General features: G+C 29.6%; 3 protein-coding genes across 3 annotated transcripts; 2 read left to right on the forward strand and 1 right to left on the reverse strand.

Moving 5' to 3' along the window:
• Positions 1-21,540: 21,540 nt before the first annotated feature.
• Positions 21,541-22,134, reverse strand: LOC136082075 (ubiquitin-conjugating enzyme E2 J2-like). The gene has a single exon (XM_065800653.1). The coding sequence runs from the start codon at positions 22,132-22,134 to the stop codon at positions 21,541-21,543; it is 594 nt and encodes a 197-aa protein (XP_065656725.1).
• A 3,870-nt stretch (positions 22,135-26,004) lies between these two features.
• On the forward strand, positions 26,005-32,166 carry LOC136082076 (mucin-19-like). Its single transcript, XM_065800654.1, has one exon. The coding sequence runs from the start codon at positions 26,005-26,007 to the stop codon at positions 32,164-32,166; it is 6,162 nt and encodes a 2,053-aa protein (XP_065656726.1).
• An 8,415-nt stretch (positions 32,167-40,581) lies between these two features.
• On the forward strand, positions 40,582-42,081 carry LOC136082077 (poly [ADP-ribose] polymerase tankyrase-2-like). The gene has a single exon (XM_065800655.1). It carries the CDS (start codon positions 40,582-40,584, stop codon positions 42,079-42,081), a length of 1,500 nt encoding a protein of 499 aa, XP_065656727.1.
• The last annotated feature ends 21,527 nt before the right edge of the window (positions 42,082-63,608 follow it).

Raw genomic sequence — 63,608 nt, forward strand, 5'->3', positions numbered from 1 at the left:
ATTAGTTAGTACGGTTACCAATATTATATTTTTATTTAATTCATGTTCGCAATGAAAAACATATAAGTTTAATAAAGTATCGTCTTTTATTGCATTTTTTAATTTATACGGTACTAAACTCATCTTTGATATTAAAATATTATTCTTATTCAAATTTTGCCGGAACTCATAAAAAAATTAATATCCACACTTATGCATGTTTTGATGCGTTTCATAATAAAATTCGAATATTCCTGTACTAACGAGGGTTTTATAAATATTTATTATTTCGATGATATCATCAATGTAAGAACGTAAAAATCTACAATTTACAGTAGTGATATAAACATCTTTTGGTGTCACCTCAACTACTGTTACGCTATTTATATCAATATTTTTTATCAAATCTATATATTGTGGTACTGTTGGTATCGTATACGTGTTTATATTAAAAATTGCATACCGGTCATTATTTTTATAATAAAAATATACCATTGACGGATATATATTAATATACCTTGCCTTTATGCTATTATAAATGACATCCGATATAATTTGTTGATAATTGATCAGATGATCAACATCAACTCTTGCAAGTATTATACTTGTTGTTGCATTGATCATAAAGAAATATATATTAATAACGTTATCATCATTATCATCAATATCATCGTCACTATCATCATATTTTTTCAATATATTTACAACCATTTTTTTTAAACTATATTATGTCATTAAAAATAATTCAAATCTATCACGCCCAATTAATACAATCATTCCTAAAAATATTTGAAAATAATCGTCGCAATGTTTTTAACTGGGTATCATGGTTAAATATTTCAATTTTTTTAAAGATGGGTTCTTGATTATCATATTTTGACATAATTACTCGATGTAATATTTTTGATACTGAATCAAACGATATACGATATTCTAGTTTTGACATCATTTTTTGTGCGGCATTATTTTTAATTATTTTATAATTATTGGCATTATTTTATAATTATTGGCATTATTTTATAATTATTTTATAATACGGCATTATTTTATTTTACGGCATAATTTTATAATACGGCATTATTTACGGCATAATTTTAATTTAATTTTAATTACGGCATAATTTTTTAATACGGCATTATTTTATAATTATTGTTCTTGTAGTGGATCATTACGTAAAAATATTCAAAATCATGAAAAAACTTTAATAATAGAGGATATATTATCCATTGATCATAATATGGTCGATTTTTTTCATTAAAGGTCGACACATATACGACATATTCTTGGAAATTGGTTTCGCAAATATATATGTCCCAATTTGTTGAAGTCATTATTATTTATTTAAAAAAATATAGTTCAATTTTATTATCATACAATAATAATCCCATTATTATTCCTCATATAAACTATCGGGTTATCCAAATTTATTGATCTCACATTATCAACAGTTATAGGAGTACCCGGACCTATATGATATAAATCATTTATCATCGGTTCAAGATTTACGTTGATCACATCGAAAGTAAATTTTTTATTGAGCTGATAAAATTTTTTATTTGATCGATTAAATTTGTTTATTAATATTTGTAATTAATTCATATTTATATTCATGTTGTTTTATTATTTCGCGCTTTATTTTGTTATACCGATGAAGTGCTTGTGAGATTATTGCGATCTCATAAAAATGATCCATACACCTCGCACTTATATATATAATAAACGGTTTTTCACCGCCAAACACAAGCATTGAACAAACATCATCTGGTCTTAAGAAGCAACGAACAAGTCGATTAAAATCTTCTTCCATTTTATGAATTAATATGATATTATATTCAAATTTAACAAAAAATAATAAAATTATTATATTTTTTGCTCATTATATTTAATACATTCTAATAATACTTTGTTATAATTTAATATTAATTTATCAACGAATTCTTTTATTGTACTTGTGGTTTCATAGCAATATTTTTTCATTTTTCTATTTATTATGTGATAATAAATATCTGTACGATTTTTAATCCGTTTTATTTCTTCGCAATGATAAATATTTATATTCTTTTTTATTTTATAATCGATAGATGTTTTTATCGATATATATTTTGATATAAATAATTCGTAAATTATTATATCTTCCGTTTTATAATCACCCACTCGAAATAATAAATATATTTTTGCTAGTGCGTTAATACATAAAATATAATATGTCTTATTGTCGACATTTGGTATAAATGTCTCGTAAATTTGTAATAATGATATTACATAATTACTGATAATATCAGTATCGATTTTTAGTGTATTAGTTAGTACGGTTACCAATATTATATTTTTATTTAATTCATGTTCGCAATGAAAAACATATAAGTTTAATAAAGTATCGTCTTTTATTGCATTTTTTAATTTATACGGTACTAAACTCATCTTTGATATTAAAATATTATTCTTATTCAAATTTTGCCGGAACTCATAAAAAAATTATTATCCACACTTATGCATGTTTTGATGCGTTTCATAATAAAATTCGAATATTCCTGTACTAACGAGGGTTTTATAAATATTTATTATTTCGATGATATCATCAATGTAAGAACGTAAAAATCTACAATTTACAGTAGTGATATAAACATCTTTTGGTGTCACCTCAACTACTGTTACGCTATTTATATCAATATTTTTTATCAAATCTATATATTGTGGTACTGTTGGTATCGTATACGTGTTTATATTAAAAATTGCATACCGGTCATTATTTTTATAATAAAAATATACCATTGACGGATATATATTAATATACCTTGCCTTTATGCTATTATAAATGACATCCGATATAATTTGTTGATAATTGATCAGATGATCAACATCAACTCTTGCAAGTATTATACTTGTTGTTGCATTGATCATAAAGAAATATATATTAATAACGTTATCATCATTATCATCAATATCATCGTCACTATCATCATATTTTTTCAATATATTTACAACCATTTTTTTTAAACTATATTATGTCATTAAAAATAATTCAAGTCTATCACGCACAATTAATACAATCATTCCTAAAAATATTTGAAAATAATCGTCGCAATGTTTTTAACTGGGTATCATGGTTAAATATTTCAATTTTTTTATAGATGGGTTCTTGATTATCATATTTTGACATAATTACTCGATGTAATATTTTTGATACTGAATCAAACGATATACGATATTCTAGTTTGGACATCATTTTTTGTGCGGCATTATTTTTAATTATTTTATAATTATTGGCATTATTTTATAATTATTGGCATTATTTTATAATTATTTTTTAATACGGCATTATTTTATTTTACGGCATAATTTTATAATACGGCATTATTTACGGCATAATTTTAATTTAATTTTAATTACGGCATAATTTTATAATACGGCATTATTTTATAATTATTGTTCTTGTAGTGGATCATTACGTAAAAATATTCAAAATCATGAAAAAACTTTAATAATAGAGGATATATTATCCATTGATCATAATATGGTCGATTTTTTTCATTAAAGGTCGACACATATACGACATATTCTTGGAAATTGGTTTCGCAAATATATATGTCCCAATTTGTTGAAGTCATTATTATTTATTTAAAAAAATATAGTTCAATTTTATTATCATACAATAATAATCCCATTATTATTCCTCATATAAACTATCGGGTTATCCAAATTTATTGATCTCACATTATCAACAGTTATAGGAGTACCCGGACATGTATGATATAAATCATTTATCATCGGTTCAAGATTTACGTTGATCACATCGAAAGTAAATTTTTTATTGAGCTGATAAAATTTTTTATTTGATCGATTAAATTTGTTTATTAATATTTGTAATTAATTCATATTTATATTCATGTTGTTTTATTATTTCGCGCTTTATTTTGTTATACCGATGAAGTGCTTGTGAGATTATTGCGATCTCATAAAAATGATCCATACACCTCGCACTTATATATATAATAAACGGTTTTTCACCGCCAAACACAAGCATTGAGTAAACATCATCTGGTCTTAAGAAGCAACGAACAAGTCGATTAAAATCTTCTTCCATTTTATGAATTAATATGATATTATATTCAAATTTAACAAAAAATAATAAAATTTTTTATATTTTTTGCTCATTATATTTAATACATTCTAATAATACTTTGTTATAATTTAATATTAATTTATCAACGAATTCTTTTATTGTACTTGTGGTTTCATAGCAATATTTTTTCATTTTTCTATTTATTATGTGATAATAAATATCTGTACGATTTTCAATCCGTTTTATTTCTTCGCAATGATAAATATTTATATTCTTTTTTATTTTATAATCGATAGATGTTTTTATCGATATATATTTTGATATAAATAATTCGTAAATTATTATATCTTCCGTTTTATAATCACCCACTCGAAATAATAAATATATTTTTGCTAGTGCGTTAATACATAAAATATAATATGTCTTATTGTCGACATTTGGTATAAATGTCTCGTAAATTTGTAATAATGATATTACATAATTACTGATAATATCAGTATCGATTTTTAGTGTATTAGTTAGTACGGTTACCAATATTATATTTTTATTTAATTCATGTTCGCAATGAAAAACATATAAGTTTAATAAAGTATCGTCTTTTATTGCATTTTTTAATTTATACGGTACTAAACTCATCTTTGATATTAAAATATTATTCTTATTCAAATTTTGCCGGAACTCATAAAAAAATTAATATCCACACTTATGCATGTTTTGATGCGTTTCATAATAAAATTCGAATATTCCTGTACTAACGAGGGTTTTATAAATATTTATTATTTCGATGATATCATCAATGTAAGAACGTAAAAATCTACAATATACAGTAGTGATATAAACATCTTTTGGTGTCACCTCAACTACTGTTACGCTATTTATATCAATATTTTTTATCAAATCTATATATTGTGGTACTGTTGGTATCGTATACGTGTTTATATTAAAAATTGCATACCGGTCATTATTTTTATAATAAAAATATACCATTGACGGATATATATTAATATACCTTGCCTTTAGCTATTATAAATGACATCCGATATAATTTGTTGATAATTGATCAGATGATCAACATCAACTCTTGCAAGTATTATACTTGTTGTTGCATTGATCATAAAGAAATATATATTAATAACGTTATCATCATTATCATCAATATCATCGTCACTATCATCATATTTTTTCAATATATTTACAACCATTTTTTTTAAACTATATTATGTCATTAAAAATAATTCAAGTCTATCACGCCCAATTAATAAAATCATTCCTAAAAATATTTAAAAATAATCGTCGCAATGTTTTTAACTGGGTATCATGGTTAAATATTTCAATTTTTTTATAGATGGGTTCTTGATTATCATATTTTGACATAATTACTCGATGTAATATTTTTGATACTGAATCAAACGATATACGATATTCTAGTTTTGACATCATTTTTTGTGCGGCATTATTTTTAATTATTTTATAATTATTGGCATTATTTTATAATTATTGGCATTATTTTATAATTATTTTTTAATACGGCATTATTTTATTTTACGGCATAATTTTATAATACGGCATTATTTACGGCATAATTTTAATTTAATTTTAATTACGGCATAATTTTATAATACGGCATTATTTTATAATTATTGTTCTTGTAGTGGATCATTACGTAAAAATATTCAAAATCATGAAAAAACTTTAATAATAGAGGATATATTATCCATTGATCATAATATGGTCGACTTTTTTCATTAAAGGTCGACACATATACGACATATTCTTGGAAATTGGTTTCGCAAATATATATGTCCCAATTTGTTGAAGTCATTATTATTTATTTAAAAAAATATAGTTCAATTTTATTATCATACAATAATAATCCCATTATTATTCCTCATATAAACTATCGGGTTATCCAAATTTATTGATCTCACATTATCAACAGTTATAGGAGTACCCGGACATGTATGATATAAATCATTTATCATCGGTTCAAGATTTACGTTGATCACATCGAAAGTAAATTTTTTATTGAGCTGATAAAATTTTTTATTTGATCGATTAAATTTGTTTATTAATATTTGTAATTAATTCATATTTATATTCATGTTGTTTTATTATTTCGCGCTTTATTTTGTTATACCGATGAAGTGCTTGTGAGATTATTGCGATCTCATAAAAATGATCCATACACCTCGCACTTATATATATAATAAACGGTTTTTCACCGCCAAACACAAGCATTGAACAAACATCATCTGGTCTTAAGAAGCAACGAACAAGTCGATTAAAATCTTCTTCCATTTTATGAATTAATATGATATTATATTCAAATTTAACAAAAAATAATAAAATTATTATATTTTTTGCTCATTATATTTAATACATTCTAATAATACTTTGTTATAATTTAATATTAATTTATCAACGAATTCTTTTATTGTACTTGTGGTTTCATAGCAATATTTTTTTATTTTTCTATTTATTATGTGATAATAAATATCTGTACGATTTTCAATCCGTTTTATTTCTTCGCAATGATAAATATTTATATTCTTTTTTATTTTATAATCGATAGATGTTTTTATCGATATATATTTTGATATAAATAATTCGTAAATTATTATATCTTCCGTTTTATAATCACCCACTCGAAATAATAAATATATTTTTGCTAGTGCGTTAATACATAAAATATAATATGTCTTATTGTCGACATTTGGTATAAATGTCTCGTAAATTTGTAATAATGATATTACATAATTACTGATAATATCAGTATCGATTTTTAGTGTATTAGTTAGTACGGTTACCAATATTATATTTTTATTTAATTCATGTTCGCAATGAAAAACATATAAGTTTAATAAAGTATCGTCTTTTATTGCATTTTTTAATTTATACGGTACTAAACTCATCTTTGATATTAAAATATTATTCTTATTCAAATTTTGCCGGAACTCATAAAAAAATTAATATCCACACTTATGCATGTTTTGATGCGTTTCATAATAAAATTCGAATATTCCTGTACTAACGAGGGTTTTATAAATATTTATTATTTCGATGATATCATCAATGTAAGAACGTAAAAATCTACAATTTACAGTAGTGATATAAACATCTTTTGGTGTCACCTCAACTACTGTTACGCTATTTATATCAATATTTTTTATCAAATCTATATATTGTGGTACTGTTGGTATCGTATACGTGTTTATATTAAAAATTGCATACCGGTCATTATTTTTATAATAAAAATATACCATTGACGGATATATATTAATATACCTTGCGTTTATGCTATTATAAATGACATCCGATATAATTTGTTGATAATTGATCAGATGGTCAACATCAACTTTTGCAAGTATTATACTTGTTGTTGCATTGATCATAAAGAAATATATATTAATAACGTTATCATCATTATCATCAATATCATCGTCACTATCATCATATTTTTTCAATATATTTACAACCATTTTTTTTAAACTATATTATGTCATTAAAAATAATTCAAATCTATCACGCCCAATTAATACAATCATTCCTAAAAATATTTTAAAATAATCGTCGCAATGTTTTTAACTAGGTATCATGGTTAAATATTTCAATTTTTTTATAGATGGGTTCTTGATTATCATATTTTGACATAATTACTCGATGTAATATTTTTGATACTGAATCAAACGATATACGATATTCTAGTTTTGACATCATTTTTTGTGCGGCATTATTTTTAATTATTTTATAATTATTGGCATTATTTTATAATTATTGGCATTATTTTATAATTATTGGCATTATTTTATAAATATTTTATAATACGGCATTATTTTATTTTACGGCATAATTTTATAATACGGCATAATTTACGGCATAATTTTAATTTAATTTTAATTACGGCATAATTTTATAATACGGCATTATTTTATAATTATTGTTCTTGTAGTGGATCATTACGTAAAAATATTCAAAATCATGATAAAACTTTAATAATAGAGGATATATTATCCATTGATCATGATATGGTCGATTTTTTTCATTAAAGGTCGACACATATACGACATATTCTTGGAAATTGGTTTCGCAAATATATATGTCCCAATTTGTTGAAGTCATTATTATTTATTTAAAAAAATATAGTTCAATTTTATTATCATACAATAATAATCCCATTATTATTCCTCATATAAACTATCGGGTTATCCAAATTTATTGATCTCACATTATCAACAGTTATAGGAGTACAAGGACCTATATGATATAAATCATTTATCATCGGTTCAAGATTTACGTTGATCACATCGAAAATAAATTTTTTATTGAGCTGATAAAATTTTTTATTTGATCGATTAAATTTGTTTATTAATATTTGTAATTAATTCATATTTATATTCATGTTGTTTTATTATTTCGCGCTTTATTTTGTTATACCGATGAAGTGCTTGTGAGATTATTGCGATCTCATAAAAATGATCCATACACCTCGCACTTATATATATAATAAACGGTTTTTCACCGCCAAACACAAGCATTGAACAAACATCATCTGGTCTTAAGAAGCAACGAACAAGTCGATTAAAATCTTCTTCCATTTTATGAATTAATATGATATTATATTCAAATTTAACAAAAAATAATAAAATTATTATATTTTTTGCTCATTATATTTAATACATTCTAATAATACTTTGTTATAATTTAATATTAATTTATCAACGAATTCTTTTATTGCACTTGTGGTTTCATAGCAATATTTTTTCACTTTTCTATTTATTATGTGATAATAAATATCTGTACGATTTTCAATCCGTTTTATTTCTTCGCAATGATAAATATTTATATTCTCTTTTATTTTATAATCGATAGATGTTTTTATCGATATATATTTTGATATAAATAATTCGTAAATTATTATATCTTCCGTTTTATAATCACCCACTCGAAATAATAAATATATTTTTGCTAGTGCGTTAATACATAAAATATAATATGTCTTATTGTCGACATTTGGTATAAATGTCTCGTAAATTTGTAATAATGATATTACATAATTACTGATAATATCAGTATCGATTTTTAGTGTATTAGTTAGTACGGTTACCAATATTATATTTTTATTTAATTCATGTTCGCAATGAAAAACATATAAGTTTAATAAAGTATCGTCTTTTATTGCATTTTTTAATTTATACGGTACTAAACTCATCTTTGATATTAAAATATTATTCTTATTCAAATTTTGCCGGAACTCATAAAAAAATTAATATCCACACTTATGCATGTTTTGATGCGTTTCATAATAAAATTCGAATATTCCTGTACTAACGAGGGTTTTATAAATATTTATTATTTCGATGATATCATCAATGTAAGAACGTAAAAATCTACAATTTACAGTAGTGATATAAACATCTTTTGGTGTCACCTCAACTACTGTTACGCTATTTATATCAATATTTTTTATCAAATCTATATATTGTGGTACTGTTGGTATTGTATACGTGTTTATATTAAAAATTGCATACCGGTCATTATTTTTATAATAAAAATATACCATTGACGGATATATATTAATATACCTTGCCTTTATGCTATTATAAATGACATCCGATATAATTTGTTGATAATTGATCAGATGATCAACATCAACTCTTGCAAGTATTATACTTGTTGTTGCATTGATCATAAAGAAATATATATTAATAACGTTATCATCATTATTATCAATATCATCGTCACTATCATCATATTTTTTCAATATACTTACAACCATTTTTTTTAAACTATATTATGTCATTAAAAATAATTCAAATCTATCACGCCCAATTAATACAATCATTCCTAAAAATATTTAAAAATAATCGTCGCAATGTTTTTAACTGGGTATCATGGTTAAATATTTCAATTTTTTTATAGATGGGTTCTTGATTATCATATTTTGACATAATTACTCGATGTAATATTTTTGATACTGAATCAAACGATATACGATATTCTAGTTTTGACATCATTTTTTGTGCGGCATTATTTTTAATTATTTTATAATTATTGGCATTATTTTATAATTATTGGCATTATTTTATAATTATTTTATAATACGGCATTATTTTATTTTACGGCATAATTTTATAATACGGCATTATTTACGGCATAATTTTAATTTAATTTTAATTACGGCATAATTTTATAATACGGCATTATTTTATAATTAGTGTTCTTGTAGTGGATCATTACGTAAAAATATTCAAAATCATGAAAAAACTTTAATAATAGAGGATATATTATCCATTGATCATAATATGGTCGATTTTTTTCATTAAAGGTCGACACATATACGACATATTCTTGGAAATTGGTTTCGCAAATATATATGTCCCAATTTGTTGAAGTCATTATTATTTATTTAAAAAAATATAGTTCAATTTTATTATCATACAATAATAATCCCATTATTATTCCTCATATAAACTATCGGGTTATCCAAATTTATTGATCTCACATTATCAACAGTTATAGGAGTACCCGGACCTATATGATATAAATCATTTATCATCGGTTCAAGATTTACGTTGATCACATCGAAAGTAAATTTTTTATTGAGCTGATAAAATTTTTTATTTGATCGATTAAATTTGTTTATTAAAATTTGTAATTAATTCATATTTATATTCATGTTGTTTTATTATTTCGCGCTTTATTTTGTTATACCGATGAAGTGCTTGTGAGATTATTGCGATCTCATAAAAATGATCCATACACCTCGCACTTATATATATAATAAACGGTTTTTCACCGCCAAACACAAGCATTGAACAAACATCATCTGGTCTTAAGAAGCAACGAACAAGTCGATTAAAATCTTCTTCCATTTTATGAATTAATATGATATTATATTATATTCAAATTTAACAAAAAATAATAAAATTATTATATTTTTTGCTCATTATATTTAATACATTCTAATAATACTTTGTTATAATTTAATATTAATTTATCAACGAATTCTTTTATTGTACTTGTGGTTTCATAGCAATATTTTTTCATTTTTCTATTTATTATGTGATAATAAATATCTGTACGATTTTCAATCCGTTTTATTTCTTCGCAATGATAAATATTTATATTCTTTTTTATTTTATAATCGATAGATGTTTTTATCGATATATATTTTGATATAAATAATTCGTAAATTATTATATCTTCCGTTTTATAATCACCCACTCGAAATAATAAATATATTTTTGCTAGTGCGTTAATACATAGAATATAATATGTCTTATTGTCGACATTTGGTATAAATGTCTCGTAAATTTGTAATAATGATATTACATAATTACTGATAATATCAGTATCGATTTTTAGTGTATTAGTTAGTACGGTTACCAATATTATATTTTTATTTAATTCATGTTCGCAATGAAAAACATATAAGTTTAATAAAGTATCGTCTTTTATTGCATTTTTTAATTTATACGGTACTAAACTCATCTTTGATATTAAAATATTATTCTTATTCAAATTTTGCCGGAACTCATAAAAAAATTAATATCCACACTTATGCATGTTTTGATGCGTTTCATAATAAAATTCGAATATTCCTGTACTAACGAGGGTTTTATAAATATTTATTATTTCGATGATATCATCAATGTAAGAACGTAAAAATCTACAATTTACAGTAGTGATATAAACATCTTTTGGTGTCACCTCAACTACTGTTACGCTATTTATATCAATATTTTTTATCAAATCTATATATTGTGGTACTGTTGGTATCGTATACGTGTTTATATTAAAAATTGCATACCGGTCATTATTTTTATAATAAAAATATACCATTGACGGATATATATTAATATACCTTGCCTTTATGCTATTATAAATGACATCCGATATAATTTGTTGATAATTGATCAGATGATCAACATCAACTCTTGCAAGTATTATACTTGTTGTTGCATTGATCATAAAGAAATATATATTAATAACGTTATCATCATTATCATCAATATCATCGTCACTATCATCATATTTTTTCAATATATTTACAACCATTTTTTTTAAACTATATTATGTCATTAAAAATAATTCAAATCTATCACGCCCAATTAATACAATCATTCCTAAAAATATTTAAAAATAATCGTCGCAATGTTTTTAACTGGGTATCATGGTTAAATATTTCAATTTTTTTATAGATGGGTTCTTGATTATCATATTTTGACATAATTACTCGATGTAATATTTTTGATACTGAATCAAACGATATACGATATTCTAGTTTTGACATCATTTTTTGTGCGGCATTATTTTTAATTATTTTATAATTATTGGCATTATTTTATAATTATTGGCATTATTTTGTAATTATTTTATAATACGGCATTATTTTATTTTACGGCATAATTTTATAATACGGCATTATTTACGGCATAATTTTAATTTAATTTTAATTACGGCATAATTTTATAATACGGCATTATTTTATAATTATTGTTCTTGTAGTGGATCATTACGTAAAAATATTCAAAATCATGAAAAAACTTTAATAATAGAGGATATATTATCCATTGATCATAATATGGTCGATTTTTTTCATTAAAGGTCGACACATATACGACATATTCTTGAAAATTGGTTTCGCAAATATATATGTCCCAATTTGTTGAAGTCATTATTATTTATTTAAAAAAATATAGTTCAATTTTATTATCATACAATAATAATCCCATTATTATTCCTCATATAAACTATCGGGTTATCCAAATTTATTGATCTCACATTATCAACAGTTATAGGAGTACCCGGACCTGTATGATATAAATCATTTATCATCGGTTCAAGATTTACGTTGATCACATCGAAAGTAAATTTTTTATTGAGCTGGTAAAATTTTTTATTTGATCGATTAAATTTGTTTATGAATATTTGTAATTAATTCATATTTATATTCATGTTGTTTTATTATTTCGCGCTTTATTTTGTTATACCGATGAAGTGCTTGTGAGATTATTGCGATCTCATAAAAATGATCCATACACCTCGCACTTATATATATAATAAACGGTTTTTCACCGCCAAACACAAGCATTGAACAAACATCATCTGGTCTTAAGAAGCAACGAACAAGTCGATTAAAATCTTCTTCCATTTTATGAATTAATATGATATTATATTCAAATTTAACAAAAAATAATAAAATTATTATATTTTTTGCTCATTATATTTAATACATTCTAATAATACTTTGTTATAATTTATTATTAGTTTATCAACGAATTCTTTTATTGTACTTGTGGTTTCATAGCAATATTTTTTCATTTTTCTATTTATTATGTGATAATAAATATCTGTACGATTTTCAATCCGTTTTATTTCTTCGCAATGATAAATATTTATATTCTTTTTTATTTTTTAATCGAAAGATGTTTTTGTCGATATATATTTTGATATAAATAATTCGTAAATTATTATATCTTCCGTTTTATAATCACCCACTCGAAATAATAAATATATTTTTGCTAGTGCGTTAATACATAAAATATAATATGTCTTATTGTCGACATTTGGTATAAATGTCTCGTAAATTTGTAATAATGATATTACATAATTACTGATAATATCAGTATCGATTTTTAGTGTATTAGTTAGTACGGTTACCAATATTATATTTTTATTTAATTCATGTTCGCAATGAAAAACATATAAGTTTAATAAAGTATCGTCTTTTATTGCATTTTTTAATTTATACGGTACTAAACTCATCTTTGATATTAAATTATTATTCTTATTCAAATTTTGCCGGAACTCATAAAAAAATTAATATCCACACTTATGCATGTTTTGATGCGTTTCATAATAAAATTCGAATATTCCTGTACTAACGAGGGTTTTATAAATATTTATTATTTCGATGATATCATCAATGTAAGAACGTAAAAATCTACAATTTACAGTAGTGATATAAACATCTTTTGGTGTCACCTCAACTACTGTTACGCTATTTATATCAATATTTTTTATCAAATCTATATATTGTGGTACTGTTGGTATCGTATACGTGTTTATATTAAAAATTGCATACCGGTCATTATTTTTATAATAAAAATATACCATTGACGGATATATATTAATATACCTTGCCTTTATGCTATTATAAATGACATCCGATATAATTTGTTGATAATTGATCAGATGATCAACATCAACTCTTGCAAGTATTATACTTGTTGTTGCATTGATCATAAAGAAATATATATTAATAACGTTATCATCATTATCATCAATATCATCGTCACTATCATCATATTTTTTCAATATATTTACAACCATTTTTTTTAAACTATATTATGTCATTAAAAATAATTCAAATCTATCACGCCCAATTAATACAATCATTCCTAAAAATATTTGAAAATAATCGTCGCAATGTTTTTAACTGGGTATCATGGTTAAATATTTCAATTTTTTTATAGATGGGTTCTTGATTATCATATTTTGACATAATTACTCGATGTAATATTTTTGATACTGAATCAAACGATATACGATATTCTAGTTTTGACATCATTTTTTGTGCGGCATTATTTTTAATTATTTTATAATTATTGGCATTATTTTATAATTATTGGCATTATTTTATAATTATTGGCATTATTTTATAAATATTTTATAATACGGCATTATTTTATTTTACGGCATAATTTTATAATACGGCATAATTTACGGCATAATTTTAATTTAATTTTAATTACGGCATTATTTTATAATACGGCATTATTTTATAATTATTGTTCTTGTAGTGGATCATTACGTAAAAATATTCAAAATCATGAAAAAACTTTAATAATAGAGGATATATTATCCATTGATCATAATATGGTCGATTTTTTTCATTAAAGGTCGACACATATACGACATATTCTTGGAAATTGGATTCGCAAATATATATGTCCCAATTTGTTGAAGTCATTATTATTTATTTAAAAAAATATAGTTCAATTTTATTATCATACAATAATAATCCCATTATTATTCCTCATATAAACTATCGGGTAATCCAAATTTATTGATCTCACATTATCAACAGTTATAGGAGTACCCGGACCTATATGATATAAATCATTTATCATCGGTTCAAGATTTACGTTGATCACATCGAAAGTAAATTTTTTATTGAGCTGATAAAATTTTTTATTTGATCGATTAAATTTGTTTATTAATATTTGTAATTAATTCATATTTATATTCATGTTGTTTTATTATTTCGCGCTTTATTTTGTTATACCGATGAAGTGCTTGTGAGATTATTGCGATCTCATAAAAATGATCCATACACCTCGCACTTATATATATAATAAACGGTTTTTCACCGCCAAACACAAGCATTGAACAAACATCATCTGGTCTTAAGAAGCAACGAACAAGTCGATTAAAATCTTCTTCCATTTTATGAATTAATATGATATTATATTCAAATTTAACAAAAAATAATAAAATTATTATATTTTTTGCTCATTATATTTAATACATTCTAATAATACTTTGTTATAATTTAATATTAATTTATCAACGAATTCTTTTATTGTACTTGTGGTTTCATAGCAATATTTTTTCATTTTTCTATTTATTATGTGATAATAAATATCTGTACGATTTTCAATCCGTTTTATTTCTTCGCAATGATAAATATTTATATTCTTTTTTATTTTATAATCGATAGATGTTTTTATCGATATATATTTTGATATAAATAATTCGTAAATTATTATATCTTCCGTTTTATAATCACCCACTCGAAATAATAAATATATTTTTGCTAGTGCGTTAATACATAAAATATAATATGTCTTATTGTCGACATTTGGTATAAATGTCTCGTAAATTTGTAATAATGATATTACATAATTACTGATAATATCAGTATCGATTTTTAGTGTATTAGTTAGTACGGTTACCAATATTATATTTTTATTTAATTCATGTTCGCAATGAAAAACATATAAGTTTAATAAAGTATCGTCTTTTATTGCATTTTTTAATTTATACGGTACTAAACTCATCTTTGATATTAAAATATTATTCTTATTCAAATTTTGCCGGAACTCATAAAAAAATTAATATCCACACTTATGCATGTTTTGATGCGTTTCATAATAAAATTCGAATATTCCTGTACTAACGAGGGTTTTATAAATATTTATTATTTCGATGATATCATCAATGTAAGAACGTAAAAATCTACAATTTACAGTAGTGATATAAACATCTTTTGGTGTCACCTCAACTACTGTTACGCTATTTATATCAATATTTTTTATCAAATCTATATATTGTGGTACTGTTGGTATCGTATACGTGTTTATATTAAAAATTGCATACCGGTCATTATTTTTATAATAAAAATATACCATTGACGGATATATATTAATATACCTTGCCTTTATGCTATTATAAATGACATCCGATATAATTTGTTGATAATTGATCAGATGATCAACATCAACTCTTGCAAGTATTATACTTGTTGTTGCATTGATCATAAAGAAATATATATTAATAACGTTATCATCATTATCATCAATATCATCGTCACTATCATCATATTTTTTCAATATATTTACAACCATTTTTTTTAAACTATATTATGTCATTAAAAATAATTCAAATCTATCACGCACAATTAATAAAATCATTCCTAAAAATATTTAAAAATAATCGTCGCAATGTTTTTAACTGGGTATCATGGTTAAATATTTCAATTTTTTTATAGATGGGTTCTTGATTATCATATTTTGACATAATTACTCGATGTAATATTTTTGATACTGAATCAAACGATATACGATATTCTAGTTTTGACATCATTTTTTGTGCGGCATTATTTTTAATTATTTTATAATTATTGGCATTATTTTATAATTATTGGCATTATTTTATAATTATTTTATAATACGGCATTATTTTATTTTACGGCATAATTTTATAATACGGCATTATTTACGGCATAATTTTAATTTAATTTTAATTACGGCATAATTTTATAATACGGCATTATTTTATAATTATTGTTCTTGTAGTGGATCATTACGTAAAAATTTTCAAAATCATGAAAAAACTTTAATAATAGAGGATATATTATCCATTGATCATGATATGGTCGATTTTTTTCATTAAAGGTCGACACATATACGACATATTCTTGGAAATTGGTTTCGCAAATATATATGTCCCAATTTGTTGAAGTCATTATTATTTATTTAAAAAAATATAGTTCAATTTTATTATCATACAATAATAATCCCATTATTATTCCTCATATAAACTATCGGGTTATCCAAATTTATTGATCTCACATTATCAACAGTTATAGGAGTACCCGGACCTATATGATATAAATCATTTATCATCGGTTCAAGATTTACGTTGATCACATCGAAAGTAAATTTTTTATTGAGCTGATAAAATTTTTTATTTGATCGATTAAATTTGTTTATCAATATTTGTAATTAATTCATATTTATATTCATGTTGTTTTATTATTTCGCGCTTTATTTTGTTATACCGATGAAGTGCTTGTGAGATTATTGCGATCTCATAAAAATGATCCATACACCTCGCACTTATATATATAACAAACGGTTTTTCACCGCCAAACACAAGCATTGAACAAACATCATCTGGTCTTAAGAAGCAACGAACAAGTCGATTAAAATCTTCTTCCATTTTATCAATTAATATGATATTATATTCAAATTTAACAAAAAATAATAAAATTATTATATTTTTTGCTCATTATATTTAATACATTCTAATAATACTTTGTTATAATTTAATATTAATTTATCAACGAATTCTGTTATTGTACTTGTGGTTTCATAGCAATATTTTTTCATTTTTCTATTTATTATGTGATAATAAATATCTGTACGATTTTCAATCCGTTTTATTTCTTCGCAATGATAAATATTTATATTCTTTTTTATTTTATAATCGATAGATGTTTTTATCGATATATATTTTGATATAAATAATTCGTAAATTATTATATCTTCCGTTTTATAATCACCCACTCGAAATAATAAATATATTTTTGCTAGTGCGTTAATACATAGAATATAATATGTCTTATTGTCGACATTTGGTATAAATGTCTCGTAAATTTGTAATAATGATATTACATAATTACTGATAATATCAGTATCGATTTTTAGTGTATTAGTTAGTACGGTTACCAATATTATATTTTTATTTAATTCATGTTCGCAATGAAAAACATATAAGTTTAATAAAGTATCGTCTTTTATTGCATTTTTTAATTTATACGGTACTAAACTCATCTTTGATATTAAAATATTATTCTTATTCAAATTTTGCCGGAACTCATAAAAAAATTAATATCCACACTTATGCATGTTTTGATGCGTTTCATAATAAAATTCGAATATTCCTGTACTAACGAGTGTTTTATAAATATTTATTATTTCGATGATATCATCAATGTAAGAACGTAAAAATCTACAATTTACAGTAGTGATATAAACATCTTTTGGTGTCACCTCAACTACTGTTACGCTATTTATATCAATATTTTTTATCAAATCTATATATTGTGGTACTGTTGGTATCGTATACGTGTTTATATTAAAAATTGCATACCGGTCATTATTTTTATAATAAAAATATACCATTGACGGATATATATTAATATACCTTGCCTTTATGCTATTATAAATGACATCCGATATAATTTGTTGATAATTGATCAGATGATCAACATCAACTCTTGCAAGTATTATACTTGTTGTTGCATTGATCATAAAGAAATATATATTAATAACGTTATCATCATTATCATCAATATCATCGTCACTATCATCATATTTTTTCAATATATTTACAACCATTTTTTTTAAACTATATTATGTCATTAAAAATAATTCAAATCTATCACGCCCAATTAATACAATCATTCCTAAAAATATTTAAAAATAATCGTCGCAATGTTTTTAACTGGGTATCATGGTTAAATATTTCAATTTTTTTATAGATGGGTTCTTGATTATCATATTTTGACATAATTACTCGATGTAATATTTTTGATACTGAATCAAACGATATACGATATTCTAGTTTTGACATCATTTTTTGTGCGGCATTATTTTTAATTATTTTATAATTATTGGCATTATTTTATAATTATTGGCATTATTTTGTAATTATTTTATAATACGGCATTATTTTATTTTACGGCATAATTTTATAATACGGCATTATTTACGGCATAATTTTAATTTAATTTTAATTACGGCATAATTTTATAATACGGCATTTTTTTATAATTATTGTTCTTGTAGTGGATCATTACGTAAAAATATTCAAAATCATGAAAAAACTTTAATAATAGAGGATATATTATCCATTGATCATAATATGGTCGATTTTTTTCATTAAAGGTCGACACATATACGACATATTCTTGAAAATTGGTTTCGCAAATATATATGTCCCAATTTGTTGAAGTCATTATTATTTATTTAAAAAAATATAGTTCAATTTTATTATCATACAATAATAATCCCATTATTATTCCTCATATAAACTATCGGGTTATCCAAATTTATTGATCTCACATTATCAACAGTTATAGGAGTACCCGGACCTGTATGATATAAATCATTTATCATCGGTTCAAGATTTACGTTGATCACATCGAAAGTAAATTTTTTATTGAGCTGATAAAATTTTTCATTTGATCGATTAAATTTGTTGATCATGTGGGGGAATCAATTGGTCACCTTTGTTGAACCCGTCAATATTTTTTGAAAACACAAGAACAATATATTTTTTTGCATTACTTGTCGGGATGAAGAAGATCTTATTATCCGTATTAATTGATTCCTGCGTAGGTATAATATTTTTTATCAATATCAGAATATTTGCAATAAAAATTTTTACAGCTTTCAATGATGTGCGCACAAATTTCTTAAAATTTCTTCCATTATTTATGACACATATATCATAAAAATTTTTTGTTGCGACAAGCTGAAACATTTCCATGATAGCATAAACAATTCTTGTTAATTTACCTATACTATAACCACTTTCAAATTTTTTCATTACATACTTTTATCAATATGATTCGCCGGAAAATACTTCGGATAAAATCGCAATCCCACCCTTGATGCGCGTTTTAGCGCGAGTTCTGGATCTTCGAGACGGCCAATATATGACATAATTGGTATTAATTGATGAGCAGCAGCTTTAGGATCATTATGCGCACTCGTAAGAATCGATTCGTAATGATTTACGACTGTGTTATATCCATACAACATTGCATTGAGAACTGTTTTTGCAAATACGATATTAATTGCACCCATCTGTATCAATACCTGCACCGTCCACATATCAATTAATCGATAACGCATCAAAACAAATGGTGTACCTATTTTCAGAGTTAACTTTGAATCAATAGTTTTCGTCGTATACGGGACAAGATCAAATGATGCGGAATTAAATACATCAAGAATTGGTTCACGATGTCCTTTAACAACAACATAAACTGTCATCCGATGTAGGCGTATATCTGTTGGTATTTTTAAATCATCTGTTTTCCATGTAATTTCGATACCTGCGGTCTTTGCGATCATCGTAATTTCTTGAGCATCGCTATCAAGTTTATTTGCTGTAATGACCTGCAATCGGTCTTCGCTTTTTTTCCCAACTAATAGGGCAATAGCAACAGGACCGATAACAACGCGCCCGGGTCCTGCGGCATATTTGTCGCGCAATATTTGATATAAATGATGTTGTGAATGAACACCACCAGTGCGCGTAACAGCAGTATCTATTTTATTTTTAATTTCTTCATTAAAAAGCGCCCTAATACTCGCTTCAGTAATGATGAGATTTCCCCAACACGATACTTTTGCTGGATTACAGAGCGTCGCATATATATCGATAAGTTGGATCTCAGGTCCCAAACATTGCAGTCGAATTGGTTTACCATAAATATCTCTTGCAAACTGTGCGGGTCTATCACTCGGAATAACAACATCCGACATTCGAACACCTCTGTTTGTCTGAAGTGATGTTATCGTGAATAAATTTCTCCCATCCACAGACACTAAAAGAATATAATTCGCAACTTTTGTTACAACTGATGTGTAATGGCCGAGACCATCAGGATCAATTTTATACATAACATCTGCGAGTGCTCGCGCATGCGTCAATGCTTGTCCACTAAAAAACTCGATATGAAACGAATCCAATCCTATTTCGGGTGGAGCGTTATTATCATCAGAATGGCCCAATAATAATCTAGTTGCTGCTGATCCGGCAACTATTAGTCCGTTTTCTGACGCAAAATGTTCAGCTGCAATAATAAATTTTTCATATCGCATACGATCACTAAATGCGACTACTTCGGCGCGAATTTCCGCATCTTCGATGATATCATCCATCGTGGTATATATAAATAAAAAATAAACCCTTTATTATGATAATGTTTCAACCTTCTCCGTGATATCGTGTATATTTTCGCGCGCACGCACTATATTACGCACGGGTTCCATATCGGGATTAATTTTTATAAATTCTTCGAATAATTCATATATTTTTGGGAAATTTTTCTGATTAAAATCTCGAGAACTTTTTGCGGCATTCTGTTTATATTCATTGTTCATTATTTTTATACCAATGCCGTTTATCGAGCTATCGTGACATATCATCATGTTGACAACTTGAAGTGCAAACCCGGGCATACCTAATGTTGATCGCCAACCATACGAACCCTCTTTTCCGGGTTTATCTTTTGCATGAAATTCACCAACGCTCATGCATATTGGTCCGGTCGTTTCGAAAACACCATTAGGTGTAATAAATTCGAGACGCGGCGGTGTATGTGGAAAATCATCATTCGCTAAAAGTTTAAAAATAAATTCTCCATGTCGAAAAGGCGTATCAAGACCTCCAATCATGAAATACCATTTTTTGCTATCTACCTCGTCGATTATACCCAAAAGGTATGGAAATGGTTTATTGATAATAATTTGATATTGTCGGCACATTATTTTTGATATTCTCGACATCGTACCAGGTCAATATAATTAATATATATTTATTAAATATGTCACGTTTAAAATTTGGATAAAAAAATAATTATTTTATGGTGTTATTACCAACTGCTATTTTTAATGATGTTATTACCAACTGCTTTTTTTAATGATGTTATTACCAACTGCTTTTTTTAATGATGTTAAATCAACATTTTCGTTTGGTTTTTTCTTGTTCGAAACATATATAAGATAAACTCCCGCAAATAATATTGTTGATATTAAACCAACTCTCACATAGTAGTGATTCATTTTCGTCAATTCAAATTTTCAGAACGAGGATGGAACAATAATTTATTAATAATATTTTCGTATTCGCGCCGCATAATCGTAAAATCGCGCTCAAATTCTTCTAATGTTTTGAGCACTTGAGATAATTCATCTCCGACATCTGATATTTTTTTACTGAGGAATTCTATACAATCCGTTTGGGGATAACCATGTGGTCGATCACCATTTGCGAGTCTTTTTGCATTTGTTGATTGTAATATTACACCATCACATACAATCCGCAACGACATATGATGATCTCGAAGTTTCGTTATTAATTCTGATAATTTGCGTCGTATTTCAATGTCATCTTGCATTATTGCTTCATCATTTACCGGTGATGGTGTATTCTCTTGCTCAAATAAATGCTCACGTGCTTGATCCATATGTGCTCGCAGCATCGGGTCCTCAAGATTTTCAAGATTTGTTTCATTGTTCAAGTCTATCTGCCAATCATCTTTATCAATTTGACCCAATTCGTATTCGTCAATGGGGAATTCCATATTTATTGGTGGGTATTGATATCATCTTTAATTGTTCAAAAAAAAGACGCAACTAAATTTATTTGTTTTCGTCGCAAGTTGTCAAATCTTCCCAACTTGGTGGATTATTCTGTGGTTCCGAATTAACACTTAAGTCGGAAATTTTACCAAGGATTTCGGTATATATTTTTTTTCGATTAGGCGAAGGTAGCGCTTTAATTTGAGAAGATTCACCATCATCATTTTCATCGTCATATCTTTGTTTATTACGTTTATTGTATTTATTTTTACGATGATCGTGATCAGGTTTAAAATGTATCTTCTCAATAATATTTGATAATGGCATAATGTGAAAGCGTTCGTTGTTGTCCACAAATATTTCATAAATATCTGATAGCTTAAGTGCTGTTGCTATTGCGGGACAGTCAACGAGCAATAATAAACATGCGCATCGACTTCTAAACGCAAATGTAAAGAATTTACCTCTATCAATATTTGCTGTAGCAATTGCATAATTTGCGAGGGCAATCTCACTAGCAGTTGATGGTATCGTCTTATTAAGTAATTTTTCAAGATCAGAAAGACGATTATTTGAGAAAATTTTATCATGTACAATGCTTATCATTTGATTATATAACCGATTATATTTCGGAATTTGTTTGAGGATTTCTTTTATAGATTCTTTTCTTGAATCGCTAATTGATGCCATTGTTATTATGATATATTTTATCATATCATGTATTCAATTTTTTTTCAAATTACATATATTCGAGTAATTTTTGAAGACTATGCTTAGTTTTTGTGGTTGTTGTCGATAAAGGTAATTTTATACCGAGAAGTTTAGCATGTTTTCTAAGAGTATTGATATCTGGTCCAACTCCACCCTTTTTTGCGGTTGATGGTTTTTTATTTTTTGCGGGCGTTGTTACTTTCTTTTTCTTTACTAGTAATGCTGTTTCTTTCTTCTTTTTTGCGAGTGCGGCATCTTTCTTCTTCTTTGCGAGTGCAGCATCTTTTTGATTCTTAAGTAATGCATTAGCGCGCGTTACTTCAGCCTTTTTCTTTTTCAAAGGATTAATTGTTTTCTTTACGGCCGTAGCAGCAAGTTCATTTGGTGCAGTTGTGGGTTTTTTAGGCGCAGTTACGCGCTTTTTTTTCTCACTATCTGGTCCTGCGACAGGCATGATATGATCTCACTGCAGCTAATGGTATACACGCAGCAGAAAAAAATACATATGTTGTAGTAATGTTGATATTACATTTGTTCTTCTTCGAGTGGAGGATTGGCTTTATTGCGAATATTCTGTTCATGCCAGTTTTTGAATTGATTTCTGAATTCCGCTTTAATATCATCATCAATTGACCTCCACACTTCACCACCCATATTGCTAAAATATTGATTTTCATCCTCTTCGCGAGAAACTTTGTTTGCTTGTGGATTATTTTTTAGTTCTTCTATTTTTTCAGGTGTTATATAGATTGATCGTACATTTTCCTTATCATAATATTGAAGATACCTAAAATACAACATTGCATTTGTAACTTTACTCGGATCGCTTCCGGTCCCTCCCATAATTATTGGATTAGATTTATTTACATTTTTTGTTGCTGTTGTTCGCACGGCTCTTTTACTTGCGATATTTCCCGAGTTTAAGGCTTGTTCCAATGTTTCCATACGAGCAGAAATTGCTATACATGTTGCAAGCAATTTTGAATAATTTTCGATTATTGGTTCGAGTAATTTTTCGATACTTTTTGTGATTAAGTCAATGCTGTTTGCTTTTGATCTTGTTTTTTCTGCCATTGTATTTGAGGGGAATATATGAATCAAGATCTTATGATATATCCGAGGAGGACCGAAAGTATTCAACTAATAAACGCGGGATTCAATTTTAGCAATAATATTAGAGTTGAAGTCATCTATGATATTTTGATACATGTGCATATGATGGCATCGACAATTACACTCGGCAGTCTATCAGACGCCCTTGAAGTTTTGCAAAATCTTACAAATCAACAATTTGATGGCGCGACATCGACAAAAATAATTCAACTTAGTAGATGGGCGCATCCACATTATCTTCGTTATATTACATTTCGCGCCGAACAAGCCGAAAAATATGGAGACAAAATAAGCCATAATAAATTCCGAATTTCTGCGGATAAAGTTGAAGAATTTTATAAATCGATCGCTCCGTTACGCGCGGAAATCATTGAAATTAATTCTGACCTACTCCTGGACCCGCGCATATTTGATAAAATAAAAATATCACCCAATGACCTTGAAATACTTGAACCCCTTATGTTATCAATAATTGTATGAAACATAAATAATAAGTCGCGCATTCACTCCTTTAGGATTTATTAAACTAAAAACCAATGGTTTTCCTTTTTTGATAGCTAAAACTTTCGCGCGATCTTCACCAAATGTTAAATAACCAACTAATGGAAGTTCCATGCGATCAGTAATGCGTTGTGTTATCTTAACAAGTGTTCCAACTTTAACAGCAGCAAACGTTGGTACCTCAACAGTAATATTATTTTTTATGTTATCCACGGCCAATGCGGGACCAAGTTCTTGAATTATTGCATCCTGTTGTAGTGTGACAATGGTTCCGAGTGAAACATTTGCTATTGTTGCGGGTGTTACATTCAAGACTGTTGTACCTATTGCGGCATCTGTGGTGAGCGCACCTATAGTTGTTCGGGGCGCACTATCAATCGTAATATTAAATCCCACAATTTCTGATGTAACAGCGATGCGAATATTATATATTGCAATATCATATGGCCATGTTTTTGATAATGGTGTTCCTGCTTCGATCGCGATCGATTCTATTTTAATATTTCCTTGTGTAACGATATTCGGCTCTTTATTGATAACAATTGTGTTATCTTCTTTTTCGTCCTCAATAAATGAACTATCGTTTTGCGTTGCGTGTGTAGCATTATCAGGACACGTAACTAAAAGTGTCGATGATTCCGTCCATGCATATGCCCATCTGTTGTCTGTGTTGCAGAATATTCGATGCTTGTATAGTTTGGACATTTTTGCTATAACACTGCAAAATATAATCATATATTTCATATAATTATGAGTACCCCATATGCGGAACACCCCATATACGTCGAAGTAATACAATATAGCGATAATTACGATTATGACGATTCTGCTATCGAACGTAGACCCATTGATGGTCGAGAAATTTGGTTAGATTTGCAAACGATTCCGCAAACTCCTCCATTATCTGCACCCTATCCGGGCGGACCCATCATCGGAAATACTCGCGGTATCACCGGCGTTCAACTAACTTCGGTATCACCATACAAGTATGCATCACTTTCGGGACATTTTGTAGATATGATTCCCGCTAATCATGCAAATGGTTCATACAAACCCACTTTAAAAGATGTGACAGGTCGAGTTATTCCGTATGATCCAACAGTATGGATCGCAGATGGATTACTCGGCGTGATCGTATTTAAATATAAAACTCCTCAAGAACTCGGATATATACCTCCGCTCACGATTGATTATTGGCGTTATACCGGCGCATTCGCAAGCGGTAATAGTTCATCTGTTGATGGAATAAATCTTGCACCGGGCGCTCACATTTTCAAGCAAAAAATTTCTTCGAATCAGTTCGAATTTCGAACACTACTCGTTGGAACAAACGTGTCACTGCAAGAATCAGCAACTGGGATCACAATTAATGTGGAATCTGGTATAACTGGACTCACGAGCACAAGTACAACTGGTGCAGAAATCAATACTAACACATTTGATGGATCACATGCTGTTCTCCGTCGCATCGTCGGATCAAATGGTCTTACTGTGACACAAAACACAAACGATATCACAATCGATAACACGTTGACCGGTGCGAACCTTGGCACAGGTTCATCCGTGCTCAGTGCAAAATCCGGCGCAAATTTACAGTTTCGTTCCTTGACTGCCGGTGCAAATTTAACACTCACTCAGAACGAAAATGATATCGTCACCGCGCCGAATGGTCTATTAACAACGCTCGCAAACATCGGTACGGGAGCACAAATATTTAATAATATTACCGGAACATCTGCGAACATTCGCTCTATACTTTCGGCGAGCGGTCTGAGCGTCACACAAAATGCATCAACCATCACAATCGACAACACGTTGACCGGCACGAACCTCGGTGCCGGATCACAGTTATTTGCATCAAAGTCCGGTTCGAATTTACAGTTTCGCTCATTGACCGCGGACACAGGTATCGAATTAACACAAAATACAAATGATATCATGATATCATCAACACTCGTTGATCTAGCAAACCTCGATAACGGAGTACAAATTTTTGAAGGAATTTTTAATAAAGTTGCGAGGCTACGATCTTTATTTGGAACAGCAAACGGGTTAACTGTCGATCAAACATCGACATCAATCACCATCGACAACACTTTGACGGGCACAAATCTTGGTTCGGGATCTCAAATTTTTAAAGCAAAAAGTGCCGCAAACTTACAATTCCGCAGCCTAACTGCGGGTGGAGGTATCATCCTCACACAGAATGCAAATGATATCATCATATCAACGACAGATAGTGGGAGCTCATCAACAATCGTCACAACTTTAGCGAATCTCGGAACCGGCGCACAAATATTTATTGATATTCTTGAAACAACTGCGAATATTCGATCATTGCTTGGTTCCGCGAACGGACTCACAGTCACACAAAATGCATCAACAATTACTATTGATAACACGTTGACCGGCGCAAATCTCGGAGCGGGATCACAGTTATTCGCATCAAAGTCCGGTTCGAATTTACAGTTTCGCTCATTGACTGCGGGTACTGGCATCGCACTCACACAAAATGCGAATGATATTATTATCGCCACATCGATTGCAAATCTCGGCACAGGCGCACAAATATTTGATATAGTTACCGCTAACTTACGCTCGATCATTGGTTCTGCAGGTATCACAGTTACACAAGACACAAATACGATCACATTCGATAACACGTTGACCGGCGTGAACCTCGGCACCGGTCCATCCATATTTAGTGCAAAATCTGGTTCAAACTTACAGTTTCGATCTTTAACAGCCGGTACCAATATTTCGCTCACACAAAACGCAAATGATATCTCAATCGCTGCAAGTGGTATCTTAACAGCGGTCGCGAATCTCGGCACCGGTGCACAAATATTCGACGCGGTTGTTGGAACAACAATTAATTTAAGATCAATTCTTGGTACCGCGAACGGACTCACAGTCACACAAAACGCATCGACCATCACCATCGATAACACATTAACTGGTGCGAACCTCGGTGCCGGATCACTCATATTCAGTGCAAAATCCGGCGCAAACTTACAGTTTCGCTCATTGACCGCTGGTACCGGCATAGCTCTCACACAGAATGCAAATGATATCGTAATCGCATCAACAGTAACATCATCCCTGAGTGCGATTGCGAATCTTGGCGCGGGTGCGCAAATATTTGACGCGGTCACCGGTACAACAGCAAACTTTCGTTCTATACTTGGTTCTGCGAATGGTCTTACTGTCACACAAAATGCGTCGACCATCACTATCGATAACACGTTGACCGGTGCGAATCTTGGGACAGGATCGCAAGTATTTAGTGCAAAAACAACATCAACACTTCAGTTTCGCACGTTGACCGCGGGTTCCAATATTTCGCTCACACAAAGCGCATCTGATATTACCATTGCAGCGAGTGGTCTATTAACTTCGCTCGCGAATCTCGGCGCAGGTGCACAAATATTTGATTCGATCACTGGTACATCCGCAATCTTGCGATCTATACTCGGTACTGTGAACGGTCTCACAGTTACACAGAACACATCATCAATCACCATTGATAACACGTTGACCGGTGTGAATCTCGGTGCCGGATCACAGTTATTTGCATCAAAGTCCGGTTCGAACCTACAATTTCGCTCATTAACCGCGGGTACTGGCATCGCGCTCACACAAAATACAAATGATATTGTGATCGCGATGACGTCATCACCCATAACTTCGCTCGCAAACATCGGCACAGGTTCATCAATATTTGATGTAATTTCCGGAACAATAGCGAACTTGCGAACATTACTTGGTTCATCAAATGGTCTATCGGTCACGCAAAATACATCAACAATTACTATTGATAATACATTAACCGGTACTAACCTCGGGACCAGTACCCCCATATTCAGTGCAAAATCTGGTGCGACATTACAATTTCGCAGTATTACTGCGGGGACCGGCATATCTGTTACACAAAACACAAATGATATTACCATCGCGACAAGTGGTATCTTAACCACACTTGTGAACCTCGGGACCGGCGCACAAATATTTGATGCAGTTACTGGTACATCCGCAAATGTGCGATCGTTAGTAGGTACGACCAATGGTCTCACAGTAACGCAAAGCGCATTATCAATCACCATCGACAACACATTGACCGGTACAAATCTTGGAGCGGGATCACAGTTATTCGCATCAAAGTCTGGTGCACTTTTACAATTTCGCACACTAACTGCGGGGACCGGCATCGCACTCACACAAAACACAAACGATATCACAATCGCAACAATTGGTGTCCTAACTTCGGTCGCGAACCTCGGCGCAGGTGCACAAATATTTGATGCAATTACTGGTACAACTGCGAATGTGCGATCGCTCGTAGGTACGACCAATGGGCTCACTGTTACACAAAATGCATCGACAATTACTATCGATAACACATTAACCGGTGCAAATCTCGGGACCGGATCACAACTTTTCATCTCAAAAAATACATCGTCACTTCAGTTTCGCTCGTTGACCGCTGGTACCGGCATCACACTCACACAAAATGCAAATGATATCGCAATCGCAGCAAGTGGTGTCTTAACTTCGCTCGCGAATATCGGCGCAGGTGCACAAATATTTGACGCGGTCACCGGCACATCCGCGAACGTACGATCACTCATTGGTTCCGCGAACGGTATCGCTCTCACACAAAATACAACAACTATCACAATCGATAATACATTAACCGGTACAAATTTGGGTTCGGGATCGGGTACAATATTTAGTGCGAAAAATGGTTCGACCCTCCAGTTTAATAGTATTGCCGGTACAGGTAACGGACTCACCGTCTCAGTTCCAACAGCGGGTTTAATCGTCATCGACAACACATTGACCGGCGCGAACCTCGGTGCGGGATCACAGTTGTTCAGCGCAAAAAATGGTGCGAATTTACAATTTCGCTCATTGACCGCGGGTACTGGTATCGCGCTCGCACAAAATATAAATGATATTGTCATTTCGATCGCGAGTGTACCTCTATCATCGATCACAAACCTTGGCACTGGTGCACAAGTATTCGAAACTATATCAAATTCGATTGCAAATTTGCGCTCATTCGTTGGAACCGTTAACGGACTAACCGTCACTCAAGGTGCGACTGCAATAACTATTGATAATACACTTACTGGTGCAAATCTTGGTGCGGGATCACAACTGTTCAGTGCAAAAAATGGAGCACAGTTACAATTTCGCTCATTAACCGCGGGTACCGGTATCACATTAACACAAAATGTAAATGATATTGTTATCGCATTAGCATCAGCATCCTCACTCACTACGCTCACGAATCTCGGCACTGGTGCACAAATATTTGATGCGGTCACTGGTACATCCGCGAATGTGCGATCTATACTTGGTACTGCGAATGGATTAACTGTCGCACAAGGATCCGCATCTATTACTATCGATAACACGTTAACGGGTGCAAATCTCGGTACAGGTATTTCCCTATTCAGTGCGAAAAGTGGTGCATCATTGCAATTCAATACTATATCTGGTACCGCAAATGGTCTTACTATTTCCGCACCATCTGTCGCTGGTGTGATCACGATCGATAACACTTTGACCGGCGCGAATCTCGGTGCGGGATCACAGCTGTTTAGTGCAAAAGTCGGCGCGGCATTACAATTTCGCACACTAACTGCGGGTGCAGGTGTGACGCTCACACAAAATGCAAATGATATCATCATCGCTGCAGCTTCATCGGTATCGCTGAGTACACTATCGAATCTCGGCGCGGGTGCACAAATATTTGATACGGTCACCGGTACAACTGCGAATTTGCACTCACTCGTCGGTTCCGCGAACGGTCTCACTGTGACACAAGGTACGACAGCTATCACCATCGACAACACATTGACTGGTGCAAATCTCGGCACAGGTTCATCCGTGTTCAGTGCAAAGTCTGTTGCAAATTTACAGTTTCGCTCATTATCTGCGGGTACCGGTATCATACTCACGCAAAATGCAAATGATATTGTGATCGCGACAAGTGCCCTAACTTCACTCGCAAATCTTGATACTGGTGCGCAAATATTTGCGACAACCGGAGGTACAACAGCAAACTTACACTCACTTCTCGGTACCATTAACGGTCTCACTGTTACGCAAAATGCGACAAACATAACAATCGATAACACCTTGACCGGTGCAAACCTCGGCACTGGCGGTAGTGCCATATTCAGCGCAAAGACTGGAGCACAGTTGCAATTTAATAGTCTCGCGGGTACTGCGAATGGACTCACTGTTTCCGCACCAACGGCCGGATTAATTACGATCGATAATACACTCACTGGTGCATCACTCGGTGGTACTGCTGCGGTCTTCGCAAATAAAACGGGCGCATTAATAAATTTGCGCGGTATCACCGCCGGAACAAACGTCACTGTTACACAAAACGTGAACGATATTTCTGTCGCGGTTGCGGGTGGCGCTGCAGTCGCAAATTTAACGAGTTGGCGTTTCACCGATGAAAAAGCGAATGCAACTAATGCGGGAGCATCGGTCGCAGGTACACAAACTCGCACCTTAACAACTGCTCTTTCATCTGGACCTAACGTTGCAAATGTTACACTTGCGACAAATTTATTAACTATACAGCCCGGAAGATATTATGTTACAGCATCAGCTCCTGTAATAAACGGTGGACTTAATCGTATTTCTCTCGTCAATAACACAACAAATGCAATAATACTTAATGGTACAAATAATTATTCTACCGGTGCAACGTTAGCGACGCGATCATTCATTAGTGGTGTTATTGCACCAACCACAACTATTGTTTGTCGACTTAGTCATTATATACAAACTGCACAAGCTACGAACGGATTAGGTGCTGCAGTGGGTGCAGGTGTCGGTACATTCGAGGTATATGCGGAAGTTTCGATCACACAGATCGGTGTGTAAAAAATAAATCAATGTGACTGGTTTTAAACAATCAATATTTTTTTGTTATCATTTATAATATGGCTGCGCCTCGCATCGAACAACCAATTTACGTTGAATATTTTTCACTCAGTGATCATTATAACTTTGAGCACAATATGAGCGCGATCGAACGACGTCCTATCGATGCTCGAGAATGCTGGCTCGACATGCAGTTAATACCGATAACACCACCGTCTGTTGCAACATCTGTCGTCACTCCAGCAACTGCTATTCTTGAGGCTGTGCCCAATAATGCATTTCATTTCGCTAATCCTTCTTTCCAAGATATGATACCTGCGACATATAGCAACTGTGCGTACCAACCAAAATTAACTGACGCTAATAATGTTTTGATCCCATACGATTCTAATGTTTGGGTCGCAGATGGGATTCGCGGATTAGTCGAATTTAAATATAAATCATTATCAGAACTCGGGTACAAAGCACCACTTACAATCAAATATTGGCGCTATACTGGTGCATTTCCTGGTCCTGGATCGGCCGGAGTAACAAATGCAATTAATGAGAGCGCTTGCACGAGCACTACGTGCGGCGCATTATTCAAAGAATTAATCGGCACAGTTCTCCATTTTCGCTCACTATCGTCCGGGCCCGGAATAAACATTACGCAAACGAACGATCAACTATCGATCGGTAATATTGTCCCAATAACTGATATTAATTTATACATCGATAACAGCGGCAATGATACCACAGGTGATGGTACTTTTGCAACACCATTCGCTACATTGCAGCGCGCATTCGCAGAAATCGAAAAAACAGGATGGGATAACACCGCAGTGGTCCGAATTAAATCGGCATTAACACTTTCGCCGATGATGAGTCTTAATGCGGGAACTCGCGGCAGACAATATACACCTGTGCATGTTTATGGTGCGCCGCGCACCGTAATTAAATCTGGAACAATTACAAGTTTCAGTCTTGATGTCGCAAGTAAATTACTCATCATATCTGGTGGTTCATTTGATAACACAGACATTGGTCGCATCATTCGATTCACTTCTGGCGCATTAGCGTCTTATGTTCAGTTTACACGATTAAATATTGAGTTCGCTCCATCAACAAAAATATTACCATCGCCTCCGCCATTTCAGTTTGAAGCATATATTTCAGACGTTATTGATTCTTCTACCGTTCGAATCACATATGCCGCAGAATCAACGGTACCCGCAGTTGGTGATTCATTCGAAATACTCGAAAACACAAGTCGCTGTATAATTAATACAGCAGTCGCTGTATTCATGAGCAATGCATCAATCATATTCCGCGACATCGATTTTATACCGACCGCATCTTCGGTAGAAACGGCAGTTGGAATTTATTTCACGGGCTTTGAAGCAAATCTTGTTGGTGTTCGATTCTTATGTGTTCCTAATGTGGATATTTTATTTTCAAACACTGATGGTATTCTTCATACCGGATATATTCATGCGAATAAAGCAATAAGTCCAATCATACCATCATCGCTCGGGATCGCAGTTTATAATACACAAACATCATCCGGAAATTTCATCAGGCTCAACTCTGATAATTCGAATGCGATCATATCGAATAGTATGTTCCGAATGGAATTACCTGTCGGGTCTAACGCAAGTATATTTATTCAAGGACCAATTATTATGCAATCATGCGAATGTTTCGGTGAAGTAACTCTATTCGCAAATTCAGAAAATTCAACGGTACAACTAAGTCGATTTGATGGAGGATTACGTGGTAATTTTTATGGTATTGCAGCAGCATCGAGTGGAATCGTTACTGTATACGATACTCATATATTAAATTCAAGAAGTGGTGGTATAACAACGACGCTCGGAGGTGGAAAAATTATTTTAGGTGAGAGGAGTAACGGATTTGTGCAGATAGATTCATGTAGATACGCTATATTATGTGAAGGAGGCGGAAATATAATAATACCACAAGACGCAGTAGTTCGTATCAATGGAGGTGCAAAAAGTATAGGAGCAATGTTAATATATCTTGCGGAAGTACATATGAATAGATTACCTGTTATAACAGGTACATTCAGTACTTACATCATATATGCTAAAAGGAGCAAAATATATACACAATCGATCACACTAAATTCGCATTTATGTCGCGCAATCGATCTACAGTACGAAAGTGAATTAATTGCTCAATCAATAAACTTAGATGGCGGTGCAATCAACATCAACGTTGAATATGGTTCAAAGTTAACAGTACTAAACGACCTATCAATAAAAAATACATCGACCACTGGATTAATATTCAACGATAACTCACATGTATGTGTTATCGGTACACTCACAACATCAGATAATAATGAATCTGGAATACATTGTACGCTCCGAAGTTCATTATTCGCGGGATCAATTAATGCTTCTGAAAATCACGAATATGGTATTAGGATGGATAAAAGTGACTTATTCGTTGATAACACGTTAACCGCAACCGCAAACGGTATAAGCAATATTAATTTGACCAACGGTGAAGCTCGTTTAAATTCTGTTATTGCTAATATGGCCGGGACTTCGCCAAATATTTATCTATCACAGCAAAAATGGAACTCAACCGGGATCGAAGCTCACAGCGCACAAACTGTCGGTATATATGTCCATGGTGCGTCCGAATTCTTTGCGACCACAAGTGTTGACGTCCATAATTGCATGGATCAAGGATTTGTCCTCACGAACGGATCAAAAGCATCATTAATTCGCACAGAAGGCGGGACTGTACTAGACGCGAGTGGTTGTAAATATTTTGGGCTCAACATTAACACCGCATCCGAACTCAAGTGTGTCGGTGATATCAATATTTCAAATATTGTCTCGGGCAATGGTCTCAACCTCGTCGAAAGTGAACTCCGCGTCGCTGGAAATATTAATATACCATCTGTATATCAAACCGGCATAATCGTTGATAAAAGTTCGCTATTTGCGCACTCATTAACATCTACTGCGCTAATTTTAAATTATCCATCCGCAATATTTTATGATAGTGAAGTAACATTAAATGATCTCACGCTATCATATTAGATCAGAGTTTAGAAAAGAATTGTTAAAAGAACAAAAAAGACAAAAAGAATTGGGTTACCCCACAAATAACTCATTATGTATGCATGCATTTTTAAATGGGGGATGCAAAGATGAAACTTGCAACCGACTTCATCTTGCAGATGCAATAACTGAAAGTTATAATTGTGGAAGGAAAGAGTTTTTTAGTGCATTATCGGTTCTCAAAACCAAAAATGCATCAAAAAAATTAAAGCCTTCTAAAGCAGTTAATGCTAATAAAAACAAAGATGAAGTTTGTAAAAACAAAGTTAAAGAATGCATATGTGCTTTTCACATTAAAAATAACATGAAAGGGTTAATAGATGAAATACAAGATTTGGAGAAAGCTGCTGAAAAAATGCCAAGTGGTTTAGTTAAACAATTTAACGAACTTCTTTGTAAAAAAGAAATTGAAGAAATTTATAGAACAGCAGGTTCTCTAAAGAAAATGATTTCATCTGTTAAAAGAAACATCATAGTGGGAACAACGATAAAAAATAGTTAAATCATAACAGATTCTTTCTTGATGTTGATGATGGACCGGACTGAAATAAGGACAAGGAAATGGATAACGGAACAATATGGACGATGTCACTAAATGATTTTAAACATGATTTGAGTCGCTTGGATATGTCAAACACATGATGAGTCATTTGAAAATGACGAGTCAAAACGCACCCCCAAACTGATGAGTCATAACCAGATGACGAGTCAAAACACAGGTACACTGGATGATGGACTGAAACGAAATAAGGATACGGAAACGGATAACCCAACCTCACAAACAGAGGAAACAACAATTGCAATTCTAACCATGCAAAAGTTGTAGTTTGTGAGGTACACATATACACACACAAACGGTCATAAAAAATAATCAAAACACACACCATTTTTTGTTACTTCTTATCCCCCACCATCTATATCAAAAAAATATATATTACAATATTTTCGATATATTATAATATTTATATTTTTTGATATATTTATATTTTGATATATTATGATATATTTTGATATATTTATATTTTTTGAAATTGTACAGTGTCAAATGAAAAGCAAGCCGGAGATTGCATAATCGTTTGAAAGAGCGATATTATATTTCGAAAACACTTAAACGTGTTAATTTAATTTTTAACGACACCATCGTATTTTGACATACGTGAATATCCGAAAATCATTGTTGTTATTAAACAACAGCGACGACTACTCAAAAACATTGTGCGTTCATTTATGAACTAATGAGAAATAATGTCAATATGGATGTCAACATCGAAAATTTGTGAGTGAACCAATGAATAAAATTATGGTAATGGCTAAAAATATGGAGAAAGAGATGATAGGTGAAATAAAAAGCAACTTAGAAACTATTTTATTATCGCTGATGGGAGTAACACTAAGTGAAAATTGTTTATCAATGGGCTAGTGGATTGATCAAATGAACTTCTAAAATATTTGGTAATATTAGTTATGAAATTGATGTCATCGACAATTGGATGAAAATATCTCACAAGTATTTGATAGAGAATTATTTATCAATGATTTGTGGATTAACGATTGTTAGTTATAAACTTGCAAATCTGATGAGTATTCTCTTGATGAAAAGCAAACTAAAATTTGTTTACTAATGGTTTGTGGGTTAACCAGTAATTTCTAATATTTTTGGTATTGTAAGTTACGAAATTGCAATTATGATGATCATTTTTTTTTTCGATAAAATACAAACTGAAATTTTTTGCACTCAACACACACACAAGCACAATCATAATAAAACAACGATTCAAATTTATCACATTATCGATTAAAAAAAATAAACAAATTTTTCACAGTTTTATTTTGCGTTGCACTTCATCAAAGTTATGATGACACAAAAGATCATGTCTATGATATGGGGATATCATGTCTATGATTTATCATAGACATAATTACCATCATACTAGATTTATCGCTCAAGTTTTGAAACATTTTAATCAATATTAATAATATAATATAAATTCAAATTTCATAATCATGCGTATAGCTCATCTCGCAGATATTCACATTCAAGATCGACGCCGGACCGAATATCAAGTTATATTCAATAAATTATATGAAAGTCTTCGATTGGAAAAAATAGATATTATCGTGGTTGCGGGCGATATCTTCGACAATAAATTGCGCGTTTCTGCGAATAATATCCTCGATGTCACAACATTTCTCATAAACTTATCCGATATTAGTCCCGTGGTCCTAATAGCCGGCAATCATGATACGAATCTCCTCACACCTGGTGCATTTGATATACTCACAGCAATAATAACCAATCATCATATACTACAATCACCAAGATTAACTTATTGGCGGCATTCAGGTATTTATAATGCACATGGATGTGTTTGGTCCGTTATAGCACCAGATGGAAATATTCCGGAGTATGATCAACAAACTCCGGACTCACAACCGCACATGTGTCTTTTTCATGAAGAAGTTAATGGAACACTCCTACCAAATGGAATAACTTTGCGCGATTTCAAACTAACAACATCAACATTTGATCGATATGATCTTGCGCTAGGAGGTCACATTCATTTGAGACAACGTTTCGCCCCGAGAGCCGCATACTGTGGAAGTCTTATTCAACAAAATATTGGTGAACCACATTATGGTCATGGATATATCTTGTGGGACATGCCTGAAGCATCGCCAGCGCCGCAGGCACCGCCTGTGATGCGCGGAATCGATATTTATAATGAATGCGGATTTGTTCGCATCGAGCTCGACTCCGAAGGCACAGATATAACGAAGCAACCAATACCAAAAACTCCCTTATATTGGGCTCTAATCCATGAGGAAGACACTCCCTTGGAGCATATATCATCAGTAACCGAATCATATACAAACTTATTTATGATGTCTCCGCGAATGATCCATTCACGAACAAATACGTGTGTCGCAACCCAACCATCCGAACAAACAGATCTCGTTAATGCGCAAATTGCATCACGAAATATTCAATCACATGAAGATATTATTCGCGAACTTCTCCTCGGAGATCCCAATGTCGAAGCGGTCATTGAACTACATCGCGAGCGCTGGGTTGAACCATCATACCATGTGAACGGTGGTCGTTTTCGCATTATTCGCTTAGAGTTTGATATTTTATATGCGTTCGGCCCATCAAATGTTATCGATTTTACATTACTCGAAGGTTGCGTTAGCGGTGTCATCGCACCAAATCATACAGGTAAGTCTTCGATCATTGAAGCACTCATCTTTGCGCTTTACGAAGAACATCCGCGGGCCCCCTTAAAAAAAGATATCATCCACCATGGCGCGACTTCATGTCGATTAGTGCTCGACTTTGAGCTCGACGGTAAGTTAGGAAAAATAAGAAAATCAATGTATTCGTCCGGTAAACAAAATAATTCTGCATCGCAATACAGATTCGAGTACGCCAATGAAAATCGAACGCGCGGCGGTATAGTCGAAACCCTGAACGAAATAGAGAGCGTATTAGGTGATGCAGTTAGTGCACTTGCGAGTAGCTTTCAGCTGCAAGGAGCTGAATCAACCGGTTTCATCGGTATATCACCCAATGAACGTAAAAGACTTATCGCTCGTGTTATGTGTCTCGGTTCATTCGAAAAACTCGAGCGCTCAACAGCAAAAGAATTAACAGAAGTCGGTGGAGAATTAAAATCTTTGATGACAAGCGAAAGCGTCAATACTCTGAAACAAAAAATATTAACCCTCGACGAAAACATTAAAAAAACAACATCAAAAATTAATAATCTCAAAATTCTTGCAACTAAAGCACAACATGAGGCATCTGAAGCTCAACGTTTGCTAGGTATTGAACAAGGACGTGCAGGAATAACTCTTGTCGAAAATATTCCACCTTGCGAAGATAATATCACTGTAGATGATTCAATAATTCGCAATGACGAGATAAACATGTTATATCGTCCGACTAAAGAAGAACTCATCGAAGCATCAAAGCATTTTCATAAACCATTCAATCGAGATATCGCAAGATGTTGGGATCCGGTTGCGTATCAATTGGCCCGGCAAACCGTTGAAAATTTAAGAGATGTTCCGACATGTATGACAATATCTTACGAAAAAATAGTTCGCGATCATGAAGAAGCACTTAAAAAATATACAATATTATCTGTTAACGATAATTCGATAGCATCATGTGCTACCGCATTAAAATCGAAACTTCGCCTCAACGAAAACTGCGAAGGATGCACACATACATTGCAAATTATTAATAATGCTTTAAGCGGCGCAAATGAAGCAAAAATAGAACTCGATAAATCGAAATCATTATTAGATGAAGCAACAAAAATCAATGAAAAAAACAAAGCATTAACGCATTTGTGTAAACTTGAAAAAGTGAGAGAACATAATCTTTGTATGCGTGCGTATGATATCATCGCATATGATAAACATTCACGAGCATATGGTGAACTTAGAGCCGCATTATTGCGCGCAAACACTGCAACTGAAGCCTCCTATGCCGCGCAAAATAAAGTACAAAATAAAGAAAATGTTCTTATAGGTTATATACGATTACAACAAAAATTAGCAGATCAACTCATTATCGCTGAAAAATATGAGTCCACATTAAGACGCCAAAATGCACTCAAATCGTATCGATCGGTTCTTCGGCCAGTTGGCGGAATAGGCGACAAACTCCTCGATAAAGGCCGTTCATCCTTAGAGAAACAAATTAATTTAGCACTCTGCGAACTTGGTGCGCGCTTCCGGGCAATAATTAATCCCGATTATAGCATCAACATATGCAACACAAATATACTTCCTGCGAGTCTCGGTAGCGGATATCAAAAATTTGTTCTTAGTCTTGCTGCGCGTCTCGCAATATGGCGATTATCCACGAGTCCGCGTCCCGATGCGTTTATTATCGATGAAGGATTCGGCGTATGTGATGAGGAATATCTAGAATCGATGGCGATGGCACTTGAGTCACTCGCTTCTGCACCGGGTGGTCCGCGATTAGTATTCGTCGTATCACATTTGGATACGTTAAAAATCCGATTGGAGCGCGTGTTTGAAATCAAACTACTCCCAACTGGGAGTCGCATAGTCGGATCGCGTGATAACCCTGAATCCATTGACGATCCGAATATAATTCCAGACTCGAATTATGCCAACAAAATATATTGCAAATTATGTCAACAAAGATTACAAATTTCCTGGAAAACACGACACATCAATTCTGCGAAACATCAATTCCGCATTAAAAAACAAAATAATTAATTAATAATTCATTTTTTGATACTTGGTGCGCGCGCAAAATATAAAATTTGAATACTGATATATCGATAGATATATCACAAAAATGACTACTCGTGTATTTTACAGTGATAAATATGATTGGCAAAAAAACAAATATGATAAATTTTTGCGTAAACAAAATGTTAAAGTGAAAGATTTTATCGAACCATTTGCCTCAGATGGTATAACCATCATCATTTATGATGAAAATAGTGTTTCGCTTTTGAATGAAACTGATAGTAAAGGATTCTCAGCAATACATCACACCTTATATAATGAAAAATTCACAGATAAACAAAAATTTTTTATTATCGAAGGTCTCATGAAACATGGAGCTGATCCATTTATATTAACTATATATGGAAAATGTGCATTTATATGTGCATGTGAACTTGGATACCTTGAGATCGTAAAAATTATGTGTGAACATAAGAATTGTAATGTTAATGTAACATCTCTTCGTTCGTGGCCTGCAATACAATTTGCTATCGAAGCAAATAAACTACAAGTCGCGGAATTTCTCTTATCGAAAGGTGCATCAATTACAATGTCAAGTACATGTGGTGAGTCAATGTACCATACCATTGCTAGAGTTGGAGATGGATCAATACGTTCAGCAAAAACTATAATTGAGCACCTATCTCAAATGATAGAGTTAAAAGATAATCGAGGAAGAACACCATTGCATATCGCATGTACATATGGTAGATTGCCGATAATTGAATTATTACTCGAACACGGCGCAGATAATACAATCATTGATAACGCTGGTGAAACACCAACAAAAAAATTAATTGATTGGTTCAATGCTAAAGGGTCAAAATTAGCATCAGATGAAGTATTTCAGTATCTTCAACAAACAATATCAGTCGATACTATTCGTTATATAATTAGTATCGTACATAATAAAACAACTAGTAACGGAGATACCAAAATGCACGACGCAGTGCGCAAAAATAATATTGGATATATTACCAAGCGTATAGCTAATAAAAAATTGATTAATACCGAAAATGATAATGCATTGACTCCATTGCTCCTCGCCATCAAATGCAACAACGTCGAAGCATTCAAAACATTATTATTGGCATGTAACGATATAAATCAAACAAATAGTCAAGGACTTACTCCACTTAATTTAGCTTCTGCGGTCGGAAACACCGATATAGTCAAAATACTACTTGAACAAGATAATATTGATGTCAATAAAAGTGACAAAGGAGGATTTTCACCTCTTCATAATGCTGCGCGAGGTCAATTTGACGAAATATTAACAATGTTAGCTGATAAAAAAGCAAATATTTATGCTATAGCAAAAGATGGAAGATCAGTTTATAGAAATGCTTGTTTCGTTCAACGATTATCAATATCAACAATGATGAAATTATTAATTCTGGGCGTCAAAATTAATGATAAAGAAGGTGATATTGGATATAAAATATTCAAAAACATATTTACTGGAGCTATAGCATTATATGAACAATCGCCCGATTATTTAGCGAAACAATGCTGTGAATTTATGAAAAAATCGATCAATATAATCGATAATATTCATAAAATATAATTTTTACACTGCCGGCTACGCATAACGAAAAAAATAATAATTATAATTTATATTTTTTTTCCAAGATATCTGGCTCAAACCTGAACAGAGATTCAGTAGTATTTTTTTTGTATGTTTCGTCTGCATTATATCCGAAATTCGGATCATATATGGGATCCGTAATTTTTAATTTTTCGATTAATAAAACATCATCATCTATTTCTGATGGTTTTTTACTTTCGTTGTTAACTGTAGTAAAATTAGGTTCATTAAAATATATTTTAATTATATTTTCCATAAAATTATCCACTAAATCACTTCTATCAATTTGTTTGAGATTGTTCATAAATGATAATGCCGCTTTATAATCATGTCTGAGTTCTAAGTTCCAAATTTCAATTATTAAAACATCACTATTTTCAATTGTTTCAATCTTATTTTTTAGGATATCTTGATATATAATTTTTAAACATCTTACATCCTTTTGTAGGAGATTTTTTGAAAATTTGAGTAAAGCAATAATAACATCCCTTTCTAGAGACATTTTATTAAATATATTAATTATTCAAATATATATATTTTAATGATCATAAAAAAATATAAATCATCATTATTAATCATCAAAAATTATCATTATTAATCATTATTAATTATCATTATTAATCATCAAAAATTATCATTATTATTTATCATTATTAATCATCATTATTAATTATATTAATTACTATTAAAGATCATTATTTTTTTTATACTCGTTCAATTATAATTGAACGATTATCATCGTCAGTCGATGTTGTTACATCATCAATTGATGTTATTTTTTTTTCATTAGTCGATACTATCGCATCATCAGTCGATGTCGTTGCATCGACTGTTAACGTCGTTGCATCATTAATTTGTATTGATGCGTCCATATTTGATATACAGTTATATCAAGTATTATTTGGTATTCAAATTTAAGAGCGATAAACATCTTCATATCGAGGATATAATAAAGGAGGTTCATTGTGATGATGAGGATTTAAACGATACTTCATATCTATTTCAAACAATTTACGATAGACGATCTCGTTATAATCCTCAAAGTTAAAATATTTAATATTTTCATCATACATTTCATCGTTACCAGATATAATTCTTTTAATAAAATAATGAACCTTGTTATAACGATTTCGACTATGTTTAATATCGATACTTTCACAACGATAATCAAACATACCTATATTTTCGAAAAACGAAAATATATCAAATGATATGTCAAATATTCCAGAAAAATCCGATTTAATTCTACCTGGTTGTACTTCATCCATTATCGCATCATATTTTTTCAATGTACTATATAAATTAAAATTATTTATCGGTAACATAGATTTCGTATCAAAATGTGATGTAATCATTTTGATCACATCTTCGAAATTTTTGCAATTATTATCAACACATTCTACCATACAATTAATAAGTTTATCACATAACGCGATATCAGAAGAAGGATTAATATTATATTTAAAATAATCATATGGTCCATCTTTGATAAAAATGAAATTATCCATCTCAATAATTTTTTATCATATTACGATAAATATATTCAAATCTTTATGATATTTTTCCGCATCGGTGCGGGTCAACAAAAAAAAATACATCATCCGAATGTGCACATCATTCGAATAATGTGCACATCACTCGAATAATGTGCACATCATATATAATAAAATTATTTGTCAATTTTTTGATACTAACGTATTAACGCTATACATAGACCTTTCAGTATTACCTGAAAAGTCATATGTTTCAGATGATTTGCGATTGAATTTTTCTTTATAAAATTTGAGATATATATCATTTTGAAATATTCTTGAAAGATATTGACAATTGATAATATTTAGTGCTTCGATAAAATATAGGACACTCTTTTCATCGATAAAAATACTTCTTTCGAATTCCTCTATAAGAGCTATAGCATCTTTGATTAAATCTCTTCTGTTTTTTAAAATATCTCTATAATAAGATAATAATTTTTTTACATCTGCTTCGCGGAGATTTTTTGCGAATCCAAGAAGAGCAATTTTTAATTCTCGTTCAGACATTTTTACTGATTATAATATATAAATTCAAATTTGTATATTGGAATATGACTGATATATTTAATTTTTTTAAGAACTCATCGAATTTCGACGACAAATTATTCACGATCATATATCCGATATTATCGTAATAAAATAATAATAATTATCTATGATAACATATTCATCTTAAGATTGACAAATTTGAAACGAAAACACATCATAAATAAGGATATGACTAATCATATTTCTATCGAATTGACACAAACTCTTAATAAAATAGGATCTAAAATAAGTAATAACCTTTCACCTGAAGAATGGATAAAAATAATATAAATTTTTCGATTAATAATGAGAAAATAACATATTTAAAAAATGCATTAAATGAATTACGTGCATCACAAAAGAATATCTCAGATTAATCAATTAACCAAAAAAATAATCAATGAAATAGATGAAAAACCATGTGAATAGTTCAAATAACTATCGTTATTTTTTAACTTCCACGAACCAATATATATTAAATATTTAATCTAAAATTTGTACTCATTGGTAGTTAAAATTAATACATTTGAAACAAAATATATACATGAACATAACAATGCCTCAATCAAATGAACAGCTAAAAAGCATTCTTGATGAAATATATATATTTATAACAACACATGTTTCGATTGAAAACCAATATATATTCGTTATTATATTTACTAAAATATTAGATGGATTTAAAAATTTGCATCAAAATACATATATAAATGTGTAATAAAATGTCAAATAAATCTTACATAACAATTTTTTATGAATTATATGATTATATCAATGTTAACTTTCCTTAAAAAAATTTTCGCAATTCTTTCTTCTGATGTTACTAAATAAATTTCCATACTTATACCTTTTTTTTCCACCTAAGGGGTTCTCCCCTGTCAAAAAATAAATAAACATCTCATCAAAAAATAAATAATCATTACTTGGAAACATTCATGATCACATCCTCATCAACAAATATTCGACGACTCTCACACGCGCATAGCCTCGCAAAAAATAAATAATCACTACTTGCTAACCCTCATGCGCGCATATAAATAATAAATATTTGGAAACATTCATTGATCATTCTCGTCAAAAATTAATTATATAATCACTTGATGACGTCACGCATTCACAACTTATGTGCATCGCATCCACATTTTTTTGCGCATCATCTTCACATCATGTTCATAAATAATCACTACTTGCTAACCCTCATGCGCGCATTAGTGCAAAAAATAAATAATTCATACTATATAACATTCGTGATTATCCTCGTCAAAAAATAAATAAACATTCATGATCACATCTCATCAATCACTTCACGTGCGCATCAATGCAAAAATAAATAATCATCTGATCAAAAAATAAATAATCATTATCTGGAAACTCTCATGCGCGCATCTTCGCAAAAAATAAATAATCATTAATCGAAAACATTCATGCGCGCATAACTGCAAAAAATTAATAATAAATATTCGATATCATACATGATCACTTAAGGGGTTCCCCCTTAAACCCCCTATTGTCAAAAAATAAATAACCATTCATGATTATCCTTATCAAAAAATAAATAATAATTAGTCGATATCATACATGATCACATCTCATGACCCATACTCATCAACAAATATTTATTTTTTTATAACCCTCATGCGCGCATCAATGCAAAAAATAAATGATCATGAATGATTATCCTCATCGAAAATAAATAATCATTACTCGATAACATTTATGCTTATCGCATCGATTATTTTTTTTGATAACCCGCATGCGCGCATCCTCGTCAAAAAATAAATAAACATTATCTGGAAACTCGCATGCGCGCATCCTCGTCAAAAAATAAATAAACATTATTAAATAATTATGATCATCTCATCAATCATCCTCATCAACAAATAAATAATAATTACTCGATAACCCTCATGCGCGCATCCTTGCAAAAAAAAAAAAAAATAGTTCATACTATATAACATTCATGATCAAACCTCATCGATCATTCATGGTCATCTTATCAAAAATTAATTATATAATCACTTGATGACGTCACGCGCGCACAATTATCAAAAAATAATAATTAATTGATAAGGGAGAGCCTCAATTGTCAAATGATAAATAATCATTACTCGATAACATTTATGTGCACCCTCATCAATCATCATTTGATAACCATCATGCGCGCATCACTGCATAAATAAATAAATATCATCTGATAACTTTTTATGCACACATATATAAAAATTGTGATCATATCACGTTTATGATTTTATGTGCATCATGTTTATAACTTTTCCGTATCACTGCAAAAAATAATTAATAATTATTAATTACTTGATAACCCTCATGCGCACCTTCGTCAAAAAATAAATAATAATTATGATCATCTCATCAATCATTATCTGAATACATTCGTGATCATCTCATCAACAAATAAATAATAACTTCTTGATACTCTCATGCGCGCATCATTGCAAAAAAATATATAATCACTTCTTGATAACCCTCATGCGCGCATTATTTCAAAAAATAAATAAATATTTATGCGCACATCATGTTTATGATTTTTTTCCGCATCACGTTTATGATCTATGAACATCACGTCTATATTTTTTCCGCATCACGTTTATAACTTTTCCGCATCACTGCAAAAAATAATTAATAATTATTTGATAACTTTTATGCACACATCATTGCATAATAAATAATCACTACTTGATGACGTCACGCGCGCATCAATGCAAAAAATAAATAATTCATACTATATAACATTTATGATCATCTCATCAAAAAATAAATAATCATTACTTGATAACTCTTATGCGCGCATCACTGCAATGCACCCTCGTCAAAAAATAAATAACATATATGCGCGCATTACTGTAAAAAAAATAAATAATCATTATCTGATAACATCTCATCAATCACTACTTGATGACGTCATGCGCGCATTAATGCGCACTCCTCATCAAAAAATAAATAATCATTACTCGATAACCCCTATTGTCAAAAAATATTTTTGTCGCATTCATAATTTTTTCGCGCATCGCATTCACAACTTAGGCGCATCGCATTCACATTTTTTTTTGCGCATCTTAATCATAAATAATTATTAATTATTCGATGATGTCGTACTAAGAGGTTTCCTTAAACCACATATTGTCAAAAAATAAATAACCCTCATGCGCGCATCAATGCAAATAAATAAATAATCATTACTCGATAAAATTAATGCGCACTCCTCGTCAAAAAATAAATAATCATACATGATCACATCTCATCAACCATTCATGGTCATCTCGTCAACAAATAAATAATAACTTCTTGATGACGTCACTCGCGCCTTACCGCAAAAAATAAATAATTATTCATGATCATCTAAGGGGGTTCCCCTTAAACCCCCTATTGTCAAAAAATAAATAATAATTATTCGATATCAAACTTGATAACTCTCATGACCCATATCTCATCAATCAATTCACGCGCGCATCGTTGTCAAAAAAACAATTAATAATTACTCGATAACTCGCATAATCATCTTCATCAAAAAATAAATAATCATTATTCGATATCATACATGATCACATCTCATCGATCATACATGATCACATCTCATCAAAAAATATTTATTTTTTAAAAACCCTCATGCGCGCATTAATGCAAAAAATAAATAATTCATACCCGATAACTTCGTGATCTCATCTCGTCAAAAAATAAATAAACATCTTATGCGCGCATTACTGTAAAAATAAATAATCATTACTCGATAACATTTATGTGCACTCCTCGTCAAAAAATAAATAATCACATCTCATCAATCATATATGATCATCTGCATCAAAAAATAAATAATTAGTACTTGATAACATTCATGATTATCTCATCAATTATTTTTTGAAACATATATGCGCGCATCACTGCAAGCATCATTATCAAAAAATAATAATTACTTGATATCCACATGTACACATAACTGCAAAAAAATAAATAATCATTACTTGAAAACTCACATGATCATCTCATCAAAAAATAAATAATCATATTCATCAAAAAATAAATAATTATTACTAGATGACGTCATGCAAAGGGGTTCCCCCCTTAAACCCCATATTGTCAAATAATAAATAAATATTCATGATCATCTCATCAATCATTATCTGATGACTCTCATGCACCCCCCCCGGTCAAAAATTAAATGATAAATGTTTTTAAATTCTATGATCATCGCATCAATTATTTGCTTACCCTCATGCGCGCATTAATGCAAAAAATAAATAATTCATACCCGATAACTTCGTGATCTCATCTCGTCAAAAAATAAATAATAATTATCTGAATACTTGTACGATCATCCTTGCAAAACTACTTGATGACGTCACGCGCGCATCAATGCAAAAAATAAATAATTCATACTATATAACATTTATGATCACCCCTCATCAAACATTCATGACCACATCTCATCAATCATTACTTGAAAACTCGCATATTCATCTTCATCAAAAAATAAATAATAATTATTCGATATCATACATGATCACATCTCATCAAAAAATAATTATTTTTTGAAAACCTTTATGCGCGCATTACTTGATAACTCGCACGATCACATCTCCTCTAAGTGGAGGACCCCCCATATTGTCAATCAATAAATAATCACTACTTGATGACGTCACGCGCGCATCGTTGCAAAAAAATAAATAAACATTCATGATCATCTGCATCAAAAAATAAATAATCATTATCTGGAAACTCGTATGATCATATCCTCGTCAAAAAATAAATAAACATTACTTGATAATGCACATCACGAACTTTTATTAATTATTTTTCAACATGTGATGTGCGTGATCACAAACTTTTATTAATTATTTTTCAATATGTGATGCGCATGATCATCTCATTCAAAAATAAATAATAAATATTTATTAACATATATGCTAACCCTCATGCGCGCATCGTTGCAAAAATAAATAATTCATACTATATAACATTCATGATTATCTTCATCAAAAAATAAATAACATTCATGATCATCCTCATCAAACATTATCTGATAACTCGCATGCGCGCATCCTTGCAAAAAAAAAATATAATTCATACTATATAACATTATGCGCGCATAATTATCAAAAAATAAATAATTAATACTAGATAACATTCATGATCATCATCGTCAAAAAATAAAATAACTCGCATAATCATCTGCATCAAAAAATAAATAATGATTAACTTAATACTCATATGATCATATCCTCGTCAAAAAATAAATAAACATTACTTGATAATGCACATCACAAACTTTTATTAATTATCTTTCAACATGTGATGTGCGTGATCACATACATCGAATAATTATTTTTCAACATGTGATGCGCGTGATCACATACATCGAATAATTATTTTTCAACATGTGATGCGCGTGATCACATACATCAAATAATTATTTTTCAACATGTGATGCGCGTGATCACAAACATTTATTAATGTGATAAAAATATTTTTTGATAATGGGGGTTTAAGGGGGTACCCCTTAAGTGATAAAAATATTTTTTGATAATGGGGGTTTAAGGGGGAACCCCTTAAGTGATAAAAATATTTTTTGATAATGGGGGTTTAAGGGGGAACCCCTTAAGTGATAAAAATATTTTTTGATAATGGGGGTTTAAGGGGGAACCCCTTAAGTGATCACATACATCGAATAATTATTTTTCAACATGTGTGCATTGTTGTAAAAATAAATGATCACCTCATCAAAAAATAAATAATAAATATTTGAAAACATTTATGATCATCTCGTCAAAAAATAAAATAACTCACATAATCATCTACATCAAAAAATAAATAATTAATACTTGATAACCTTCATGATTATCTTCATCAAAAAATAAATAATTATTATTTGTTAACATTCATGCGCGCATTATTACAAAAATAATTAATCATCTACATAAAAAATAAATAATAATTATTTGATAACAAATATGCGCGCATTACTGTAAAAAAATAAATGATCATCGTTGCAAAAATAAATAATCATCTCATCAAAAAATAAATAATAAATATTTGTTAACATATACGCTAACCCTCATGCGCGCATCGTTGCAAAAAAATAAATAATTCATACTACATAACATTCATGATCATCCCATCAAAAATAAATAAACATTCGTGATCATCCCATCAAAAATAAATAATAATTTTTTGTTAACATATATGCGCGCATTAATGCAAAAAATAAATAATAAATATATGTGCGCATTACTGCAATAAATAAATAATTCATACTATATAATATTCATGATTATCCTCGTCAAAAATTAAATAAATATTCATGATTATCCCCCCGTCAAAAAATAATTAATCATCTCATCAAAAAATAATTAATCATCTCATCAAAAATAATTAACCATCTCATCAAAAAATAAATAATAAATATTTGTTAACATATATGCTAACCCTCATGCGTGCATTGTTGCAAAAAATAAATAATTCATACTATATAACATTCATGATTATCCTCATCAAAAAATAAATAAATATTCATGATTATCCTCATCAAAAAATAAATAAACATTCCATCAAAAAATAAATAATAAATATTTGTTAACATTCATGCGCGCATTACTGCAAAAATAAATAATCATCTCATAAAAAATAATTAATCGTCTCATCAAAAATAATTAATAAATATTTGAAAACATATATGCTAACCCTCATGCGCGCATTACTGTAAAAAAATAAATAATAATCTCATCAAAAAATATATAATAATTATTCGATATCATTCATGATCATCTCATCAAAAAAATAAATAATAATTATTTGTTAACATATACGCTAACCCTCATGCGCGCATCCTCGCAAAAAAATAAATAATTCATACTATATAACATTCATGATCATCTCATCAAAAAATAATCAATCATCTCATCAAAAAATAATTAATAATTATTTGTTAACATTCATGCGCGCATTGTTGTAAAAAATAATTAATCATCTCATCAAAAAATAATTAATCATCTCATCAAAAATAAATAATTCATACTATATAACATTCATGATTATCTTCATCAAAAAATAAATAATAAATATTTGTTAACATATATGCGCGCATTACTGTAAAAAATAAATAATCATCTCGTCAAAAAATAAATATTATTTATTTGTTAACATATATGCGCGCATTACTGTAAAAAAAAATAATTAATCATCTCATCAAAAATAAATAATCATCTCATCAAAAAATAAATAATAAATATTTGTTAACATATACGCTAACCCTCATGCGCGCATCGTTGCAAAAAAATAAATAAATCATACTATATAACATTCATGATCATCATCATCAAAAAATAAATAATAAATATTTGTTAACATTCATGCGCGCATTACTGTAAAAAAATAAATGATCATCTCATCAAAAATAATTAATCATCTCGTCAAAAAATAAATAATAAATATTTGTTAACATATATCCGCGCATCAATGCAAAAAATAAATAATAAATATTTGTTAACATTCATGATCATCCTCATCAAAAATAAATAATAAATATTTTTTCATCAATTTTTTATTTATATATATTCGAGGTCGGATTATATATTATTAATATATATTTATTTTTTTAATAATTATTAATAGCAATAAAAAAATAATCATCATAATAATTATTAGTAGTAATAAAAATTTTTTATTGATAACATTAATTGTAGTCGCAAAAAATTAGCTCTACTAAAGTGTGGATCTCCATGCAGATACTAATGCATGCGGTTTGAATCTCGACATAATTTTTTTAAACAAGTTTCACGAATTACCCACTGTTTTAAAAACATTGCATTTTCATTAAGTAAGCGGGTTTAACTTGCTTTAGCAAATGTTTTCAATTCTCATTCAGTATTCAGTAATTGCATCTTCAATGGAAAACATATGAACTGTTTGTTAATCAAGTTGAGCCTAGTGAAATTAATCATTTTTTGCATACTCATTTTTTATTATCTCAAACTGAAACTACATTATTTGAAATGGTTTGAAATCGGGCATTACACAACTTTAAAGGAAAGTGTTATGGCATGTAATTTTAATGATGGTATACCTGAGTTTGGTTTTGTTGAAAGTGTAATATACCTTAATAACACTGTTTTCATGATAATGCGGATGCTTATAATTTACTACTTTGATAGCCATTTTAATGGCTATTTAGTTGATTACAATCCACAATCAACACTTTTCTGTAAGCAAGTCCATGAATTGAAAGATCACATTCCCTTAAACATTCACCAAGTTTTTTATGAAGAGAAAGAGTTATTTTTTGTTGCTCCCAAATATGTTATTTTTTAATCTTTTTTTTCAACATTTTGTTTTTTTAAGTAGTTTTTGTATTATATATATTTAAAATGTACCTATTGTTGCTAAAATTAGGCAATTATGTTGTTTACATTTTAACATGTAACATGCATAACCATAACATAAGCATACTTAATTGCATTCTTGTTTTTTTAATTTTGAAAAACTATTTTTTATCATGTATGTTTTCAATAGACGATTTTGATGATTTATTGTGACTATTCTTGGTTTGTTCAAAAATGTTGATAAATTGTATATGCTCTAAACTTTATTTGTAGTTATTTTTTCAATTATTATTAAATATTTCATATATATATATATATATATATATATATATATATATATATATATATATATATAAATTATTATATTAATTATTATATAAATTAATATATATATATATATATATATATATATATATATATATATATATATATATTAATTTATTATTGCTCTGTTCTTTAAGAACATTGAGCACTCTATTTGTAAAATACACTAACATAATTTACATATATATATATATATATATATATATATATATATATATATATATATATATATATATATATATATATATATATATAGATCTGTGTGTGTGTAAAATATGTTAATGTTTTCTACAAATACATTTCTCAATGTTCTTAAACCAAGAATTAATATATTGGTAAAAAAACACTTATCTATCTTTTTCTTTCGACAGGCTGTTTCACCTTCCATAGGTTCATTAGGAAGCTGATGACCCTATTAAAAATACTACCATAAACATTAATATAACAAGTTATTTGACTAATATGTCATATAATGACATCATATAATGCATTATTTGACTAACATACTAATGCTAAATTATGTAGGAGTTGTATTTATCGATTTCATTTGATTTTAAATAGATTAAATCAATAAATAACTATTGCAAAAAAATTAAAATCCAAAAATTTAATTTTAATCAAGATTTTTATTTGACTAATTTAAAGCATGATTTAAATTGAATTAAATCAACTGATTCAAATCGATCGTTTTAAATCAAAACAACCTTGGTTTTATATTTATTTATGGTTAATATTTTTAATCGTTTTGTAGTTAATATTGGTAATGTTTAATAGTCTTATATATTTTTTTATATTTAGAATAGTTTTTTATAAATAAAAAATTTTATAAATAAAAACTTTTAAAACGGAATTTCCAATAATACTCTACAATCATTTTGTTTAATATATTTTACTATTTTAAAATTATTTTGTTTTTAGTGCACACAAAATTTGAGATAGATACAGATATCCCACTAAGATTTGTTTTGGAATCTGATGGTTGCGAAATTGATCCAGAAGATTTTCCATTTGTGGTACACTCTGATACTTCAATTATTGTATTACAACCAAATGAATATTGGAATATGGTAAAGTATTGTAGTTAACTTCCAAATGAGGAATAACCCAATTTATTTGAATATATCCACTTTATAAAATGAAGTGGGTCTTTTCAAATAAAGTTATGAAATGTAGTGAATATTGTTAAGAAATACATATTTAAATATTTTTGCCTGATTTTTACAGACTGGTATATCAATATTTATTGTATTAAACAATTATTAAACAGATCCATTATTAGAACATGAGAGAAATTCAAATCCCTGTTATAGCAGCATCTGCTGCTGGAACTGACACCAGCCACAGTAGTAAAATTACTAATGCCATTACTCCATCAATTCATTTGACTAACAGTAACATAGTGGTAACTCAAACACCTTCTAAGGCTGTATCTAGTGTTTTTACGAGTCAAGATCACTTGAGTTTTTTTTGCTCCGGCATAACAAGTCTAAGCTGCATATGTTGCACTTAAAAACTGTTAGGTACGGCATTGGTGAAAGAGTCTCCATCACCTATGTCACAGAAATTGCAGTGAAAAACGCTGGGCGTGGTCTCCAAAAGATAAACGAGGAAAACAAAACAGAAGAAGAATTTTTGGTAAAATTACTATGTTAGAAATTCAAAAAAGCAGTGGTGCATTCACAGAAGATGATTTTTCATTTGTCGGTTGTTAAAGAGGATTAGAAGTATGTGAATTTTGCGAAGGTATAATGTTTGTAGACACTCTTTTAATAGGTATAATGTTATAAGGTATATAGGTATAATGTATAATGTTGAAAGGTTTAGTTATAATGTCTTATGTTTGGAGACATTTTTCATAGTTAAGATGGTTCAAATGATTAATTTTCATAAATCCAATCTATAAAATATTTCATCTTTTTATGTGTTTCTTGTTCTTATCATGGAATAAATCTTTTTCATTTTTTATATTAATGAATTAATAGGTGCTGACGTTAAAACTGAATTTTTTAAACTGGCAACATTGTCTGCAACAGTATTTTCTGAAGACTTGCTAATTGCCGCAAAGAAAACTTTTTGCTACAGACAGAAAAAAATAGAACAAAGACATCCATCATTGGAGTCATGTTTAATAATTTTTCTTGTCATTAATTATCTTTTTCATATGGTTTTTATGCAGAGGATTGATGGGTTTAAGGATGAATAGTTTTTTTTTTTTAAGTTTTTAGTAAAGCATCTTCTGGCTTTTAATTGAAAATTAAAAATATTAAGATTTTTACTGTTATGGTAATTTTTAAATGCCTAACTTAAAAAATAATTTAAAAAATATATATTACTAATTGTTGTATGTCCCTGGACATATCTCATAGTGCCTTATTGCCTATTGGACATAATATATTATGTGTCTCTGGTTTTGACGGCTAGCTGTCAGTTTGGCAACTTTTTTCTTTTCGTTAGGCAACTTAATAACAAATTAGTTTGTGGAAATCTATCATTTGGTAAAAATGAAATATATGCTTTTACTTTACCCATTTACTTGTCAATGATTTTATGTTTAATTGCTGCAAGATTTTAGACGCATACATCCAGGCACAGCTGATTGTTTTATTACACGCATGTTGACATTGGTTCCATCTATTCTTGTTTATTGTTCGAACTCGACACTGGAATACCTACAAGAATCTACTAAAGTGGCAGCTATTGGAGGTTCAAGTGTTTTTTTAATATTTAATTTCAATAAAAGCTTTTTTTTGTTACAATTAAAAACAATTTATTTAATAATATTGAGACTTGTGAACTCACAATTGCCAAATTTGTCAGCTTATTAAGTTTTTGCTCTAACTCATGTTTTTGTTTTTCATAGATGTTTAGATAACATCTGCTACTAAAGCATTGATCTTTTTGTCACCGATGGCTGGAAAGAAAAGCTTTGATTTGAATGGCTTTTTGTCGCCAAGTCTATTAAAAAGGTAACTATTGAAAAAAGCTAAATAAAAGTAAAGCATCATAAAATGAACAAAGTATCATAAAATATATTTTTTTAAATTTAATTATGAATATTTCTCAATGAGTTGAATAATTCACCTTATTACTAAAATTTAAATGAATCATTAGCGCTTTTACGACTGGGACATTTGAAAGATGAAGGGTAATTAGAAATTGGTTCTTGAAAAGAAGTTATGATAACCTGATGGGATTTGACACAAAGTTGAAAAAAGTAATTTTTTTGAAAAAGAGGTTGGTTTGATGACTATATTAAGTTTTAATAATAAAGTTTTTTAGTGGCAAAACGAATTTCGCTTTAGATTTCAGATGGCTTCACATATTACCAGTTTTATTGCACAGAAAGTTTATCATTTAACATATGTACTTCTTCAGTCACAAATCAGTAGCTTATGCGCCAATATAATATATAAACGATAGAGGAAAGTTGCTTTACAAAATAGCTTTAGCTACAGCACTGTTTTATGTTCCGTGGTTTATTTAAGCTACTATCCCTGCCAGAGCATCCTCTTTAGATCTACTAATAAAAAAAAGCAAAATTCTGAATTAAACCAGCAGTAGCTGTACTGAAGTCACTTAGAAAAACAAAAGTGATTTTTAAATGAAAAATTTTTGGTAATTTGTTTTTGCTCATAAATGATTACCTGTAGATCAGTTACATAAAAGAGCTCTTAAATTATCTTAAACATCTAAGCATGCCAGTTATATGATGAGAAAACTGAATTCTGAAATTTTTATTACCAATGAAAAAAAAGTAACAAAAAAAAAAATCAAAGACTTTGATGGTCCTAAAAGATGGGTTTTCTTTGATTTATAAAATGACATTAATTAAGACGGATTGGCAGAAAATCAGTCACTCCAACCAAGATTTATTTCCTGGTGGTATTAGATTAAAAAAACAAGCTACCTGGCTTTTTGTTGTAAATGACAGTGAAGAACGCGCAATTAAACTTGGTAAAGGCTTCATTGAAACTTTGAGAAATGTAGAACATGACCAAACTATTTACTGGTTGCTGCTGATCATTGTCTAAAATTGAGACAACAGATAAAAAATTTTAAGTTAAGGTTTCTTAAAAAAAAATCGGTGGTAAAAACTGTTTTAAATTTTAATACGTTGGAAATAATTTTTGTGATCCCCCTTCCTTCCAAATATTTACAGCATGTATTCGAATAGGTAGGACTGACCATTTCCATCGTCTTTTGCAAAAAAAATTGTTCAAAAGTATGTCAACCTGGGTCTCAAAAAAAACGTATTTTAGAAGATATTATAGAGATTTTAGAAAACATAAAAATTTTCCCTTAAAACTTTTTGGCAAAAAAATTATTTGAAAAAATGCTAAGGACTCTTAAAAAAATGTCAACAAAATGTTTTTCAGCAATAATACAAAAAATACTTATTTTTATTACAAAAGAATAACATCTTTAAAATCTCTATGAAAATACGCTTCTTTTGAGACTCCGGTTGACATACTTTTGAACAACTTTTTTTTCGACAATATTTGGGACTTTACCCCAAATTCTTAAGATTTGAAGCCAAATATCTTTACAACTTGACGTGATGGTAAAAAATGAGTTGCATATTTGAAATCAAAATGTGAAATGCAATCCAAAAAACAAATTGTTTGCTCGGCACCAGAAAAAAATTTTTTTTTTTTGACCTTTAATTATAATTGATTGAAAAAAAGCAACAAATTATTATAATACTTTTTGTATTTTTTGCAGCAGTCCGAAAATACAAAAAGTTTTAATTAATTATATATAGGGAGTGGCAGGGTTACTTACAAACAATTTATAATAAGGGTTTTTTTTATATATAGAGTCTGACGTATCTAATTTTAGATTATGTTTTGTTGTTCTGTTTTTTTTTGCAAAAAACGATGGAAATGGTCAGTCCTACCTATTCGAATACATGCTGTAAATATTTGGAAGGAAGGGGGATCACAAAAATTATTTCCAACGTATTAAAATTTAAAACAGTTTTTACCACCGATTTTTTTTTAAGAAACCTTAACTTAAAATTTTTTATCTGTTGTCTCAATTTTAGACAATGATCAGCAGCAACCAGTAAATAGTTTGGTCATGTTCTACATTTCTCAAAGTTTCAATGAAGCCTTTACCAAGTTTAATTGCGCGTTCTTCACTGTCATTTACAACAAAAAGCCAGGTAGCTTGTTTTTTTAATCTAATACCACCAGGAAATAAATCTTGGTTGGAGTGACTGATTTTCTGCCAATCCGTCTTAATTAATGTCATTTTATAAATCAAAGAAAACCCATCTTTTAGGACCATCAAAGTCTTTGATTTTTTTTTTTGTTACTTTTTTTTCATTGGTAATAAAAATTTCAGAATTCAGTTTTCTCATCATATAACTGGCATGCTTAGATGTTTAAGATAATTTAAGAGCTCTTTTATGTAACTGATCTACAGGTAATCATTTATGAGCAAAAACAAATTACCAAAAATTTTTCATTTAAAAATCACTTTTGTTTTTCTAAGTGACTTCAGTACAGCTACTGCTGGTTTAATTCAGAATTTTGCTTTTTTTTATTAGTAGATCTAAAGAGGATGCTCTGGCAGGGATAGTAGCTTAAATAAACCACGGAACATAAAACAGTGCTGTAGCTAAAGCTATTTTGTAAAGCAACTTTCCTCTATCGTTTATATATTATATTGGCGCATAAGCTACTGATTTGTGACTGAAGAAGTACATATGTTAAATGATAAACTTTCTGTGCAATAAAACTGGTAATATGTGAAGCCATCTGAAATCTAAAGCGAAATTCGTTTTGCCACTAAAAAACTTTATTATTAAAACTTAATATAGTCATCAAACCAACCTCTTTTTCAAAAAAATTACTTTTTTCAACTTTGTGTCAAATCCCATCAGGTTATCATAACTTCTTTTCAAGAACCAATTTCTAATTACCCTTCATCTTTCAAATGTCCCAGTCGTAAAAGCGCTAATGATTCATTTAAATTTTAGTAATAAGGTGAATTATTCAACTCATTGAGAAATATTCATAATTAAATTTAAAAAAATATATTTTATGATACTTTGTTCATTTTATGATGCTTTACTTTTATTTAGCTTTTTTCAATAGTTACCTTTTTAATAGACTTGGCGACAAAAAGCCATTCAAATCAAAGCTTTTCTTTCCAGCCATCGGTGACAAAAAGATCAATGCTTTAGTAGCAGATGTTATCTAAACATCTATGAAAAACAAAAACATGAGTTAGAGCAAAAACTTAATAAGCTGACAAATTTGGCAATTGTGAGTTCACAAGTCTCAATATTATTAAATAAATTGTTTTTAATTGTAACAAAAAAAAGCTTTTATTGAAATTAAATATTAAAAAAACACTTGAACCTCCAATAGCTGCCACTTTAGTAGATTCTTGTAGGTATTCCAGTGTCGAGTTCGAACAATAAACAAGAATAGATGGAACCAATGTCAACATGCGTGTAATAAAACAATCAGCTGTGCTTGGATGTATGCGTCTAAAATCTTGCAGCAATTAAACATAAAATCATTGACAAGTAAATGGGTAAAGTAAAAGCATATATTTCATTTTTACCAAATGATAGATTTCCACAAACTAATTTGTTATTAAGTTGCCTAACGAAAAGAAAAAAGTTGCCAAACTGACAGCTAGCCGTCAAAACCAGAGACACATAATATATTATGTCCAATAGGCAATAAGGCACTATGAGATATGTCCAGGGACATACAACAATTAGTAATATATATTTTTTAAATTATTTTTTAAGTTAGGCATTTAAAAATTACCATAACAGTAAAAATCTTAATATTTTTAATTTTTAATTAAAAGCCAGAAGATGCTTTACTAAAAACTTAAAAAAAAAAAACTATTCATCCTTAAACCCATCAATCCTCTGCATAAAAACCATATGAAAAAGATAATTAATGACAAGAAAAATTATTAAACATGACTCCAACTATTTCAAGTGTCTTTTCGTTAATAGAATAAAGTTATGATTAAATTAAAAGTTAATTTTAAATTAGAAATAGTGGTTTATTCTTACCAGTTGTGGCAGTAACAAATGGCATGGCATCTGCTGAGCACGTTCAAGATATGATGGATGTCTTTGTTCTATTTTTTTCTGTCTGTAGCAAAAAGTTTTCTTTGCGGCAATTAGCAAGTCTTCAGAAAATACTGTTGCAGACAATGTTGCCAGTTTAAAAAATTCAGTTTTAACGTCAGCACCTATTAATTCATTAATATAAAAAATGAAAAAGATTTATTCCATGATAAGAACAAGAAACACATAAAAAGATGAAATATTTTATAGATTGGATTTATGAAAATTAATCATTTGAACCATCTTAACTATGAAAAATGTCTCCAAACATAAGACATTATAACTAAACCTTTCAACATTATACATTATACCTATATACCTTATAACATTATACCTATTAAAAGAGTGTCTACAAACATTATACCTTCGCAAAATTCACATACTTCTAATCCTCTTCAACAACCGACAAATGAAAAATCATCTTCTGTGAATGCACCACTGCTTTTTTGAATTTCTAACATAGTAATTTTACCAAAAATTCTTCTTCTGTTTTGTTTTCCTCGTTTATCTTTTGGAGACCACGCCCAGCGTTTTTCACTGCAATTTCTGTGACATAGGTGATGGAGACTCTTTCACCAATGCCGTACCTAACAGTTTTTAAGTGCAACATATGCAGCTTAGACTTGTTATGCCGGAGCAAAAAAAACTCAAGTGATCTTGACTCGTAAAAACACTAGATACAGCCTTAGAAGGTGTTTGAGTTACCACTATGTTACTGTTAGTCAAATGAATTGATGGAGTAATGGCATTAGTAATTTTACTACTGTGGCTGGTGTCAGTTCCAGCAGCAGATGCTGCTATAACAGGGATTTGAATTTCTCTCATATTCTAATAATGGATCTGTTTAATAATTGTTTAATACAATAAATATTGATATACCAGTCTGTAAAAATCAGGCAAAAATATTTAAATATGTATTTCTTAACAATATTCACTACATTTCATAACTTTATTTGAAAAGACCCACTTCATTTTATAAAGTGGATATATTCAAATAAATTGGGTTATTCCTCATTTGGAAGTTAACTACAATACTTTACCATATTCCAATATTCATTTGGTTGTAATACAATAATTGAAGTATCAGAGTGTACCACAAATGGAAAATCTTCTGGATCAATTTCGCAACCATCAGATTCCAAAACAAATCTTAGTGGGATATCTGTATCTATCTCAAATTTTGTGTGCACTAAAAACAAAATAATTTTAAAATAGTAAAATATATTAAACAAAATGATTGTAGAGTATTATTGGAAATTCCGTTTTAAAAGTTTTTATTTATAAAATTTTTTATTTATAAAAAACTATTCTAAATATAAAAAAATATATAAGACTATTAAACATTACCAATATTAACTACAAAACGATTAAAAATATTAACCATAAATAAATATAAAACCAAGGTTGTTTTGATTTAAAACGATCGATTTGAATCAGTTGATTTAATTCAATTTAAATCATGCTTTAAATTAGTCAAATAAAAATCTTGATTAAAATTAAATTTTTGGATTTTAATTTTTTTGCAATAGTTATTTATTGATTTAATCTATTTAAAATCAAATGAAATCGATAAATACAACTCCTACATAATTTAGCATTAGTATGTTAGTCAAATAATGCATTATATGATGTCATTATATGACATATTAGTCAAATAACTTGTTATATTAATGTTTATGGTAGTATTTTTAATAGGGTCATCAGCTTCCTAATGAACCTATGGAAGGTGAAACAGCCTGTCGAAAGAAAAAGATAGATAAGTGTTTTTTTACCAATATATTAATTCTTGGTTTAAGAACATTGAGAAATGTATTTGTAGAAAACATTAACATATTTTACACACACACATATATATATATATATATATATATATATATATATATATATATATATATATATATATATATATATATATATATATATATATATATATATATATATATGTAAATTATGTTAGTGTATTTTACAAATAGAGTGCTCAATGTTCTTAAAGAACAGAGCAATAATAAATTAATATATATATATATATATATATATATATATATATATATATATATATATTAATTTATATAATAATTAATATAATAATTTATATATATATATATATATATATATATATATATATATATATATATATATATATATGAAATATTTAATAATAATTGAAAAAATAACTACAAATAAAGTTTAGAGCATATACAATTTATCAACATTTTTGAACAAACCAAGAATAGTCACAATAAATCATCAAAATCGTCTATTGAAAACATACATGATAAAAAATAGTTTTTCAAAATTAAAAAAACAAGAATGCAATTAAGTATGCTTATGTTATGGTTATGCATGTTACATGTTAAAATGTAAACAACATAATTGCCTAATTTTAGCAACAATAGGTACATTTTAAATATATATAATACAAAAACTACTTAAAAAAACAAAATGTTGAAAAAAAAGATTAAAAAATAACATATTTGGGAGCAACAAAAAATAACTCTTTCTCTTCATAAAAAACTTGGTGAATGTTTAAGGGAATGTGATCTTTCAATTCATGGACTTGCTTACAGAAAAGTGTTGATTGTGGATTGTAATCAACTAAATAGCCATTAAAATGGCTATCAAAGTAGTAAATTATAAGCATCCGCATTATCATGAAAACAGTGTTATTAAGGTATATTACACTTTCAACAAAACCAAACTCAGGTATACCATCATTAAAATTACATGCCATAACACTTTCCTTTAAAGTTGTGTAATGCCCGATTTCAAACCATTTCAAATAATGTAGTTTCAGTTTGAGATAATAAAAAATGAGTATGCAAAAAATGATTAATTTCACTAGGCTCAACTTGATTAACAAACAGTTCATATGTTTTCCATTGAAGATGCAATTACTGAATACTGAATGAGAATTGAAAACATTTGCTAAAGCAAGTTAAACCCGCTTACTTAATGAAAATGCAATGTTTTTAAAACAGTGGGTAATTCGTGAAACTTGTTTAAAAAAATTATGGCGAGATTCAAACCGCATGCATTAGTATCTGCATGGAGATCCACACTTTAGTAGAGCTAATTTTTTGCGACTACAATTAATGTTATCAATAAAAAATTTTTATTACTACTAATAATTATTATGATGATTATTTTTTTATTGCTATTAATAATTATTAAAAAAATAAATATATATTAATAATATATAATCAGACCTCGAATATATATAAATAAATAATTGATGAAAAAATATTTATTATTTATTTTTGATGAGGATGATCATGAATGTTAACAAATAATTATTATTTATTTTTTGCATTAATGCGCGGATATATGTTAACAAATAATGATTATTTATTTTTTGATGAAAATGATTAATTTTTTTTGATGAGATGAACATTTATTTTTGCAGTAATGCGCGCATATATGTTAACAAATATTTATTATTTATTATTTGATGAAGATAATCATGAATGTTCCATAGTATGATTTATTTATTTTTTTGCAACGATGTGCGCATGAGGGTTAGCATAAATGTTTTCAAATATTTATTAATTATTTTTGATGAGATGGTTAATTATTTTTGATGAGACGATTAATTATTTTTTTTACATTAATGCGCGCATAAATGTTATCGAATAAATATTTTTTATTTTTTGACGAGGTGATTATTTATTTATTACATTAATGCGCGGA

Source organism: Hydra vulgaris, chromosome 06, assembly GCF_038396675.1.
Source record: "Hydra vulgaris chromosome 06, alternate assembly HydraT2T_AEP".
Classification (NCBI taxonomy): Eukaryota; Metazoa; Cnidaria; class Hydrozoa; order Anthoathecata; family Hydridae; genus Hydra; species Hydra vulgaris.

Coding starts and splice junctions, on each gene's coding strand:
- LOC136082075 (XM_065800653.1), bottom strand. CDS start 22,134: ATGTCGAGAATATCAAAAATAATGTGCCGACAATATCAAATTATTATC.
- LOC136082076 (XM_065800654.1), top strand. CDS start 26,005: ATGAGTACCCCATATGCGGAACACCCCATATACGTCGAAGTAATACAA.
- LOC136082077 (XM_065800655.1), top strand. CDS start 40,582: ATGACTACTCGTGTATTTTACAGTGATAAATATGATTGGCAAAAAAAC.